At 39.5% G+C, this 53,374-nt stretch overlaps 3 protein-coding genes across 3 annotated transcripts; all 3 read right to left on the reverse strand.

The window, feature by feature from the left end:
• Positions 1 to 1,447: 1,447 nt before the first annotated feature.
• On the reverse strand, positions 1,448 to 10,501 carry LOC150052516 (membrane-spanning 4-domains subfamily A member 12-like). Its single transcript, XM_090347601.1, has 7 exons — positions 10,174 to 10,501; positions 8,676 to 8,770; positions 7,075 to 7,218; positions 4,248 to 4,304; positions 4,016 to 4,135; positions 2,239 to 2,353; positions 1,448 to 1,536 (listed from the first exon to the last, which is right to left on the reverse strand). Exons 2-6 carry the CDS (start codon positions 8,721 to 8,723, stop codon positions 2,246 to 2,248), a joined length of 477 nt encoding a protein of 158 aa, XP_090203727.1. The 5' UTR covers positions 8,724 to 8,770; positions 10,174 to 10,501; the 3' UTR covers positions 1,448 to 1,536; positions 2,239 to 2,245.
• A 639-nt stretch (positions 10,502 to 11,140) lies between these two features.
• Ms4a13 (membrane spanning 4-domains A13) lies at positions 11,141 to 31,042 on the reverse strand. The gene is made up of 7 exons (XM_090347604.1): positions 30,764 to 31,042; positions 28,544 to 28,659; positions 25,572 to 25,712; positions 24,079 to 24,135; positions 22,172 to 22,291; positions 19,308 to 19,403; positions 11,141 to 11,628 (listed from the first exon to the last, which is right to left on the reverse strand). Exons 2-7 carry the CDS (start codon positions 28,592 to 28,594, stop codon positions 11,569 to 11,571), a joined length of 525 nt encoding a protein of 174 aa, XP_090203730.1. The 5' UTR covers positions 28,595 to 28,659; positions 30,764 to 31,042; the 3' UTR covers positions 11,141 to 11,568.
• A 5,579-nt stretch (positions 31,043 to 36,621) lies between these two features.
• Positions 36,622 to 49,660, reverse strand: LOC150052518 (membrane-spanning 4-domains subfamily A member 12-like). The gene is made up of 6 exons (XM_090348693.1): positions 49,377 to 49,660; positions 44,019 to 44,156; positions 42,926 to 42,982; positions 40,634 to 40,753; positions 37,085 to 37,195; positions 36,622 to 36,900 (listed from the first exon to the last, which is right to left on the reverse strand). The coding sequence occupies exons 1-6, from the start codon at positions 49,656 to 49,658 to the stop codon at positions 36,799 to 36,801; spliced, it is 810 nt and encodes a 269-aa protein (XP_090204819.1). The 5' UTR covers positions 49,659 to 49,660; the 3' UTR covers positions 36,622 to 36,798.
• Positions 49,661 to 53,374: the final 3,714 nt, after the last annotated feature.

The following is a 53,374-nucleotide window of genomic DNA, read 5'->3' on the forward strand; positions in this document are numbered from 1 at the left end:
TGTAATATACTTACAAGATTAAATGATTGCCAGATTAAATAATTTTGTGTGTGTGTGGGAGGGTGTTTCTTTACTCCATGGCCAGAGCAGTCAGTTGAATAGCAATGTTCTTGAATGGGAAGAAGATGAGGAAATGACGTTGTAGGTGAGATAATTTTGGGATGATCTGGGTATCAGTTTCTAGAGAAGCATTGCAAATAGGAACCTAGTATATAGTAATAAAGTCCTAGGATGCAGATCCATTATTAGGATTGCTGTACATTTGTTAGTGGTTACCAAATTGCGTGCGTGCGCGCGTGCGTGCGTGTGTGCGTGCGTGCGTGCGTGCGTGTGTGTGTGTGTGTGTGTGTGTGTGTGTGTGTGTGTGTCTAGAGATCTCAAGTTTCTTAAACCTCCCTGGTTCAAACAACATTTTCCCATATTGACCTGAGGTCCTCCCCTCCCTCCTTTCCTCTCCCTTCTTTCTTGTTGCCTTCCTTCCTTCCATCTCTCCCTTTCCTTCCCTCTCCCTCTCTCTTCCTTTCCCTTTCCCTTTTCTCTCCTCTCCTCTCCCTTTTTATCTCCCTCCCTCCCTCCTTCTTTCCATCTCTCTCCTCCCTCCCTCCCTCCCTCTTCCTCTCCTTCCTTCCTTCCTTCCTTCCTCCCTCCCTCCCTCCCTCCCTCCCTCCCTCCCTCCCTCTTTCTCTGTCTTTCTTTCTGCCTGTCTCTCTCTCCTTCCTCCCTTCCTTTCATTTTTTCCTTTCTTTCCTTCTCTACCTCTGATGCTGATGCTGATGTAGTATTGGAATTTAAACGCAGGGCCTTGTGCTCTACCCCTGGAGCCATGCCCAGAACTTTGAGGTGATTTTTTATGATCTCATTGATCTCAGAGTCAAGGCTGAGAAATGGGTGCTGGGATGAGGTGCAAACATATCATTTACCTGATATCATTTCCTGATTCAGGGATGAGACCATCTATGGGAGATAAAGCTTGTCTTTCAACATGGAAGTTGTAGAGGAAGTAGGAAAATAGCTTTGTTGAGAAAGGGTTTTCCTTAACTGTCACTATTTAGTTACCTCCAAATCTTCACTTTTGAAGATACTTAAATTCTGACACTTTGACATTTCTGTTCTTCAAAATGTTGGGAATTGAATGTTTAAGCCTTTACTGTTGCCATGCCTTATGCTTGGTAAAATCTCTGCAAAACTTTTATTTCTAGGAAATGTTCTGTTAAAGTACACAGACCTGAGCCAGAAAAATCATATATTTTCAACCTTATTCATTCATGAGAATGAAGACATGAAGCTATCCTACAGTAGAAAGCACCTTATTTAGTGAAATCTATGACCTCCCATCGGAGAGGGACCCATGTAGTATACAATAATTACTGCAAAATGTTTCCAGCTACCTGCAATCACAATTTAGAGATAGAACTGCTTCCGTTTTCTTCACTCTTAGTCCTGGGGCTTGAACTCAGGGCCCAGGTGCTATCCCTGAGGTCTTTTTTTTCAAGGCTAGCACTCTACTACTTGCACTGCAGCTCCACTTCTGGTTTTCTAGTGGTTAGTTGAAGACAGCAAGAGTTTTATCTTTGTGATCATTGTTCTATGTACTATGTGCAATTATTTCTTTTCTCTTTTTTCCCCTTATGGTTAATCTCATATGGTTACTATATCTGCCTTTGTTACTTGGTATATTGGATATATATTTATTTGCTTATTTGAAATAGGGAAGGGAAGGAGCAACGCATGGTGATTGGGAGGGGGTGGGGGAAGAAAAAAGGGAACAAAAATATGAGAAGGGGTATCAAGGTTTGAGAAGTAATACATCCACTACCTGACAAATGTAACTGTAAACCCTCTAAACATTATCCAGACAATAAAATGCAATAAAAAAAATCTCATGGATTTTCCTGCCCATGCTGGCTTTGAACCATGATCCTCAGATCTCTCCTTCTGTAGCTAGGATTACAGGTGTGAGCCACTTGCACCCAGCTTTGTTTCTGCTTTTTTTCTATCAAAATATTAGCTCTTGGGGGGGGAGGGAAATGGGGACCAAGACATGTGAAAGGGTATCAATGTATGGGAATTAATGCACCTTCTATCTGGCAAATATCATGTAACCCTTCTATTAATTACAATAAAAATATATGAAAAAAATTAAAAAACAAAAAAAAACCCCAAAATATTAGCTCTTCAGACAGGTTCATTACAGAAATCTGTAGCTTCCACTTACCAAGGAAGACATGAGATACTCACTGTATCTTTATCTTCTTTTCTTTGCTTGGCATGCCCAGTGAGCTATGAGAATTGACACAATAAACTCCAACGAGGAAAATATGAACAAATATCCTGAAAGCATCTTACCACTTCTCTGCATACAAAAGATAATATACACACTTTACAGATCTTGGTATTTTAGTACTTTAAAAATAATAAAGGTATGGAATATAAGAAAAAAGAAAAAGGAAGTCTACTCACTATATTCAACTGAAAAATACATGTATTTTGATCATAATGATAGAATGATAAATTAATGATAAAGCATTTCTGCAAAAAAGGACATGAGGATAAAATTCAGATATAATCAGCAAATTTTCATTGTGGCCAAAGAGAAGATAGGATTGAAACACTTTTTTTTTTTTTTTTGCCAATACTGGCACTAGAATGCAGGAGCTGAGCACTGTTTCTGAGCCTTTTTTTTTTTTTCTTTTTGCTCAAGGCTAACACTGTACCATTTGAGCCACAGCTCTACTTCTACCTTTTTGGTGGAATAAAAGTCTCATGAACTTCTCTGTCCTGGCTGGCTTTGAACTGCAATCCTCAGATCTCAGCCTCCTGAGTAGCTAGAATTACAGGCGTGAACCACTGGTGTCCAGTGAGATAGTTTTGAGATAGAGTTTTTCAGTGGAGAGGTGCATTTTCTGTCACTTTTTTTTCTCTGTCACTTATTTACAAGCCCTACAGAGAAGCTTAGTGAGGGAAGAGTGTTTGCAAGCTGAGCTTGTCACAGAGGCTTGGTATTCTCACTAGAACGGGGGTTTATGTGTGTTCCTGAAATTAGGTCTCTGACTATAAGTTCTGGCAGATAGGTTGAGGGCAAGAGTACATAATTCTTTTTAAGATCCAAAGCACATTTATGAAAGGCCAGGATGGTCCATTGAGACCAATATTCAATAAGAACACCAATTAATCATATCTGGACCATGGCAGGGGACCATGGTGTGGATTTAGATTAGTGTAATGGCATGGGGGTTGACTATCTAGAGATTTGGAGTTAATGTGGAACTTTTGGCTTCGAGCGCTTTCACTGACTATGAATGTATTATAGATTAGACACATGTACAGAGTTCAGCTTTATTCTGAATTAGACTCTGATACTTACATTGAATATAAATCCCCAGCTATAACATATACACATAGATTCCATTGTGTTTGTTGGAGAGTAAGTCTTGTTACAACAAATTTGATCTTTTTGTGTGTGTTTGCCATTGGGGCTCTCTCCCTCAGGGCACAAGGCTAGAGCTCTACTATTCGAGCCAAAGCTATCCTTCTGGCTTTTTGGTAGTTAATTGGAGAGTTAAGAGTCTCAAGGACTTTCCTGCCCAAGCTGGCTTTGAGCCTTGATCTTCAGGTGTCAGTCTTTTGAATAGATAGGATTATAGGCATGAGTCATGGTGTCTGACTCAATTTGATCTTTTAAGATCTTGGAAGAATTGTCCTTAGAGATGCATGTATCTGAAATGAATGCCCATGGTAAATATATCCTGGTGACTGGGTGAGTCCAAGATTGAATAATATAATGCTTAATCACTCAAAATATTTCTATTGATATGTACACTACTTTCCATCTTATTACTTGAGGTTTGGGGTATGGCAGTGTTTAGGAATATAAACTATGGTATGAATGACATCTTTAGCAGCTAAGTATGCCAAAGAGTAAAGCCAAGATGACTATCACCTCCATACTTGTGTAATAGTTAAAATACATGCAAGTAATGTCATGACGACATTTCTCATCAAACCTGGTACTTACTAGTGGCCAAATAGAAACTTTTTCCTGTAAATGATATAAGGAAAGCTCAGTTAAGATTATAATCAAGCCAAGGACAGAGACACAGGCACTTAAGATGTTCAATGCTATTGTGTAGATAACCTGAAACAGAAAGAAGGTGTCAGACATTGCATGTTATTCTCCATTCATTCCTGGAAAGTATAGTCAATGTAGAAAAGATGAAACACTGCTAGAGTTTGCTCTAAGCACTTACCAAGCACTGGACTTTCATCTTCTGGGTTTGTACTGTGAAGGTTCCTGTGATGATATACTGTAAACAAAGACCACATTTGTTTAAAAAAAATCCCATCCATTCTGCCTTAAAGAGTAAGGGATTATCAGTTTAATTCTTTAGTGAGACCATTAAGAAAATCATTCAAGAAGTAATTCAGAGATAGAGCGGGGTGTGGTGGTTCATGCCTGTAATCCTAGCTACTCAGGAGGCTGAGATCTGAGGATCATGGTTCAAAGCCAGCCCACACTAGAGCCAGTGAGACTCTTATCTCCAATTAACCACCAGAAAACCAGAAGTGGTGCTGAGGCTCAAGTGGTAAAGTGCTATCCTTGAGCTGAAGAGCTCAAGCACAGTGCCCAGGCCCAGAGTTCAAGCACCATGATTGACCAAAAAAAAAAAAATAAGAATTTAGAGATAGGAGAAAGAAATGAAAGTCTCTTGCCCCCAAAAGAACATAGATTTTGCCAAATGGGATCCAGGGCACTTTGATGTGTATTTATCAGAGGAGTATCAAAGCTTACTTCATTTTTGGTCAGTCATAACTTACTAAGTCCCTAAGGTAAGTTACAAGAAAATACACCCAATTAACAAATCGACTATTAGATAGTACATCTCAGTCAAGTGACATGCAAATCCTTTTCAAAAGATATTTGATAGCATTGAGGATTGAACTCAGGGTCTTTGTACTTTCTGTATGACTATTTTACCATTTGAGCCATACCTCAGTGTTGTTGCTTCTAGTTTGATTTTCAGGTTCCCAGGCTGCACTTGTTCCCAGGCTGGCCTCAAATTTGCAATCCTCTTATTTCTGCCTCTTAAGCAGATAGAATTACGAACATGCTTCACCATGTGTAGTCCAACAAGTACTTTTCATTCATTGTACTTCTGTGACATAGCTCCGAGCAGTACACTCTCACTGAGGGTAGTTCCAAGGTTACATTTGTTCTAAAGCTATCATGCTATCATGATAAGGGAGAGATTTCAGGAGGCTGCCAGGGTGATTCCAGAAAGAAAATATATAATTTCTAAGTTTTTCACTATCACATTTAGAGCAGCAAAAAGAATACTGAATTTATGAATATGTTATATAACTTCACATATCCAAACTATCTCAATGAAGAATCCATATTAATTAAAAACTTATTTTTCATACCTGTCCTGGTGCTTGAACTCAGGGCCTGGGTACTATGCCTGATATTATTTTTTTTAACTCAAGGTTAGCTCTCTACCACTTGGGCCACAGCTCCATAACCTGCTTTTTGGTGGTTTGAGCCTAAGAATCTCATGAACTTTACTGTTCAGACTGGTTTTCAAGCTATGATCCTCAGATCTCAGCCTCTTGAGTAGCTAGGATCATACAGGCATGAGCCACTGGCACTGGCTATAATGATGTTATATATATATATTTTTTTTTTCCTTAATTCTAATCAGGAAACACCAGAACTCTTAATTTTGCTTATAGAAAATTCCTAAATCCTCTGCCATAATGAATCCATGCATTATTAGGTCCTTCCTAATTTTTCTGGCCTATTTTCTATTGGCCTATTTTCTATTATTTCTTTTGCTTCCTGCTCTGTCATACTGGCCATAGATTTCTATGGACATTTCAGGAACATCAGACATTGGAGATCATTTTGACTCTTCCCCTAGAATATTCTTTCCACTTATATCCATGCGCCCAGCCTCATGATTTTTTCATCTTTGTTCAAATGTCACTGTGAAAGTCTTAGCTAGTGGTTACAATTCCTTATTTTAAAATGATAGCAACCTATTTACATACTCTCACCATGGCCTCATTGTGGCTTGGTGATAATTCCCTGCTACTTACCTATTTTATTTGCTTTGGCTGGAATTTTGGTGGACATAGTCCAAGCTGAGACTTAAAATTGCCTTTATTAGCCCCTTGTCTAAGGAGTAGACCTGGATCCCTTTTGTAAACTGTCTGTGTGATTCCAGCCTTATTCTGCTGAGTCTCTGCTAATTCTACCTAAGTGTGAACTGTCATGTGGTTTAGTGGAGGTTTGTCATATAATAGAGGAGTAAGAGGCTAACAGGGTGTTGAGATCTGAGGATCAGGGTTTGAAGGTAGCCCAGGAAGAAAAGTCCATGAGACACTCATCTCCAATTAACCACTAAAAGGCCAGAAGTGGAGCTGAGGCTCAAGTGGTAAAGAACTAGTCTTGAGCACCAAAAGGTTCAAGGAAAGTACCCAGGCCCCGAGTTCAAGCTCTAGGACTGGCAAAAAAAAGAGAAGAGTTTCATGTGGGATTTTGTGAGGGCTGGCACATTACCTTCTTGTCTCCTGAACAAGGAGAATATGAAGAATGAATAACATTCTTTAACATTTATTCTGCTAGCCACAATAAAAGTTGTTCTTATAAATGCCAGTTCAATTCCCTTACATTTTCATGATCAAACAGAACATAAATATTTCATTTTTCTTATTCTCCTCCAGAGATGTCCCATTACTTCCTCAGCAGTGACATTTCATAGCTTACTTGCCCCATTGACAAAATAAATGTCATAGGGAGATTGAAGAGTCAACAATGACTTCTAAGATGCCCCTGGATCTAGTCTGTCATTGCTACTATACTGTAGAAAATACAGCCTTTAACAAAAATAGAACCTTTTATGAAAGCATTTTATAGGTTGGAAGTGAATGTGTTTTTCTATTGAGCTAGTCCCTTTCCACCAGGTATAAGAACAAATCCCCCTGAGAACAGTGTCATTATTTCTGATATACTGTTAGGGTCAGAAGTCCTCTTAAATGAATAGTTAACTCTCAGGAATTAGCTTGTTTACTCACAAGTGTTGATGACCAGAATGGATATCCTGATACAGCGATAAGAGGTATATATGCTTTTCCAAACACAATCATTTGTGAGTAGAACAAATATGTCCAGATCAATCCCAGGCTGTGATGAATCAGAGCATTCATTATGTGTATGGCCTAGAAGAGAGAAACCCCTTCCTTAATCACTTGAAAAGTCCAGGTCCAGATTTTTCCTTTTGGTTCTAAGGATTGAACTCAGGGCCTCATGTTTTCTAGGCAGCCGCTCTTCTATTTGAGCCATGCTCCCAGTCTCTTTTTGGATTGATTCCCTCCCTCCCTCCCTCCCTCCCTCCCTTCGTTCGTCCTTCCTTTCTTCTTACTTCTCTCCCATCCTCCCTTTTTGTTTTTCCTTTCTGCTTTTGCCGGTCCAGGGTCTGGAACTCAGGATCTGGGTTCCGTCCCTGAGCCTCTTTGAGCTCAAGGCTAGCATCTTATCACTTGAGCGACAGCACCACTTTTGGCATTTTTTGAGTTTATTGTAGATAAGAGTCTCATGGGGCATTTTTCTGCCTGGGCTGGCTGTTCAAACTGTAATCCTCACATCTCAGCCTGCTGAGAAACTAGGGTAACAGGAGTGAACCACTGGTGCCTGGCTGCACTGATTATTTTCAGGGCAGGGTCTAGGTATCTGCCTCCCAAAGAAGCTAGCATTTCATCTGGAGCCACTGAGCCCAGCCCAGGTCCAAATTTTATGAGGAACATACATCAAGAAAGTTCTTAGGTGAAGAAGAAAAGCGAGGACCTAACACTGATTCTATAATCCACGTTTATTGTACAATATCAGAGAAGGATGTTGGTCTTGACATAATGTTGGGTGGGGACTGGTGTGCCATTTTGTCTTTTAACCAAGATTCAGAACTATTCTATCATTACAAGATGCCCTTTCTACTGCAGCTTTCTTGTCATCCTTCTCCTCACCCCCAGCATCTTTAACTTCTCTTAGTCAGTAAACTGTTTTCCAAACTGTTAGTATCTGGATTTGATTTACAATCTATTCAATAATCCTGGTTTGACCTTTACACTCACTCATTATCCAACAATTCAAGTGTATAATGCAACAGTGTGGGTGGAAAAGGCACAGTCATCCAACGATAAGGATAGATGTATGCTGTAGTTGATGAGTTTGGCCTGGGAAAAGTGACACAGCTAAAGGGTGATGAAGACATCACTTAGATATCCTATCAGTAGACATTATGACCACTGTCCACAGAACTCTATTTTTTACAGTGTTTTCACCATATAGTCCCCACAGTTTGACCCGCTCATAAAGGTCCATGTCATAATACATGGATAGCAAAAGAGTTTCTTGCTACTTCCAGACTCAAGGTCATGTGTAGGTTGTGAGGACATTGGGTGATTTATATGTAGTGGACAGATTTATCTGTTCTACTGTATTTAATTTTAGTATACAGCTTATGTGTCAGATTTGCATGTGGAAAGCACAGATACTATACCACCACTGTAGGATGCATTTGAGATTTCATGATGGAGGTTGTTGCTGTCTCCTTGTATAGTGAGAGAATGTAACACTTGTAGGCACTTTTTTTTTCACTCCAAGAGAATTTAGTTCTTACCCCCAGCACTCTCATTTCCTCTCGTAGCCACATGTGGCCGTGTGGCATTTTCCACTAAGATATAACAGACGTGAGAGGATCAATGATTTTCTTTTCTGTAGATAAATATGGAGACAAAAATGACATTATTTTCTTGGGCAAGGTACTGAACTTGAGATGGAATCTATTCTTATAGCTACTCAGGTTTCTCCACTTTTCACTATTTCATAGACCTTGGAGCAATTTTTTTCTTTTACATCTAAACTTATAGCATTGTCAAAACCCAATACTTGCTTTTTGAAAAAGTTTTGTCCACTTACCAATTAATTTTGGGTATAATAAATTATGAAGTTGTGGCCTCAATTACATCTATAATTGTAGAAATTGATGTATCTAGAAATTTATATCCTAACAATGTTGTACCAGAAAAACTGGATTTTTGGTTGATGTGGTAATCTATTACTCATTGCTTTTAATTTCTTAAATGGTTCAGGAGTACCTGGATTTCATATTTTTTGCCATATACCTATACCAGCTGTAGGAATGGCTGGCAAATACAGCTCCAGGTGTTTTATCTTAGAAAAGTAGGCTTTACAAGTTAGGGATCAATGGCAACATAGAGAAGGTGTTCAAAAGAAAATGACACCCACAAGACAATTATCATTAAAATTGGAGCTGTCATTTGCTATTCTATACAAGTCATATTGAATAAATTATATATTTCATATTCATGAAAAATAATCCTTTCTGTATTTAATATCCATGAAAATGATCCCTTGATTCTAGCTGACATCTAACTAACTGAAGATGATAAAAAAAAAAAACAACAAACAAACCAAGGGGCAGAGGTATTAGTTTTCTCTCCCAATGTACAGAGTTGTAGAGAAAGCAAGCTTTGTGAGTGACAAGAACAGAGAAGACAGAGCAGAACTCCCCAGCTTTCTGATGACTTTCCCTTTTCTAGTCTCAATTTTGACAATGTTGTCTTACAACTAAAACATTTGTTGGTTTAAAATGGGTGCCTAACTTTCTTCTTGTGGTTTTGATAATGTAACCCCAATCTTCAACATCTGGTGGCTCTTTCCTTTTTTGTTTAATCACAATCTATTGATGCACTTAAAGTCTAAGATATTATTTTCAAATTCATTTTCATTTATCTTGGGCCTGCACACAAGGCCTGGGCACTGTTCCTGAGCTTTTGTGCTCAGTTAATGCTCTCTATCCCTTGAGCCACAGCTCCACTTTTGACTTTTTGGTAGTTAATTGGAGGTAAGAATCTCCCGGACTTTGCTGCCCTGGCTGGATTTGAATCGCACTTCTCAGGGCTCAGCCTTCTGAGTAACTACGAGGACAGATGTGAACCACCAGCCAAATTATTACAGACTTGCTCTTCTTGTATAAATGTATATGAATTCTTATAGCCATAGTTGGACTGGGGACATCTTATGAACGCTTGAAAATAAGGAATGACAGTTTAGATTCCCCCCAAAAATCAAACCAACTTGAGTTCAAATCTTACCAGATACTCTGTAATCTTGTCCAAATCATTTGCTCTTGAAAAGGCTCTTGTCTCAGCAGCACAAAACAAGAGACAACCAAAATCTCGGTAAGGGGTGTCCTGGGTTCAGGGAGAAGTGGCACGCGTGGAAAGTTGAGAAAGGAGTGTGGGTGTCGGTCTGCCCTCGGTGTGGTCCGCACTGGCCATGGATCTCTACAGCTGGCTGGGTCGAAGAGCCAGGAGGGCGGATGTGGTCGTATTGGTGTTGCCTTTCGTTACAGATCTTGGCTCCCTGCGCCCCTCTCCATCCCTCCTGCCATTCTGACGCTCCGGTGGGGGCCCAGGGTGAGGCAGCGGGGGCCCAGGGTGAGGCAGCGTGGATGCCGTGTGGGGTGACGTAGGAAGGAGGCCTGGGACCGCCCCTGGGCCTGCGGACCCCAAGATGGAGTCGGGGAGGGCGGCGTGGGCAGGAGCGCGTGGGCAGAATCCTGTTGGCCACCGCCTCCCTTCGCCTCTAGGGAGCCGAGATCTTCCCATCTCTAATCCCTGGCACCTGGTGCTACTCCCGCTCCTCGGATTGGTTTTCCGTACAATGGTAATGAATGCTCCGTATACCTCCTGGGTTCGGCCTAGGCACCTTGAAAACTGGAATCAGGCTATAAAGCTTAAAGCCTGACAGACTCTGGACAGGCATCGCCATGAGGTAGAACCCCTTTAAAAGTCCTTTTGTTAGATCTTGTGCTGTCTTGGGGCTTGAACTCGGGGCCTGGCAACTCAAGGCTGGTGGCTACCACCACAGCCGCAGCCTTACTTCTGACCTTGTGGTGGCGTCTCACGGACCTGGCGGCCCAGGCTGACTTTGAACTAGGATCCTGAGAGCCTTCTGGACAGTTAGTTTGCCTTCAAGGTCAATTGAACAGATGATCCGAATAATAATAAGCAGGAATAATGCGGGGAGGGGGGAGAATGACTATAGACATCAGAGATGTTGAGGGTAGAGGAGCTTTAATGAAGACAGGGTAAGTCAAGGAACAATGAAGAGACTTGAATTGATGGCTGTCTGGATTCATTCTTTGTTAAGGTAGAAGCTACTTTAGGTAGAAGAACTCAAGAATGTAAATGTTTTTTACTCATAGGGACATGTAGTGTTAATGTTTCCTGTTAACTAGATGACATCCATCTTTCCGGTTTGTATAGCCTGCACTGCACAGAATACAAATCACTTCGTGGGTTTTATACAAAAGGTCTTCGATGAAGAGTTAACAATTTCTTCCTCATGGAACTTAGAAAAATAAGTATGGAGAAATATCTGACTTGCTGTGTATTGTGTGTGTGTGAAATCTGTGGGCTTTGTAGCAGTTTTGTTAAACAAATATCATTAGCTCCCACATCAGGCATCACACAAGTAGCAAGTTTTTATGAAGTAGTCTCTAGTTCCTCTGACTCAGCCGATGGAGTAGCTGCACGTTTTTCATTCTGGGGAAAGAATTCAACACATACAAATCATGTTTCTTAACATCAACAGAAAAACACACATAGTATTGATGCTTAAAAAAATAGGAGCTTAAAGTTTCATTTGAGCTTAGTCTCATTTCCTATCTCAACTTACTTTCTTGATGATTTTGGGAGGGCAAGTGTGAAGAGGCTGGTACTAGAGTTTGAACTCAGGGCCTCGTGCTCTCACTTGCCATTTTTGCTCAAGGTTGGCATTTTACCACTTGAGTCATGCCTCCACTTTTGGCTTTTTGATGACTGATTGGAGATAAGAGTCTCACAGACTTTCCTGACTGGGTTGGTTTTGAATTTCAAACCTGTGATCTCCGACTCCTGAGGAGTTAGCGGTGCCAGCATCTTAACTCATTTGGGGAACATTTGTAACGTTTGGTATATGTCTTGATTTTTACGGCAAAATAGTCATGTTTGTGAACATAAATAATGACAGTAGGTCTAAATTCACCCTGTCTTCTCATCTTATTTTAGAATGATTACCCATCTTTTTCCTCCCAGGTAAGTGTCAGCTTGAATTTAAGGTAATTGATATTTTCTTTTCTTCCTAGTTTGCCAACTGACCTTGTATCCTGAACACTAGAGTATAATTTTTTTTGTGAGTATGTGGGTTGTGGGGCTTGAACTCAGCCTGGGCGCTGTCCCTGAGCTCTTCTGCTCAAAGCTACCATTCTACCCTTGAGCCAAGCCCCACTTCCCATTTTTTTTTCTAGAGGTTAATTGGGGATAAAAGTCTCAGGTCCTTTTGTGCCTGGGCTGGCTTTGAACCTTGAGCCTCAGATCTCAGCCTCCTGAGTAGCTAGGATTACAGGTATGAGCCACCGCACCCAGCTTAGAGTATAATTTTAACTTCATACAAATGGAATAAAAATGTACTCCTTTCTGTCAACCTTTTTATAATCAACATTTAAAAAGTTCTCCCACATCTGGCAAATATCATGTAACCCTTTTAATTACAATAAAAATATTAAAAAAGTTCTCCCACAATTTTTAATGCAGGCATACTTCACTTGAATTATTTTGTATACCTTTATTACAATGATTTTCTCAGTTTTACTCACCTCTCAAATATTTGTGTTTTCACCACAGAATTATCATAAATACTATTACACATTATTGGAAATGTATAAGGACTTAAATTACTTATCATGAAGTTATAGACATCTCAATTTTTAGTTGTATTTAAAAATTATTCTAGTTGCCAGGTGCTGGTGGCTCATGCCTGTAATCCTACTCATGGGGCTGAGACCTGAGGATTCCAGTTCAAATTCCAATTAACTATTCAAAAACTGGAAGTGGAGCTGTGGCTCCAAGTGGTAGAGTGCTAGCCTTGAGCAAAAAAAGAGCCCAGGGCCCTGTATTCAAGCTCCATAACCAACCAAAAAGGAGTAGTCAGGTTGTTGCAATAATTAATATTGCAACTGTGTGATAATTTGTAGGGTAAATCTGCACTTGGAATTATCGATACTTTTCTTTCTTTTTTTTTTTTTTTTTTTGCCAGTCCTGGGCTTGAGCTCAGGGCCTGAGCACTGTCCTTGGATTTTCTCTAGGCTAGAGCTCTACCACTTGAGCCTCAGCACCACTTCCGGCTTTTTGCTTTGTATGTGGTACCAAGGAATCGAACCCGGGTCTTCGTGCATGCCAGGCAAGCACTTTAACCACTAGGCCAAACTCCCGGCCCTCGATACTTTTCTTGAAAAAGAGCTATTTCACTCTTTTTTGGCTGACTATTGCTACATTGCCACAAAAATTCTTTAAGGTATCTTCTTCATCCATTCATCTGTAAGTGGGTATTCTAGGCAGACTCTAATGTGGGTATTGTGAAAAGTACTGTAATGATCAGAGTTGTGCAGGGATCCCATAATAAGCTGACTTTGACTTTGGTGATATATACAAGAACAGTACAGTATAGCAGGATCATATAGTTCTAACTTGCTTTTTTTTTTTTTGAGAAATCACATTGATTTCCATAGTGGGTGAACTAATTTACATTCCCTTTACACAAACACTGTACTTAGGTTTTAATTTCCTCACATCTTAATGTTGAGTAGCTGACTTTGGCAGGAGGCAAATTTTGTAGCTGTTGCTGTTGTCAGTCTTTGGGTTTGGGGCCTAGGCTCTGTCCCTGAGCTCTTTTGCTCAAGGCTACTGCTCTACCACTTGGGGCCACAGTATCAGTTCTGGTTTCCTGTTGGTTAACTGGCGATAAGAGTCCCATGAACTTTCTCACTGGGGCTGGCTTTGAACAGTGATCCTCAGATCTTAATCTCCTAAGTAGCTAGGGCGACAGGCATGAGACACTGGCGAACTGCTCTGTTCATTTCTCTTTTCCACTTCCTTTTGTAGACTACATTCTTTCATTTCATATTCTTATTTGTTAATTTTTGTCTTTTGTCAGTTCAAATCTCTAGTTTTTTTTTTTTGCCAGTCCTGTCCTTGGGCTTTCTCAAGGCTAGAGCTCTACCACTTGAGCCTCAGCACCACTTCCGACTTTTTGCTATGTATGTGGGGTACCGAGGAATTGAACCCGGGTCTTCGTGCATGCTAGGCAAGCACTCTACCACTAGGCCAAATTCCTGGCCCCCAAATCTCTAGTTTTAAATGCCAGGATTTCTACTTCATTTTAAAAATGATTCCCCCCCACATAGTCTTTTCAGATAAGTCATTATTATAATTCTTTCAACATGTTTCCTTTAGTGTTTAAGAAATCTTTTTTTTTTTTGTGAAGTCCAACATTTTCCCTTTTCTTCCACCAAGAGACCATATTTCAAGTGTTCTTAAAATTTTTTTTTTTGCTAGTCCTGGGGCTTGAATTCAGGGCCTGAGCACTGCCCTTGGGCTTTTCCAGGTTATCAGTATAGCTTGAGAAGTGTTTTTAGAGGTTAGGTCATTTGTATGTCTTGCTTATCCCTTACTTTGGTTTTTGTAAAGTTTCTTTTTTTTATTAAAGAATTAACGTTGATTTTTACATCATATTTTAAATGACAAGTTTAACAAACAAGTGTTCAAGAAGGGAATCTCTATTTACAATCACTGGGACTTAGTATTTAGAACTTAATCAAAATTAGGCTAAGGGTTTGTATGTCATAGAAACATATTAATTTATGAAATAAAACATTATGTCTATAGAGTCATAGGTTTTTATGTCTATATAGTTATGTTTATATTTCCATTACCATGTCCATAGCACTGGGTAAGCAGTTATTGAGTCCTCGCTCTTGTAGTCTTTGGATTTATTAGCCACATATTAAGGATACCATGCACCTTTTGTTCCTTGGGTATCGATTTGTTTCACTCAACATGATTTGCTCTAGATTCATCCACTTCCCTGTGAATGCCATTATTTTGTCTGTTGGCTATGTAGAATTCCATTGTGTATATATACCACATTTTCTGTATCCATTCATCTGCAGTAGGGCATCTGGATTGTTTCCATTGCCTGGCTATTGTGAATAGTGCAGAGATGAGCATAGCTGAGCAGGTGTCCTTATATCTTGGGTCATGATGTTCAGGATAGATGCCCAGAAGTGGTCTATTTTCAGTTCTTTAAGAAACCTCCACACTGCTTTCCAGAGTGGCTGAACTAGTTTACATTCCCACCAGCACTGTAGTAGGGGTCCTTTTTCTCCACAACCCCGCCAGCAACTGTCGTTTTCTGAGTTCAAAATCTTGGCCATTCTTGTTGGGGTAAGGTGGTATCTTAGGGTTGTTTTTATTTGCATTTCCTTTATGACCATAGATGATGAATTTTCTTATAGGCTTTTCTGCCATTTTAATCTCTTCTTCTGATAAGTCTCTCTTTAGTTTCCTTGCCCATTTAGTGAATGGTTTATTGGGTTTGGGGGGGGATTACTTTCTTGAGTTCCCTGTAGATACTGGATATTAAGCATTTGTCAGATGTATTATTGGTGAATATCTTTTCCCAGTTGGTTGGCTGTCTCTCTACTTTTGCGACTATGTTTTTATCTGTACAGAAACTTTATTTTTAGTTAGTCCCATTTATCGAGTTTCTCTCCAATCTGTTGTGACCCTGGGATTCTGTTCAGAAATCTTTTGCCTGTGCCTATGAGTTCCAGTGTCTCTCCTACTTTATCATGTAGCAGTTTCACGGTTTCCGGTCTGACATTGAGGTCTTTGATCCACTTTGAGTTAATGCTTGTGCATGGCGAAAGGCTAGCTCTCAGCCCAACCAGTGGCCTCACAGTGGGCCGTGGGATGGATCTGTGTGCTTCAGTCTAAGCGCGCAGGGCGGATGGTTGGTTTTTCTGCACTGTTTCCAGGAGCGGGCCCCCGGCCAAGGGTCTGGAGTTTGGGGGTTTCCAAGAGCTCTCAGCTGGACCAGCTGGTTTCTGCTCTGTTCCCAGGGGCGGGGCCCAGCCGAGGACGTGGACTCTGAGGGCGGAGCTGCGCCTTTCTGATTCTCAGAAGGTGAGTTCGGCTACAGGTCTGCCCTTCGGTTCCCTGCTGTGTTTCCACCGTTTTGTCAGAGAGTCTGTGACTGTGGGGGGCCCCTTGGTGCTGTCTTGCTGGGGATTCACAGCTGGAGGGTGCCTGGCTCCAGATTTGAGTGGGACAGATGCTGGCTCCTAGACTGCCGCACACCCCACTTGCTGTTGGAAGGTAGGGTCTCAGCACCCCCCACTCTCCAGATCCAGTGGCCTGGGAGAGGAACCTGTTGGGCGGGTGAGCTGGGACACCTCTGCCCCCTTTGGTGGGGTGCTGGGTCTTAGCGCCCGCCTGCCAGTTAGTCTCCAATTTATGGTCTGGGGGAGGGGGCTGTTGAGGGAAGGGACAGGATTCTAAATTCCTTGCCCCCCTGCACTTGCCAGTCTTTCTCGGGCGGGGTGGAGGGATCTGAGTTAAGTTCTATAGCTCGCCACCAGGTCTGCTTTCCTGATGGGTTTGGGGACCCGCTGCGCTACTCACTCCTCTGCGTTTGACTGTGAGCTCTGCGGTGTTGGAGAATCATTCACTCTCCTCGGATCTCAGCCGCCGCCTGTGCTCTGCGTCTGGGTTCTGCTGCTTGCTGTTCTGGTCTGCTGGTTCCTGCGTCTGGCTTCTGCTGCTTGCTGGCCCAGTCTATGCTGGTTTCTGCAGCGGTCCGGGCAGGGCCCGGTGCCCTCTGCCGTGGCTTTTCCCGGCTTGGAGCCAGCAGCGAGGGCTGAGGGAGGGGTCCTCGCATTTCGAATTCTTTGAGAAAGTTGGATGTAAGCTTTATCTGGATTTCTTTTCTGGTTTGAGTTCTTCTCCGTTGCTTCTTGAGTTTGTTGTTGTGGATTTCTTACGGTAGTTGGCTCGTGGGATTCCCTGGTTCTCTCTTTTTGTGGGAGAGAGCTAGGCAGCCTCCCTATTGTCTCGGCGCCATCTTCCTCCTCCTGAAGTTTCTTCTTTTTTAAATATTATTGTTAAGTTGCCATACAGAGGGGGTGTCACTTAAAAAAGCAGTTTATGATTATAATGCATCTTGATCAATGTCATTGCTTTCAACATGCTTACTCATCTTTCACAACTTACCCCTCCCCTCATTTTTCTTAATTTTTTAGGATATGCATTGGATGTAAGTAGCTCATCAGAACTCTGTGTAGTTTCATGAGTGCATATTTTTGTACACACATTCTTTTTAGACAGAGTTTTATCAAGGCCCAAGGCCAATCCTGATATTTTATCTCTAAGAAAAATCTATCTATGTACATATATGTACACATATTTGCATGTATACATGTATTTGTTCTCTGAATATCTCTGGTTGTTAGTCAGCTTTTTGTCCCCAACAGTGCTGTGTTCATCTCACTGATGAGACTGGGATAAGGTGATGCCAGCTAGTATTATTGGTTCAGTTGGTTTTACCTTATTTGTCTTACCTCCTGGTTTGCCCTGAGACCTCAATTTCTTAAAATACTTCTGGTGGTGAAACTTTCTGTATTCAGCTTCAAGTAAAATTAGCTCTCAAAGAGCCAGATTGCTGGTCTTGAGAGTCTAATCCTACAGTTATGTAAACCTCTGTGTAACTGAACTAAGAAGGTTGGAGGAAAGGGAGTCAGTTCCAAGGTAATTTGTCAGAAATATTCAAAGCTTTATTAAGATGTGGTAGGGTTTTCTTAAAGATTTCTCACTTTTGTTGTACAGTCAACTTCCAGAATGGTTCATTGACAATTTTGTTCAGCTTTAGCATTACTTTAGCCATTTTGGATGTGCTAGTCATTCTGTATGTTTCAGAAATCTTTTTTCCCCCCTGATGGGCATGGTGGTTCAAACCTGTAATCCTATTCAGGAGGATGAGATCTAAGGATCCCAGTTCAAAGCCAGCCTGGGCACTAGTCTGTGTGAGACTCTTATCTCCAATTAACAACCAGAAAACTGGAGGTAGCGCTGTGGCTTAAGGAGTAGGGTGGTAGCCTTGAGCTGAAGAGCTCAGGGATAGCAACCAGGCCGAGTTCAAGTCCCATGACTGACAAAAAAAACTAAAATAAAAATTAAAAAAAATTTTTTCCACAATCCCTAGTATTTTGTCTTTCTGAGTTACTTCCATCCTTCTCATTACTTCCGTATTGCTCAGAGGGGACTTCTTTGATCATACTATATAATCTTTTGCTTATTTCTTTACTATTTTTAATGTAAAAACATTTCTAGTCTTTACACTATTATATCTATATAAGCACACATATGCATTATGTATATAACATTTGTGGTGCTTATTGTTTTTACCCTCCTGTTGGAAATCAAACTCCCAGTTGGTTGAGGCACTGCCATCTTCCCCAGGGCTTCCTTAGTGTAATGACAATATACATGGGAAAGACTGAATGTTAGCTATTTAATTACTTTAAGCTTTTGAAAAAAATAATCATTCTCAAAACTATTGTGGAATATAAATTATGGCATTCTTAGATACGGTTAAGTCTGATCTTGCAAATAAACCTCTATCACAGAAAAAGTAGCCTCTTGTATGTAAAGATATGTTTTGAAATGTTCACTGAATTATTGTTTATAATCCAGAATAGACCAGAAACAAGCAGTTTATAATTTAGAATATGCTGTATAGCAAGTTTGATATTTTGTAGTCAGGGAACAATAATAAAACAATTTATGTTTTGTAATGGGAAGCTATGTTAGTTGTGAATGTATATGACAAAATAATATGATCACATGATTAAAAAATAGCAAACTTGTGCCTAAGGGTTTCATAGGTGTGGATATTTGAGTGCAATGAGCATTATATTTAAGGGTTCAATCACTGTTTTTTTTTTAAGTTTTTATATTATAGTAAATTTTATATTTGTAAATTTTGTTTTCCATTTATAAAATAAGGAGTAATGGGGAAAATATCACTTTATTTGTTTATTATTTTTGCCAATCCTGGGGTTTGTACTCAGGGCTGGGGCACTGTCCTTGGGCACTCTTTGCTCAATGCTAGCACTCTGTCACTTGAGTCACAGTGCTACTTCCTGCTTTTTCTGTGTATGTGGTTCCGGGGAATTGAACCCAAGGCTTCGTGCATGCTAGGTGAGCACGCTATCACTAGGCCAAACTCTTGACCACATGTTTTATTTTTATTAGTTCTAAACGCATTATACAGTGGATTTTCAGCTCTTGGAATTACAGCATGCTTGCCAGAAATTAAGATCTCTTGATTTGATGGACTAAACACTTACCAAATATGAACAGAGGCAGACTGAGTATATAAGTGCAATAGCAAATTCCAAGGGGTAGGAGATCAGTAAAAGCTGTGAAACTTCTCTCCCCAGTTTCTGTAACAAGAAATGGGGTGGAATCTTGTGTTATGATCTTTTACAATAGGAAATGAACTCATATATCACAAGTCTTGACAATGATGCCACTTGAGTTTAAAGTGATGATTATAAGCTAAAGAGTAAATATCAAGTATAGACATATTCATGGAAGGAGGTCCTACTACAAGACTCAAGAGAAATCACTTTCTCTAGGTATTTTTATTCCTTTGCTTTCTGCTTTAGTTCATGCTTTCATCCTCAAGTTTGCAGTCTGTGGCTCTTGCCCTGATCTTTACCATATAGCATCCTCCTCATGACATAGTCCCATCCCAGAGTCCCTGAAACATCTCACTTCTAAACTCTGTTGTTTAGAAGTAGATTCAACACTCTTAGCTCCTTATCTCTAATAATGAGATGACCATTAAGATTTTTTTTTCTGGTCAGTTGTGGGGCTTGGAGTTTGGGCCTGGGTACTGTCCCTGGGCTCTTCAGCTCAAGGCTATTGCCTTACTTCTTGAGCCACAGCACCACTTCTGGCTTTCTGGTGGTCAATTGGAGATAAGAGTTTCACGATCTTAGCTGGGCATGCCTATAATCCTAGCTACTCAGGCTAAGATCTGAGGATCAAGGTTCACAGCCAGCCCAGGCACAAAAGGACAGGAGATTCTTATCTCCAATTAACCTCTAGAAAACGGTAAGTGGGGCTTGGCCCAAGGGTAGGGCAGTAGCCTTGAGCTGAAGAGCTCAGGGACAGTGCCCAGGCCAAGTTCAAGCCCCATGACCCACACAAAAAAAAGTCTCACGATCTTTAGTGCCCAGTCTGGCTTTGAACTGCGATCCTCAGATCTCATCCTCCTGGGTAGCTAGGATTATCGGCATGAGCCACTGCACCTGGCTAAGAATATGTGTGTGTGTGTGTGTGTGTGTGTGTGTGTGTGTGTGTGTGTATCCTAAGGCTTTAACTCCAGGGCCTACATGCTGTCTTTGTTCTTTGCAAAAGGCTAGTGCTCTACCACTTGAGTCAAACCTCTACTTCTGGCTTTTTGATGATTAATTAGAAGAGTTTTACTGACTTTTCTAACCTGGCTGGCTTCAAGCCTCATTCTTCATATCTCAGCCTCCTGAGTATCTATGATTATATTAGCACCCCCAAAGAGGATTTTTTTTTCTGTTTTTCTTTTTTATATGTGTACCACTAATAGGGTTTGAACTCAGACCCAAGTTCTCGATAGGCTTGTTTTTGCTCAAGGCTGGTGCTATACCAATTGAGTCAGTAGTATCTTGAACTTTCAGTTTCCAAAACAAGATAAATAAATTATTTTCCTTTATAAACTCGTCTCAGTTACTTGTTTATAGCAATAGGAAATTAACTAATATTTCCTCCCTCCTTATTTTCTACTCTTTTTTTTTTTTTGCCAGTCCTGGGCTTGTGCTCAGGGCCTGAACACTGTCCTTGGACTTTCTCAAGGCTAGAGCTCTACCACTTGAGCCTCAGCACCATTTCCAGCTTTTTTCTATGTATGTGGTACCGAGGAATTGAACCTGGGTCTTTGTGCATGCTAGGCATGCACTCTACCACTAGGCCAAACTCCTGGCCCCCTATTTTCTACTCTTGAAGTTAGAATTCTATATTGAATCTGCAGGAAAATTTTGTTTTGATTTGTAGGGAAAATATAATCATGTTTCTTTAAATCATTCATTATAGATCATTGTTTTGGAGGCATCTCTGCACTTTTTGTCATTGTCTTCCTGTCCTAGGGCTTGAACTCAGAATCTGGGTGCTGCCCCTGAGCGTTCTAGCTACTACTCTACCACTTGGGCCACAGATCTGCTTCCAGCTTTTGCTGAGTAATTTATTGGAGATAAAGAGTCTCACAGACTTTTTTTGTCCAAACTGGATTCAAACCATGATCCTCAGATCTCAGCCTCCTGAGCAGCTAGGACTACATGTGTGAGCCACTCGCACCCAGGTCCTCCAGGCTTTTTCCCCTCTATTCTTGATTTCTTTCCACTGATAGTCTTCTAGACAATCTACTGCAAGAGTGTCTAGTGGAGGATCAGGAAGTTTGTCCCTTACCTTTAATAATGCCTCTGTTTTTTTTTTTTTGCCCTATCTGTTGTTTTGTCTTTATCTATTTTCTTCTGTTGTTCCCACCTGGTGGGGCTCTCCTTTAATCACTACTCACATTAATGGGAGTTTTTCCTTTATTTTGAGACAGGGTCTTACTGTAGCTCAGGCTGGACTAGAACTTGCAGTATAGCCCATGCTGACCTTCCCTTAATAATCTTCCTCAGCTTCCTGAGTGCTGAGTGCTAGGATTATAGGCATATACTACCATGCTTAGCTTAAATAAGAGATTAAAAAATAAGCTTTGGTAAGTCTTTTGCAGCATTAATATTTGGTAATTCTGAAATTAAGGACAACAAAACTGAAATAAATCTATTGTGTTCCCAGTAAAGATACTCTCCATTAATGGAAAAGGTTTCGATCTGAGTAACACTTTTAAGACAGTGACTGGATATTCAATTAAATGGAGGAAGACAGGTATGTGTAGATATTTATAATTTTTGCTTGCTTTGATGTATTTGGGCAGATCAAGAAGTCAGATTATTAATATTTAGTGAAATATTACATGCTAGACTTATTTTTGAACTATCATTTTCAATCCGAAGCTGACTACTAAATGAAAGAATTTTCACTATAAAAGCTTCTCTTTACCTTTCTGAAAACCACTGAAAATAAACAGTCTGGCAACTATGAGGTTTCCATAGCACTGGTCACTTACCGCTTGTCCAAAATTTCTGTATGACACAGAGTGAAAGCTTAACAACTCAATTATGGTCAGAATTGCTGCAATAACTGAAATAATTACACAGAGAATGTTTACAGACAAAGAACAAATTATCTGAAAAGGAGAAAAAGGATAAATTTTCAATTTAGAATAAACACTTGGTTAATTGCTTTTGCTAAAATAAATCATATAGTTAAAACTTAGGTTGAGTTTGTGAGACTTTTAGAAGTGTATGCAGGCTTACTATTCATGTAAAATATTTTTCTGATTTACTTGAACACCAATTATTTGGAAGGAATCACTAAAATATCGTCAGGCTCAGAAGATTCATCTTCGAATGTCACTGACTCAAAGAAAAAATCCTGTATTTTAAATCTGGTGAGACTTCAGTAAGAAAGCTGAAGGGGTTTCTATGAAAAGATTAAAAGAGAATGATGGAAAAGAAATGACTACTTGTAGAACTAAAATCAAATTTTAATATTGGCTTTTCATTATTTAGGAAAATATCTCAGTATCTTTAAGCAGACATCAGGTTTTTAAATCTTTAAAATGGTAAGATCAGACTAATTGCTAATTTATTTATTTTTTCTGGTTCTGGGGCTTGAACTCAGGACCTGGGCACTGTCTCTGAGCTTTTGTGCTCACAGTTAGTGTTCTACCACTTGAGTCATAGTGCTGCTTCTGGATTTTTGGTGGTTAACTAATCTCCTATTTCTGCACTGGGTTGGCTTCAAACTGTGAGTCTCAGATCTTAGCCTCCTGAGTACTATAATTACATGCATGTACCTCTGATTCAAGGATAGCTTTGTAAAATTCTGAAAAAAATTTTCTTTCTGGATCTTTCTACCTATGTTACAGCAATAGCTTTATTTCTGGGAAAGTTCCCTACTTTGCTAAAAGACGTGCCTGGTTTCCAAATTTGATAGTCCAAACAATAAGGCTTTCTTACACCATCACAATATTTGCACCTAGAGGCATTAACACTATTTTCTAATTATGAAATTCCTATAATGCTAAAATACAGAATATCAAAACAAAATAAAAAGCACATTTAGATTTATATGCTTTATCTGGGGACCAGAGGCTCATGCCTCTAATCCTAGCTAATTAGAAGGCAGAAATGAGAACTGTGGTTGGAGGTCAATCGGGCAAAAAATATTTGTGGGCTCTCATCTCAACAGTTATAGCTAGGTATGGTGGTATACACCTATCAGCGCAGAAGCTCAGGAGGCAAAGACTGGGAGGACTGCAGTTCCAGACTAGTTCAGGCAAAAAAGTTTGTGAGACTTCATCTTAACAGAAGAGGTTGGGCATGGTGGCATACATCTGCCATTCCAGCTACACAAGAAGTATAAATAGCAGGATTGTGGTCTAGGCAGGGCAAGGCAAATAGTGAGGACTTGTCTAAAAAATGACCAGAGCATAGCCAGGTGTGGTGGCTCATACCTGTAATCTTAGCTACTCACGAGGCTGAGATTTGAGGATCGAGGTTCAAACACCAGCCCGGGCACTAAAGTCTGTGAGAATCTTATCTCTAGTTAACAACTAGAAAACCAGAAGTGGTGCTGTGGCTCAAGGGGTGGTGGGTAGCCTTGAGCTGAAGAGCTCAGGGATAGCACCCAGGCCCAAATTTCAAGTCCCACGACCGACCAAAAAAAAAAATGACCAGAGCAAAAAGTGCTTAGAGGCATAGCGCAAGCTGTGGAGTACCTGCCAAGAAAGTGTGAAGTCGAGTTGAAATCCCATGTTTTAACTATGATGGCATATTTTTCTACCTTAATTTATGTGGTCTTATACTTTTGTTTCTTTCATTTATGTTACAGGGAGGGTAGATTCCTTTATTGTTTACAAATATCTTCTCATTAAAACCTATTTAGCTTTGTTCCAAACATTTAACTTACCCATGTGGTAGTTGGACGCTTCACTGATTTTATTACGAAGGCTCCTGCTATGATAAACTGGGTAGAAAGACATTTATAAAAACTCACTGATAATTCTTGCAAATGTAATGTATTTTTAAACAACTCTTCTAAATCAATTAGTGTTAGGAAACTAACAGTAACAAAATAAGAACATTTAGTAGAAGAAATCAGAACAAATTTCCATCATGAAATAGTTATGTGATTAAAAGGCAATGGTTAATGAAAACACAGTAGGATCATTCACAAAATGAATATATAAAGGACAGTGGAAGAACTGAGTGATATATGCTAAGTGTATACCTAAGTGCATACTTACAGAATAAAGCAAAGTTTCCTTACTTGTGGATATTTATTAACTCAATTATTCTGTCTAATGCAGTTGTTCCTAATGAGATGATGTCATAATTTATGAAGACCATGTACATATCCTGACTGACAATAGCCATTCCTAAGGTAATGGTTGCTAGTCACCACGTTTTCTCATCCCCAAGGAAAGAGGTTCTGTTATTTTAGGTCAGAAAGTCTATTTTCCAAGAAGCAAAAAAATTGTCTGCCACATTGTTTGAAACTGGACTGCACAATTCCTCTGAAATACTGTCATACAAGTTTGAAGTGTTCTTGACATGGGTGGACTTTTGGAAAAGCATCACACAAATTCTGTAAGGATAACTTCAACTCTACACGTTCTGAACTTGATTTTTTAATGAAAGCTGATGTCTCCAATCAGTAGACAGTGAAATGGGAACGAGTTTTATAAATTCTGAACTAGAGTACTAGGAAAATTATCAAGTCATCTGTTTTATAAAATGCCTTTCAAGTTTTATAACCAAAATATATTATAACTAAAATAAAATATATTATAATTGAAATATATTGTATTTAAAAATTTATATAATTTACTATAGGACTTATGTAAGCACACTATTTTTATAACATAATTAAACACTAAGGGATAAAAACATTTATCTAAGTTTTGCTTGAAAATTATTTTTCTTTTTCAAAGTTAAGACATTTATTATTGAGCTCATACATGTGTGTGTGCCAGTTCTGGAGCACACTCAGGGCCTGGGCACTGTCCTTGAAAAAAAATTTTTGTCCAATGTAGTGTTGTACACTTAAAACCATATAGGAGTGAGGGTAATGTCAAATTAAAAAAATTAATACTAATTGTGCAAATAGTCCAAAGTGATTTAACCTTGGTAATGTGTATTATGATAAAATTTCTTTGCTTTGGGATATCTAAGGATTGTTTCTCTTCTGATTGTCATTGTGTATTTACATTTCTTGTAATAACACTTATAAATGCTGCTTGATGTGTATTTCTTGAAAAAAGAATTAGACATTGAATAAACCACTATGGCACTTAGTTTACATGAATCTCTTGAAAAACTTGGCTTATAAATGGTCCCTTGCTTTCTTTTGTTGACATTTTTTAGTGAAAAACTTAATCAGTATGAATATATTATACTCACAAAGACTCCCCATAAAGCACATCCTGTTTTGTAAGTTAAAGGCTCGTATTTCCCAAAGAATCCTTTAAGTTGTCCCATATACAAAATCAGTAGGAAATACCACATAAAAACATGAAAGATGCCAATCATAATCTGGATAGCCTGGAAGAAGAGAGTTATTAGTCTTGAAGCAGTGTAATTTTAAACACAATTATAGTAGATGTTTCTGTAAAAGTCTTTACAGAAAGCAAAAGTAAAATAGTATTGCTCTTAATGCCATGTATTTCCTAGAAGCTCTCACCAGGAAGGAACTGAGGATTCTCCAGTAGGATTCAGCTGGTAGGATACTGGGAGGAACAGAATGTTTTAGTCTTAATAGCCTGACCACTCCCTCCATGAAATAGCTTGCAGTATGATTATACCACAGCTGTTCCTGTAACTAGCAAGCAAAAACAAGCGTGGAATCTACTCAGAATACCCGAGAGAAAATGTTTCTAGTCTACTTAGTTGCAGGAAGCAACATATTCAGCATTTTCTTGTACATTAGTAATTAAGGATGCATAATCATTTGAATCTTACAAAGGTATTTTTTTTCCTTCAAAGAGTACTTGGTATGGATTTTTTTTTTTACAAGCATGCTACAGTGAGGCACAATACAATAAAATGAATATTCAGGGTAGACTTACATGGATGAAAATAGATTAGAGTATGGGATAATCATTAATTTTAATCCGTAAGAACTGTTATCTCAGTAAATATATTTCACTAAAGTGAATTCTGAATTATTAGGTGAACTCATATTTTATATTCTGAATCACATTTTAATGACTCTTTAAAACAAAAATCTTTTTTGGGGGGGGGAACGGGGCTTGAACTCTGGGCTTGGACCTTGTCCCTGAGCTCTTCAGTTCAAGGCTACCACCCTACTCTTAAGCCACAGCCTCACTTCCTGTTTCCTAGTAATTAACTGGAGATTAGAGTCACACATTCTTTAGTGTCGGGGTTGGCTTTGAACTGAGATTCTCAGATCTCAGTCTCCTGAGTAGCTAGGATTACAGGCGGGAGCCACTGCGCCCGGCTAAAACAAAAGTCTTTATAGGCTATTTTCATATAAAATTTATTATTTTTTTGCCAGTTCCAGGGCTTAAACTCAGGGCTTGGGCACTATCCTGAGGTTTCTCAAGGCTAGAGCCCTACCACTGGAGCCACAGTACCACTTCTGGCTTTTTCTTTGTATGTGGTACCAAGAAATCGATCCCAGGGCCTTGTGCATGCTAGGCAAGCACTCTACCACAGTGGCCACATTCCCAGTACTCCCCTTTCATTTTTCTCCCCTTCAGTTTTTATATAATATACATTGACTATTATGATTGCATTTGCTTGCCCTCCTTCCCTCCATTTAGGTGTCTCCCTTTTAGGCTCCCCCCACAATGTTTCTGCTTCTTGGTATTCATTTTTTAAGTGGCTAGTTTTGTTCTTGTATTTTATTGTTGAGGTGATGTATAGAGGGGTTAGAGTTACCTTCGTCAGGTAGTGGGTACATTACTTCTTGAGCATTGATACCACTTCCCATGTTTTTATCCCACTTTCTCTCCCCCCCACCCCTCCCAATCATCTTGTTTTTCCATTCCCTATTTCAAATAAACAAATTAACGTATATACAATATACCAAGTATCAAAGTCAGATACAATAACAACATGAGATAAGCCATAAGGGGAAAAAAGAGAAAAGAAATAATTTCATATAGTACATGAAGAACAACAATCACAAAGATAAACTCATTTCTATGCCCTAGCATTCATTTCATTTAGTCTCATCCAGTATGACCTTATGTTCATAGCTTTTGAGCTATTGCATTACTCTGCTAGGAAAGTCCTAGATGTGTACTAATTATTACAAATGAGGGAAACCATGGAGCCTATATTCCTTTGGGTCTGGTTTATTTCACTTAATAGGATTTTTCCCCAAGTCTTTTCATTTCCTTACAAATGGGGCAATGTCATTCTTTCTGATGGCAGCATAGAATTCCATTGTGTATAAGTACCACATCTTCTTGATCCATTCATCTACTGAGGGGCATCTGGTTGGTTCTATATCTTAGCTATGATAAATAATGTGGCAATGACCACTGTTGTGCTAGGAGCTTTAATATGCCCTTGTTTTTGGACACATGGGTAAAGGCCCAGGAGTGGGATTACTGGGTAATAGGAGAGCTCTATGTCTTTTGAGGAACTGCCATACTGCTTTCCAGAGTAGTTGAACAAGTTTACATTCTACCAACAATGTAGTAACGTTCCCTTCTGGCCACATCCCTGTCAGCATCTGCTGTTATCAGATTTAACTGGCTAGTTTTAAAAGATATATTTTAGAAACATTTAAACATTTTCTTAAAGGAAGACTTTTTTTTAGGTAAAAGACATACAGTTTTGTATGTTTAGGATTTAATGGCTTCCCTCTGCATGAATCTGCTGGCATGATTCCATTTGGAGAGCTTTTTTGGATTTGATTCAGTGAAACATTCTTCACAGACTGAAAACATTTGAAAGTCTAAACTTTGCATTTCTCATTTGCCTATTACCAGCCTGTACTATGTTGCCCAGCATGGAGTAGACACTGGTGAATACCTCCAGCATAAGAACCCTGGCACTGTTGGGCACGGTGGTTCATGACTGTACTGAACTCTGGTCTGGGCTCTGCCCCTAAGCTCTTCAGCTCAAGGCTACTGCCCTATCTTGAGCCACAGACACACTCACTATTTTCTAGTGATTAATTGGAGATGAGTCTCTCGCTTTGGGCTTTGTATTGCCTGGGCTGGCTTTGAATCTCAATCCTCAGATTTTAGCCTCCTGAGTAGCCAGGATTACAGGTGTGAGCCACTGCACCTGGCAAAAACTGCTTTTTGATTTGACCACATCAGCCTCTTTTCAGACCTAAAAATATCTATTTTTAAATGCTCTTGAATTTAGTCAACCATAAGAGGAATCTTACTTACCCCTAAAACAAGACTATCTGCTGTGGAGATTTTTGAATTCTTACATCCCATATTACCGGCATTTCTTCTAGTTGATTTTTCTTCTAACCTCTGGTGATATCTTTATTAGCAAACTTCTACAAAACAATATCAACACATAATACATGATTTTCTCAGAAGAAAACTTAAATTTGATCCTTTTTTAAAAATCTGGCAACAACCTTCATGAAGCAATAGTTTTCTTCTTTTTACGCTTTTGTTCTTTTGATCAACTTACACTTATTTCTGAATATCAATCTCAATAACTGAAAAGAAAAAAAATCCATACATTACAGATACTACTTCTTGGTAGCTGGCAATGTCTCTAGACAATAAGGTACTGGAATACATCCACTCAATAACTGGTGGGGAATTATTTCTGAAAACATTTTTTCTTTTTTTATTTTGAAATAGGGTGTTGCTTTGTTGTCTAAGCTGGCCTCGAACCCTCCATCTTGTCTCAGTTGCCCCAGTGCTGGAATTATAGGTGTCTCACACTTGGATTAAAAATGTATTATGCATTTGACTACTCTGAAGCAAAATGAAGCATTTGTAACTATGAATAAATACATAATCAATTCTTTTATGCTGGTACTTGGGCTGGAACTCAGAGTATGAGTGCTATTCCTCAGCAATTTTGCTCAAAGTTGGCACTCTAGCACTTGAGCCACAGCTCCACTTCTAGCTTTTGGTGGATATGTGGAGATAGGAGTCTCACAGACTTTTCTTTTTTTTTTTTTTAATATTTTCTATTGTAATTAATAAAAGGGTTACATGATATTTGCCAGATAGAAGGTGCATTAATTCACATACATTGATACCCTTTCACATGTCTTGGTACCCATTACCCTCCCCCTACCCCCCTCTCACAGACTTTTCTTTCTTGTCTGTCTTTGAACTGTGATCTTCAAATCTCAGTCTTCTGAGTAGCTTAGATTACAAGCCTACCAATCATTTGTTTTTGTGGTCATCCTATCACTAAGTCTAGGTAGAACAAATTTCCTGGTCATATTTCTAACCCACTGTCATCTTCTCAACTTTACATACAAGTTCTGGAACAGTTACAGAGTTCATGGCTATCATTTGCCTTTAACTTCTCTCTAAGCAGAGAGATGATCAATGCCTGTCTCCAGATACAAGTAAAATAGAGAAATAATTTTAAAAATTAAAATTAGAGAGCTGGGAGTTTGGTCTAGTGGTAGAGTGCTTGCCTAGTATGCGCTAAGACCCCTGTTGGATTCCTCGGCACCACACACGTAAAAAAGCCGGAAGTAGTGCTTGGAGCTCAAGTGCTAGAACGCTAGCTTTGAGGAAAGCCCAAGCACAGTTTCTCAGGCCAGCTGTGTAGCTATCTACTTAAGTAGCAAAATGCTAGTTCTCCACAGAAGTGGAGGTGTGGTTCTAGTGGCAGAGAGTTGGCCTTGGGCAAAAATGCCAAGTGAGAGTGCAAATCCCCGAGTTACCAGTATTATACACTGGGGAATCCACACGTAGCAGAGCTGTTCTCCTGGCCCACTTTGTCCACCTCAAACCCTGGCCACTGCCATGTTTCACCCTAACAGCTCCAGTAACCTTCTTTGGCAGCCCTGCCTGTTGAAACTCTGCTTGTTTTCTTTACACTGGGCCTGCAATTCCTAAGTGATTTTTCAAGACAGGCTCCTAAATTAACATTGAGCTCCCAGAGGAATCCAGTTCCTTGTATTTCAGGGACCACACTTACACACGAGCCCCTCCTTTCCATTTTTATCTGATTAGTGTTTTCATGACTTCTTCATTTTGGGGTCACTTTGATGGAATCTGATAGGAGAGTCTAAAGATGACAGATACTTTACTTCCTGTCACCTTATAGGGAATCAAGGTGAAAAGAACACAACTTCCAAACTGCCCCCGTATAGTACAGATACTCCATGCTTGACAGAATCAAGAGAGAGGGATTGAGTCACGTGCAAGTGACCAGATCTACAGAACCAGCTATTTGAGCCTGGAGTTCGAGGCCAGTCGGGTAACACAGTGGGAACCTGCAGACCAAGAAAGAACCACATGACCGTTGTGGATGGGTGAGGCCCACTCTGTGGGAAGAGGGAGGAGGGGGGGAGGGGACGGGATGCGGCTGTGTGTGTACGTGTGTGTGACCCACAGGATCCCGTCTCTACACTCCTCTCTAGCTCCTGACACTTCCCGGAAGCACAGCGCCGCCATTACCTTGCATTTCACTGGTTCAAAGTCCCACAGACTGACTTTGCTCTCTCTGGTCTGGTTCCCGTTGTGAGGCCTACTGGGTCCGGGATGCTCTTCCAGCATCCAGTCCAGGTCCTCACACCAGAGCCTGGCTGAAGAGGCAAATACCTGCCGATGACAACCTTAATGCCGGTTCCTCAGACCCCGCTGCGTGGCCATCACAGGGGGAGCCCGGAGTCCAGCGTCCAGCCGGTCCTCAGGCTCCTCAAGCAGCGAGGGTCCCCAACGGCAGCAGGGTAGTCCTCTTACTGCGCCTGCGTGCGCATGCGCACACACGCGCCACGCCACCGTGCGCATGCGCACACACGCGCACACACACGCGCCGTGCCCCAGCCGTTCCCCGTTCGAGCAGGCTGGAGGGAATGCGCATGCCCAGGAAGGTTCACGTGACTCTGCAGGTCACGTGCTTCGGGCAACCTGGTCAAGTACTGGTTTGGAGCCTGAAGAAATGGCTTTGTCAAATCTGGGTTCTAACACTGACCTCTTTCTGGTATCTATATCTACATGGCTGCTGCCAGGAGACCAGGGCTTTACGTTTCCTGTGCTCGACGGCAGTTCTGAACACAATCCACCTGAGAAGATGGAAGAGACGGAAAAGGCAAGTATCTGCGTTAATGGCGGACTCTCCGGGCCTCCCTCTGAAGGAATGAAAAGTAATGTTCAGTCAGTGACTAGAATGACTGCTCGACACATCGCTTGAGGGTTTTCCTCTTTCAGATTCCCCTTCATGTAGACAGGGGGTTAGTGTTTATGAACAGAAGTAGAAGTAGCATCTAGAAGACAAAGGAGGCCCAGCAAGATGAAGGAGACGGTGGGGGGTCGGAAGCAAAGCAAACTGTAGAACTTCTCCAGTTAGGAAAGGACAGTGACATAGCGGTTCAAGTATCGGGGCAGCAGACCTTCCTTCAGCTGAAGTTGGATTTATTCCTGGAAATTTCCAGTTGGCGTGTGTAGCAAGTTAAAATTCTGATTTTTTTCATATATATTTTTTTAATTGTGATTAATAGAAGGGTTACATTACATTCGCCAGATGGAAGGTGCATTACTTCACAGACATTGATACCCTTTCTCATGTCTTGGTCCCCATTTCCCTCCCCCCCCCAAAAAATTCTGATTTTGGCAATGTGAATATTTAATGAAAGCTAGTGAGGAAAACATTGAGAAAGAACTGTGTGTGTTTTTCATAAAAAAATCACATTTGCAAAGACAGAAAGTAAAAGAGCCACACAGAAACAAAGAGATAAGCAAAAAGAAATAAATGATAGAATGATTTCTATTTCTACTAAAATATCATTTGGAAAAATCAATATGGGAGATGCCTTATGATAAAATAAGAACAAATTTTGGAAGAAAGTGATTTGGAAGACCAAACCAAATGTTGCTTCAGCAAAACGCTGAAGAAAATGACTAAAGTCTTTCCTTAAAAAAATAAAATTATTCCATGTATCCTTAAATATCTGGAGAGAAACCTTAAATGTCTGATTATCTTTGTTTTGTTTGTCTGCTGTTTTGTCTTTATATCCAGGCTTCTTTTAGGTCATATTATCTTGCCAAAACTGATATGTTAATATCAAACTATTAACATGGAATGTTAAATATTAAAATAGCATGAAAAGAGGGGAATAAATAAATATAAGAAAAGACACAGCCATTGACCAACAGATTTTGTTTTCCTTTTTGCCATCAGTCAAATCAGAAGGAAACTTACATCAGCTCAGCTATCATTGAAAGATGTTAGTGGTTTTTTGTTTCTTTTCTCTTACTTTTGGGCATCACAAGGTATTTCCCATGGGATTTTTTTTTATAAGTGAGACATTGTAACACTTAATATAATTTTATGGCAAATATGGAAAAAATGACATTTGCAACTGCTGGGGTCTGGTTGTTGGCTTATATCTGTAATCTTAACTACTTCAGGACATTGAGACCTAGAGGAGTGGTATTGAAAGTTAGCCTGGGCAGAAAAGTCTATGAAACTTGAGGTCCAGTTAACCAGCCAGAAAGCTGGCTGAAAGCATGGCTCCAGTAGTAAAGCATGGACCATGAACAGACAAACCAAGTGAGGAGCAGTAGGTTCTGAGTTCAAACCCTGTGACAGATCGAGGGAGGGAGGAAGGGAGGGAGAGAGAGAGACTATATATATGTCCTTGGCAAGAGAAGTACTTCCCACACTTATTTGCCAGACTGTCTATTTAAATCCTTGCTTCACCTTTTACTAGCTACATGTTTTGGGGAAAGCCTTTTTCCTTCTGTGTCAAAGATTTCTCATCTGAAAATTATTCTAATAACATTGGCTACATATTGGTAGTACCTATGGGTGCGTTGTATTAAATATGCTAATGTAGGTAAAATTTTTAGAATGTAGAACGCAAGAGTGAGGTAACTATTTGCTACTGTCACTACTATTATAAAACCAAATATTTGCTTTTGCTTTTTCCCCCCTTTGTGGGGGTTTGGTAACGTGATCAGGGATAAGGAGGGGAAGGGGAAACTGGGGGAAAGTAAAGGAAGGGGTGACATTGTCCAAAAAAAGAAATGTACTCATTATCTGACTTATGAAATGGTAGCCCCTCTGTACAATACATCAGTAGTAACAAATTATATAAACAACAAATTGAAAAAATAGAGTAAACTTGTTAGACATTTATTTTACGAATCAATTTAGAATTGTTGGATATATGTTCTCTAAAAGATGTATAACTTTTATAACTGGTTATTATTTTTTGCTGGCTCTGGAGCTTAAACTCAGGGTCTGGATGCTGTCCCTGAGCCTTTTTGTGCTCAAGGCTGGCACTCTACTATTTAGGCCACAGTGCTGCTTCCAGCTTTTTCTTAGTTAATTGGAGATAAGAATCTCATAGACTTTCCTGCCTGGGCTGGCTTTGAACCATGTTCCTCAGATCTCAGCCTCCTGAGTAGCTAGGATTACAGACGTGAGCCACTTGGACTATGTCTTGTTATACTCTGTCTGTCTGTCTGTCTGTCTGTCTGTCTGTCTGTCTGTCTGTCTATAAGATAGGGATAAAAAGTCATCCTAGGAAGAAAAGTCTATGAGACGTGTGTGTGTGTGTGTGTGTGTGTGTGTGTGTGTGTGTGTGTGTGTCTATATATCTCCTGTATATAAAGACAGAAATCATCTACTTTTCAAAATGCAAAATATCTCTTCTCATATTTTCTCATTTTTCTTCTGTGACTGTGATTTCTCTGCCACTCTTGCCTTAAATATTTGCAGTCATCTGATTTCCTCCTTCTTTTCCTTTCCCCCTTCTCCTACTTCCTCCTCTCCCTCTTCTTCCTTCTCTTTCCTTCTTTTCGAAGCAGGGTCTAACTATGCAGCCCAGGGCGATCTCAAATTTGCAGTGCAGCCCTGATGATCTTGCACTGTGGCCTTCCTACCTCAGCTTTCCAAGTGCTCTGATTACAGGCATGTACCATCATATTCAACACTGATTCTTTAGATTTAAAACTTCAAAAAGTTTTAATGGGCAGTACTGTCTGTTTCCAAGCCATTTTCATTTAACATCTCATTTGCTCTCTCACAACTACCCTTCTGTATTTTATCACCCTTTTTAGAAAATCCTAATGATAGGTGAAATCAATCTCTGGATTCATATTGGAGTAGCAAAACCCTGCTGCAGTATTTTTTTTTCAACTAGTAGTGTGATTTGACCGAAGGGCCTGGGTGCTGTCCTTCAGCTTTTTTGCTCTAAGCTGGTGCTTTACTGCTTAAGTCACAGCTCTACTTCAGGCTTTTTACTGATTGATTGGAGATAAGAGTTTTATGGGCATTTTTACCTAGGCTTGCTTTGAACCAAGAGCCTCAAGTCTCAGTCTCCTGAGTAACTAGGACATACAGATGTGAGCTACCTACGCCTGGCTGGACTAATTTGTTTTAACTGTAAGTTTGTAACCCTCTCCTCAACATGTCCTCAATAACATGACAACCTTCCTATTTTTCTCTATCAATTTGTCCTTCACTTCCATGACTCCTTTTTTTTTTTAGTATTTCATATTCAGCTTAATATTCTAATTCAATCTATGCCCTCCATCTTTGGCCTGACTTTACTTCTATTTTGATAAAGGTGATATGAATATTTATATTGGAGCCTTCTTATTGCAAACCTGTGGATATATGCAACAATTGCATATATATAATTGTACTTGTTTGAGATTTGTGTTGTACAAACATTAATTCTTATCTAGATTGTTTCTATTACATGCCATAGATTCACCCATGTCAGAAATAAGCCAAAGGAAAAATAAAACACCTTCAGTGACATTTCTGTCCTGTACTTGTTCTGCTGCAAATAATGTTAATGTACATGAAAACATTCTGTAAATAGCAAAGTTGTGTAGATATCCAAGAGGCAGGATATTTGATTCTATTGAAACAGGGTAACCCAATGCTTTCTAAGGCTGTTGGACTAAGAGATGAGCACTGTTCATGCTAACACTAGGTCTTTGTTAAAATTATCTTCGAAGCTATACTTTTTCTTTAAATTATATCATTGGAAAGCTGGTTGGTTTGACTCTTGACAGTTATCAGACCTTCTCCTTATGCCCAAGATGGTCTTGAGTGTGAAGCTGCCAACTGTAGCAACCCCTGTTTGGGCAACTAATGGTCTGTGTTATGGCAGTCTCATTTTGAACACAGCATGAATATGTTGAGGAGGAAATTATACATATAAGGAACACAACAGCTGAAGCCACAACTTCTTCAGGAGGCCTTGCTCCAGTCACAACTACTGTAGTGGTTTGTGATTGGTTCTTATTTACAGCCTGTAATTGGTGGAACTGGAAACTGTACCGTGATTGGTGAAAATTACAATGTTATGTTTGTATGCACAACATACTCAATGATGTGTAGAGCAGGGCTGTACTGACAGCAAGAAGAGAAAGTGGACGCAACAGTGACAGTAGCAGTGAAAAAGGATAAGAGTTTCAGTGAGTGACCAGGAGCAAAATCTTCAGGGAGCAGAGACAACTGAGACAACTAAGGATAGTGAAAGAAAGTAAGAGGAAGTAAACTCCAGAAGACAGAGGCTGTGAGGCTGTAAAGACCTGTAATACTAATATCTGGAGGACTGGCAACAATTAATGTCCAGAATAATACGGCTTCTGCGAAGAACCATAAACATTTGATTTCTGAGCAGAAAGTAGAGGAGGGGATATGTAAAGGAACTCCAGTGATTGGGCATCATGCAGATCATCATCAAAGAAGTCTTATTAGTAGATATAGTCGCATGTATTGTAGCTACTGAGAAGCCTAACATAAGTGGATTATTCTGTGCAGGAAATGAAACCCTATATAATGAACAAAAGTCATGGCTTGGAGTCATGGCTTAGTGAAAGAAGCAGCTTAGCAAGCACAAGGCCCTTAGTTCTAAACCCAGATTGAGGAAGGAAGGAAGAAAGGAAGGAAGGAAAGAAGGAAGGAAGGAAGGGAGGGAGGGAGAAAGAGAAGGAGGGAAAGGATGCAAGGGAGGACCACTTTATGAGTTTGTACTGTTGTGTTTATCAGATCTATTTTTGTTCAGCAAGTACCAAGCCAAAGTGGATTTTTGTTGAGTGGAATAAACAAAGACATTTGTGGGAGTTAGGAGAAAAACTAAGGTTACAAAAATAGAGGGCATTTCTATTAGGAAAATGGAAGGAAAGGGAAACGAGAGAGGGAAGGGAAGGGAACATGGATTAAAAGGAACAGTAAAGACATGAAGATGACTAACATTGTATGTATGTATAGAAATATCATCATGAAGTCCCTTACCATGTTAATATATACAAAAATACCAGAGAGTCTTATATTCCAAATGACTGTTTTATTGAGGAAAAGATAGTGTGTACAGAAAAGTTTCTAACTTTAAGAGAGTCACGGTTTTCACTCCTTCACTGATGAGAAGTGTGTTAGGGTAGTATTCCTGTTGACAGCTAACTAGTTTTAAGTAGAGAAGTTATGGGCCCATGTGCCCTTCTTTCTTCTTTCCTGTTTTCTATTTTTCTTACTTAGGAGCACCAGTTGGGTGGTCATCAAATTGGGGAGCAGGTGGTAAGGACTGTGTCATGGGGTTGGCTGCATACATATTTGGAATAGCCAGGGCAGGCTAGATGGAAGGAACAAAAATAAGCAACATTGTTAGTACAATACATTTAGGGTCTTGTGTCCCAGCAAAGTCAAGGACAAACAGTGCTCTTGGAAGCCCCACAGCAAGATTTAGTAGACATGCATGTCTGCATTTCTCCAGTACATATTCAGATTATTTTTTACAGAAAAGGGGCCCAACTCACCCTGTTAGTTTTTGCAACGGCTCGACAGCCAAAGTGAGCTGTGGCAGACGCTATGCCGATCTCCAAGATGGAGAAAATCAGCAGCAGAGATGTTATTCCTCTCCCAGAAATCTGAAATCAGAAATTTGTCTTGAAAAATACTATCCATGCTTATTTCAGGGGATGCACATCGATTTTGAGGTTCTTTTAAAGTATCAGGAGGCTTTCTTTTTGCCAGAGGCTCACAGACTTTAGTGCCCAGGCTGGCTTTGGACCTTGATCCTCAGATCTCAGCCTCCTGAGCAGCTAGGATTACAGGCGTGAGCCACCGTTCCCAGCTTATTCCGTTATTTTCTAAAGGAGAAAAAGGTTATGTTTCTTAAAAAAAAACAAAATTATGAAGTTCATGAAGAAGTCAAAATCATTTTAAACCTAAAGATTTTTTTTTTTGCCAGTCCTGGGGCTTGAATTTAGGGCCTGAGTACTGTTCTTGGGTTTAGTCAAGGCTAGCACTCTGTCACTTGAGCCATACATCTTCTGGCCTTTTCTGTGTATTTGGTACCACGGAATTGAACCCAGGGCTTCGTGTATGCTAGGCCACGCTCCAGCAAGATTTAATTTTATACACTATTATGTGATGGTTTTCTATGAGAAAGGGTAAAGGGATTTATACTGTTATTTTATATCACCTTTGTTTTTCTCTCCTTTCAACTGAGTTTTTGATGATTTCAAAATTTTTGTACTTTTAAGAATGAAACATTAAAATAATTACATTCAATTTTGTAACTGTCATTTTTCTAGCTGCTAAGACTTAGTTGGCTACTTTAGTGCTTCCTGTTAATAATTTATACAGTTTCTCTGGTGCTTTTCTGGTTCTCTCTATGCAGTTAGCACATACTTGCTGTACAAGTCTATTTCATTGTGATATTTCCATATTTGACACATGATGTACTCCAATTACACTTATTCCCTTCCTACCCTGTCCTCCCCTTCTTGTAACAGTTCAACAGGTTTCTTTTGCTGCTTTCATACATGTATATAAAGTACTTTGAATATACCCAATCCTTTTACCATTCTGTATCCTCCTACTAGTGTCTACTCCATAAAAAAGAATGGTTTACATTCATTTTGAAGAACTAGATTCCACATATGAGAGAATATTCTATGTTTGGCTTTCTCAGTCTGGCTTATTTTACTCTTCATCACAGTTTTTAATTCCATTAATTTTCCTACATATGACAGAATTTTCTTTATGGCTGAATACTACTACATTATGGCTGAGTAACACTCCCCTCTCTGTCTCTCTGTCTCTCTGCCTCTCTTTCCCTCTCTCCAGATTTTCCTTTCTCTGTTAATCATTTTGAGTTTACGTAGGCTGATTTCATACTTTAGCCATTGCGAATAGAGCTGCTATAGACACATTTAGATCAATATCTTGACTGTATGTTGCTTGGGTATTTTTCCAGGAGTCTTACTCTCATAGCTGTATTACAAAGTAGTTCTATCTTCAGTTTTTATTTCTTTTTTTCTTTTTAAGCATCAGTTCTAGAGCTTGAACTCAGGGCTTACGTGTTCTCCTAGAGCTTTTGTGCTCAAATTACAGGATTACACCTGTAATTTGCCTTTTGTAAACCTGACTATCTTTATTTTTTTTAAATGTCCTGGATTCTTTTTTTTTTTTTGCTAGTCCTGGGGCCTGAACTCAGGGCTTGAGCATTGTCCTTGGGCTTTCTCAAGGCTAGCACTCTTCCCCTTGAGCCACATCACCACTTCTGGCATTTTCTGTGTATATGGTACAGAGGAATTGAACCCAGGGCTTCATGCATGCTAGGCCAGCACTCTACCACTAGGCCACACTCCCAGCCCCAAATGTCCTGGATTCTTGATTTAACTCATGTATAGGTTTTTTTTTTTTTTTTTTTTTTTTTGGTCATGGCGTTTGAACTCTGGGCCTACACACTGTCCCTGAACTCTTCAGCTCAAGGCTAGCACTCTACCACTTAACTCACAGTGCTGCTTCTGGTTTTCTAGCTGAATTTTTTTTGCCAGTTTTGGGATTTGAACTCGGGGCCTGGGCACTGTCCATGGACACTCTTTGTTCAAGGCTAGCACTCTGCCACTTGATCCACAGTGCCACTTCTGGCTTTTTCTGTGTATATGATTCCAGGGAATCGAACCCAGGGCTTCATGCATGCTAGGCGAGCATGCTACCACTAGGCCATACTCCTGGCCCTTTTTTTGATACCTGTCTCCACATGTTATTTTACTGAGAATATATTATTGTTATCTTTGTATTTATACAAATATTACATGTGATAATCTTGGTCATAACTTTCTTTTCATCAAAATTTTATAAACATTATTCTACCGTTTCCTCATTGAATATTGTGATGGGGAATAAATCAAGGTAATTTTTTCTAGTTTAGAGATAACAGATTATCTTTTTTCTGGTTAAAATATAAATATTTATGTATTATATCATAACAGTGGATTATCTGTCTAAGGGACTCTATATACTCTGTATATACATCTGTATTATCTTATACATCTCTATTTTCCTTAATCAACAGGCTTGATTGAGTTTCCTATGTCATTTCATACATAGTTGCAATGTATAGTTCAATATTAATCACTCTCCATTTAATTTCTTTGTTAAACTTTTCAGTATCACAAAGTCTTTCAATAGTTGGATAATGTTTTCTTCCACTTTTTAAATTTTTTTTTAAAAAATTTAAATGTCTACATCATTGCATGTTATGGTAGGTCATACTATAGCCTGCTAATTGGGAATCTCTTTAAAATTTATTTTTTTATTATTTATTTATTTATCTACTTAGTTATTTTTGCCAGTCCTTGGGCTTGAACTCAGGGCCTGAGCACTGTCCTTGGGCTTTCTCAAGGCTAGAGCTCTATCATTTGACCTAAAATACCACTCTTGCCTTTTTCTATACATGTGGTACCAAAAAATTGAACCCAGGTCTTTGTGCATGCTAGACAAGCAGCACTCTACCACTAGGCCAAACTCCCCTGCCCCCTTTTAAACTGTCTTTATGTTTATTTGAAAAATTGAATGCCAATTTGCCTTTTGTGAAGTGATAGAACCAACGTAACATAAAACAAGCCTCTTCTGTGTCTTCGCTTTGCTTGAAGATGGCGGTCCTAACATGGTCATTGATGTCTTCGAGACCAGGCTCACCTTCCATACTTTACAGATAGTAAACATCTCAGCCCTTGGAGCACTCATGTCCTCTGGGACCAGAGTCCCTGCGAGCCTATTTGATGTTAATGGATGGTTGATTCTGTTTTGAGCACACTCAGAGACTCATTTTGCAATTGCTTCTTATTCTCAGCTTCTCTAGTGAAATTTGGATGCCTTCTTCACTTCCATTTTCCTCTCTATTCTTACTCTAAAAATCACTTTATTATTACTCAGAAACTTGACAATCATAGCAATCACATTTCTAGTGGTAGGGCTGGAATAGAAATAGGGATTTTCCCACTGGAGTTGTTTATACAGTACTAGGACATAAACAACAGACTACTCTACATGGTGGATTATAGATTACTTACCAATGCCCAGAAATCTTGGATATGATAGTATTTATTGATGACCAGATCCACCAAAAAAAGAATTATGCCAATGATGGCAAGGATAGAACTGACAATGTTCATTCCTATGCTGCCCTTTACCTGATGGAGACAATAAGGACAGTAAGTTACATAGATGAATGAAATGAAGTGAAATTAAAAGCAATCACAGTTAATGGGTTTTAATCTTTAATATTTCAAAAGATTTTTTTGAAGCTGAAATAATGTTTTTTCTTTCTGTGTAGTTATCACAAAAATTATGGTTTCTAGCCTAGATGCTACGTCTTTCTAAACAATTGTAGAAAACATAACTAATATAAAACAGGCTAATCTAATATGTTAAAAAGGCTATGTATAACAATTCTAATCCCTTTTCAAAATAAGAACAGGAGTAAATAAGCTTTCAATGTGTGTTATTCTTCAACAAATCAGTTATACTTTTAAGAGTACCCTTTTACATTTAAACTCTTATGAGCGAGGGGCCGGGAATTTGGCCTAGTGGTTAAAGTGCTTGCCTAGCATGCATGAAGACCCGGGTTCGATTCCTCGGTACCACATACATAGAAAAAAGCCGGAAGTGGTGCTGAGGCTCAAGTGGTAGAGCTCTAGCCTTGAGAAAGTCCAAGGACAGTGCTCAGGCCCTGAGCTCAAACCCAGGACTGGCAAAAACAAAACAAAACAAAAAAAAACTCTTATGAGCGTTGTATGAGGTGAATTGTAGCAACCAGCTTTACAGATGGGAAAGAATTTCACACATACACATTTTTTGCTGGTAGATTTAAAGATTACTAAAAGCCTTGAGGTTTCTCTAGGAACTAGTGAGGAGCTCCAAGTATAAAAGAAGCTGTTTCATTTTTTGTGGGTAGAGAGATATATGGGAAGAGTACAAAACTTTCTCCAGTATTTACAATAAGATTCAGAGATATGGCAGAAGAATTGTGAAACTAAGTCCCCAGCTGATTTGCTTAGGGTTAACATTGTTAGAATCCTTGGAATGTGTGTCTGCTTTGGAGTGCTGTAGTGTTTCCAGAAGATCTTTAAAAGGCTCATAGAAAAATTGCTTTTAGGGGAGGGAGTCTACTGTATATATACACACACATAAGGGTTATGGTTACATAAATCATGTAACGAGTACATTTCTTTTTGAGCAGTGTCACCCCTTTCCTTGTCTTCTCCCAGGTTTTCCCTCCCATTGTACAGTTCTTTTTTCCCAGTGCTGGGACTTGAACTCAGGTCCTGAACACTGTCCTTGGATTTTTCTCAAGGCCAGAGCTCTACCACTTGAGCCACAGCACCACATCTGGCTTTTTCTATGTATGTGTTACCAAGGAATTGAACCCGGGTCTTGGTGCATACTAGGTAAGCACTCTACCACTAGGTCAAACTCCCAGCCCTGTACAGTTCATTTTCAACAGAGTGTCTAGTGAGGATCACTGCTGCATTTGTTCACCCTTTGTCCCTTCATTTTTGTGCCCCCACTCTGCCTTATCCTCTCTAAAACAGGTAAACTCCCAAACAAGACCAAAGGTGTAGAAAACAAAAATAACAGCAAAGGAAAAAAAATAAAATCTCTTGTTTCCATTTCTTAGAGTTACCTAGACATTCACCCAGTGAGGCCAAAGGAGGCTGTTCTTAGGAGAGGATCACAGCGGCTTAATAGCTATGTGCATAAGATCATATAAACTATTTATCCAAATTTTGTACTCTTCAAACCATTTCTGCTGTAATTTGTGGCAAATTATGTTACTTCTTTTGGTGTTAATTTAAACCAGCATGTAGAGTGCCCTCTCCACTGATTTTATAAGCTCTTCTCATGTTCTGAGCTATATGCTTTTAATGGTTCTTTAAATTTTTACTCAAACTGATGAAGAATAGCAGATACTAATAAAAATTCGACATGCAAGACTTAGCTAAGGAATAGCAAAAGAAAACCAAAGACAGAGTCACTCTAGGTGAGTAGGTGTTTCCTGATTCCTAGATTCTTCTTTAGACTTCCCTGAATGTAGTGTGACCCCATTGAACCAGGAAGCTATTGTGTTAAAGCTTTAACAACCCTTATCTTCTAGACTCTCTACCCTGGGGGAGTCTGCCTGTGAGCACGGGGAGCTCTGCCCTTTCTGTATGGCACTCCACCTAAGAACCATGCTGTCAACTGGCCATTCTTTGAGCAGAGTGCTCTCAGCCACACCTTCTGAATCTACCTCTCAGCTTATCTCCCCAGTAAACCCAATCCATCTTTTAAAGAATTTAAAAAGTAGAAATATTCCTACTTACCAGGCAAGGGGAAAATTCCTTGGATGCTGATACAGAGAGAGCGCCAGAAATAATGAACTGTAGAAATAGACAAAATTTCTTGGTGAAATGGTGTGTTTGCTGATGGGGTTTAGAAATTAATCTTTTTTTTTTTTTTTGCCAGTCCTGGGCTTGAGCTCAGGGCCTGAGCACTGTCCTTGGACTTTCTCAAGGCTAGAGCTCTACCACTTGAGCCTCAGCACCACTTCTGGCTTTTTCTATATATGTGGTACCGAGGAATTGAACCCAGGTCTTCGTGTATGCTAGGCAAGCACTTTAACCACTAGGCCAAATTCCCGGCCCTAGAAATTAATCTTTTTATGGAACATCAGTTTGTTTAAATTTATCTTTAAATGGAACTTCATTATGTCTATTCTTTAGTTTCTCAAAATTTCCTCATGTATCTCTGTTTTCCTAGAGTAACTCTCAGGGATATTTGAGTTCCTGTTTTTTTATTTTCTTCTTAGTTTTGTGTACATAAGGAACTCTTTCTCCTCTTAAGATCTCTGTTCTATGATTTATGCTGTCTTCTCTTCCTGCAATTGCCTATTTTTTTAAATTTAATTATTTAATTAATTAATTCTTTTTGTGGTGGGGAGAGTTGGTTGTGGGCTTACTTAAGCTTGAGTCCTGGATGCTGGGTCTTGGAGAAAAGAGTTTTACGGGCTTTCCTGCTCAGGTTAGCTTTGAACTGTGATCCTTACACCTCAGCATTCTGAGTAGCTAGAGTTACAGGCGTGAGACACTACTGCCAGCCTGCCTATTTTGCCTATCTTAAATGGTATTTTCATTCACCTCCCTTTGTGACTCCACTGGCCACGTTAATTTCTTTCCTCCATGTCAGATGGAACTAAAACTTTGACGTGATTCTTTGATCTGAATAAACATGAGGGGATGGTTTTAAGCTACAAATTGAAAATGGGAAGCAAAATTCTTCCTTTCTTATGTTTGGTCTCAGTTGTTATTTCTCTATGGATTCTCCAGCCCTTAATCGTAGGGCATATCATGACCTGAACTGTGAGTAGGCAGGAAATACAGATACTTATAGGGAGAATTGTTTCAGCAGACTACTTACACTTAGTCCACCCCAGAATGGGTATCCACCAATAGAAGCAATAGAAACAAAGCCCCATATGTCTGTAGTGCTGAAGAGCAGCAAAAATAGAACACTCCCAAAACCAATGTGCATCAGTCCCATTATAATCTGGATTGCCTGAAACAAAGAAAACAAACACTTCATTTTCAGCCGTGGGACCAATTCTACTCAGTGATGTCCTCTGTCTTTCTTTTCTATTTGGCAAGAATCCACAGGCCTCATTTAGACAATCACTCGAGAAAAAGATAGGCTGTGAATGTTTTGATGTATATACTAGAATATGTGGAGAGCAAAGGCCTCTGCCAAAGCCTTTTTTTGAGATAAAAGGGTGGCTTACAGGGTAGCCCAAGGAGAATTGTCTAGAAAGCACCCATTGGTATCTTTCAAGAGTGTCTAAAAGACTCCAGGGATAATATCTGTTGTAAGTAAAGGGATTAGAGCAAAGTCATATATTGGGCAATATTCATGTGTTATGTGATGATGTATATACTTTATATTTCTTGTATCTCACAGGCCTCTCATTGACTGGATAGAGACTCAGACATAAAGAAACCAGTTATTAAAGGTTCCTGAGGGGTGAGTGTGGGGACTTATTGTAACAGATTGTTTCCAGAGCCCACATTTGAACTCTGGGGAGTAGATGCCCCCAAGCTAAGCTTGGCTCTTGCTCTGTAATGTCTGCTGGATTATACTATTCACACTTACACATCTCTTTCTTTGCTTCTTTCTAAATTTCTGTTGTAGCTTATGGCGTATAGCACACCTTATTACTTGGTTTTGTACTCATTTTGAAAACATTGCTGGTATGCAATCATTTTCCTACTCAATATAAAATATAATTCTGAAGATGAGGGATAGATCTTTTACTTGGGGCTTGGACTCTGAGCTCTTCAACCCAAGGCTACCGCCCTACTCCTTGAGCCACAGCACCACTTCTGGTTTTCTGGTCGTTAATTGGAGATAAGAGTCTCATGGTCTTTAGTGCCCATGCTGGTTTTGTATCATAATCCTCAGATCTCAGCCTTTTGAGTAGCTAGAATAACAGGCATGAGCCACTGAGCCCAGCTTAAATCTTTTACTACTTTAAAATTCTTATGTATTCCACTTTGCTTTGTCTTTTTAAATTTTTTTCTTTGTGTTTTTAATTTATTTTATTGTCAGGGTAATGTATAGAGGGGTTACAGCTACATTGGCCCGGTAGTAGGTGAATTACTTCTCACACATTGATACCCCTTCTCATGTTTTTTTCCCTCATTTCCCTTCCCTCACTCCCTCCCACTCATCTTATTTTCCCTCTTTTCTTTCCTATTTCAAATAAACAAATAAACATATATACAATATACCAGATAACAAAGTCAGATACAGTAACAATATGAGATTAACCAAAGGGCAGAAAAAGAGAAGAAAAATAACATAGTACATTAAGAACAATCACACAAGGTAAAGCATAAGGTCATATAGGATGAGACAAAATGAAAGGATCTCTAGGATATGGAAACAAGAGTAAACATATTTGTGAGGAAACAAATTTGCTAGATTGGTTTAGAAAGATGACTGCAGACTGAGCATTCATGTCTCATCAAGTTTATGGTTATGTCATCTTTACCCAGAGAAGACTATATTTAATTTTTTTCAACAAATAACTACTGAATAAAATATGCTAAAAGCTTAATGTAATTTTTGAATAATGAAGTTGAAACTCATAAACCTTTTCTCTGAAAAATGTTTTCAAATTCACTAGTTCTAGCCCATGTTTGCATGGGGCCAAGAAAGATGACAGGCCTTTCCTCGGCTGGGAGACTTCTCAGTAAAAGAACTCTTGCAGTTTCGTATTTAGTTTTCACAAGCTCTTCTCCAAGAGCATCAGCTCAATTACTTGGCCATGAACTTTTCATCCTCATCCTGGTTGTCATTTTGATGAGGAACAGTTAGATCTTTGATTCCTAATGGCCTTTGTTTCTCTGCAAATAGCCCTAGCTACCTTTTACCAGTCAACACTGCTTACACTTAATCATCTGGATATTTAGTTTGTTCTGCACTTTTGGCCCTTGTTCTTGAACTTTGGAATAGAGTGATATAGATGCTTCACTTCCGTCACCTGTGGCCGCCTGCGCTGTTGTGGTGGCTGGGGGTTGCTAACAACATAGCTATATAATCTTCATGGAGAAAAGTAGCTTCTGCCAAATGCAGCTTTTAAAAAACCCCAAAATTCTTCATACAATTACTTAGAGATAAAAAAAGAACAAAAAGCAAATGCCATTTTATCTTTTGAAGTACTTTTAGTGCATTACTCTAGAATCAAGCAGAATGTTCCAGTGGTTCTTTTTATTTTTATTTTTGATTTTTAACTTTTATTTTGCCACTCCTGGGGCTTGAACTCAGGGCCTGGGAACTGTTCTGGGATGTCTCAAGGCTAGTGCTCTACCACTTGAGTTCCAGTACCACTTCTGGCTTTTTTTGTGTATGGGGTACCAAGGAATTGAACCAGGGGCTTCTTGCATGCTAGGCAAGCAGTCTACCACTAGGCCATGCTCCTGGCATGATTTTTAACATTTTTTGTTTTTTTTTCTCTTATTATTTATTTATTTTTATTAAAGAATTCAGTTAACATTGATTTCTACACCATACTTGAAATGATGTGTTCAACAAACAAGTGTTCAAGAAGGGAATCTACACACAATCACTGGCACTCAGATTCTAGAACATAATTAAAATTAGGCTGAGGGTCTGCATGTCATAGACACATACCAATCTATGCAATAAAACACTATGTATAACCACAAATTTCCATGTCTATGTACTTGTGTCCATATTTCCAATATCATGTCCATAGCACTGGGCACGCGAACATTGAGTCATCGTACCTGCACTGCTCAGATCCAACAGCCACACATTAAGGATACCATGTGCCTTCTGCTTCCTGGGTCTTGACTTATCTCACTCAACATGACTCGCTCTAGACTTATCTATCTCCTTGTGAATGCCACCACTCTATCCTGTCTGCTGGCCATGTAGAACTCTACTGCATACACATACCACATCTTTTGTATCCATTCATCTGCAGTAGGGCATCTGGATTGTTTCCATCAGTTGGCTATTGTGAATAGTGCAGAGATGAACATAGCTGAGCAGGTGTCCTTATCATATCCTGGGTTATGATGTTCAGGATTGATACCCAGGAGTGGTATGGTGGGATCATAGGGACGGTCTATTTTCAGTTCTTTAAGAAACCTCCACACTGCTTTCCAGAGTGGCGGAACTTGCTTACAATCCCACCAGCAGTGTAGTAGGGTTCCTTTTTCTCCACAGCCCCACCAGAATCTGTCATTGTCTGAGTTCAAAATCTTGGCCATTCTAATTGGGGTAAGGTGGTATCTTAGGGTTGTTTTTATTTGCATTTCCTTTATGACCATGGATGATGAGCATTTTGTCATATATGATTTTTAACTTTAAAAATTATCTTTAAGTGGTTGTACAAAGGAGTTTCAATTTAACATGTCTGGTCATGAGTATAATTCATCTTGATCAATGCTACCCCTTCCATCGTTCTCTCTCATCCTCTCAACCCTACTCATACCCTCAGTTTTTTCTAGTTCCATTTTCATATTCTTTATTTTCCCCCTCAGTAAAAGCTAAAACTTTTTGATCTTCGTGTCACACATGGTCTAGCCCCTTTTGCCTTTCTGTTTTCTTCCTGCTCATGTTCATTCTGGCTTCTTCTGCATTTGTCAAATGTATTATAGATACTTGCATCTAAAGGCCTTTACTCTGATGAATTTTTCTTGTCCTGGTGTCAGTGTAATTCACTCTTAACCTCATGTTTTTGCTCAAACATCATGTTCATCATGTTCATGAGGAGGTGTCCCCTCCTCATTGCTACCCTTTCACTTCCTGTAACTTAAAAAATACCATGCTTATACTTTCTTCCCTGTATATAACTTGTCAGTCCCCATTACAGTCTGTATTATACTTCCTTATTATAGGCATAGAGATTTCATACACTGGGTTGTAAATTCCACCAGGACAGAGATTATGCCTTCTTTGTGCTCTGTGGTATCACCAATGCCTTTGTGGGATCAGGGTGTGTGTGAGATATTATCTTTGTCCTGTCTGTCTAAATTTCCTCCCTTTAGCATGAAAGGATTTGGAGTCACTTTGCTGTTATGTTTGGCAGCTGGAGGGGAATGGAAACAGATGGATCATGTTTACTTTCCTAAAACACTAATACTTGAAGTAGGTAGTATTATGATTAGAAGAGATTTTTTTACCTAATGGATACCCAATGTAATTTGGAGCTATGTACAGGAAAAGACTTCTGTTTCGTGAAAGAGGGTGCCCAGAAAGCTTAGTAAAGGCACTAACAATTCTGCTTTAGAGGGTGAAATCCTCACCAACCAGTGGGATTTATTTTACAAGGCTACAGAAACAAGATTGAAGGTGTCTACTCCAAAATACTCTTTGTAAAGCTAGAATGGCAGGTAAGTCACAGCATTTCTAAGGCTTCAAGGTGAGGGAGCCACAGTAGATGGTAGTGCCCTATCTTCTTTTACACTCAGCTTGTTCCAGCTTGCTCAGTGGTAGCTACATCCCTTTAAAGGTGGCCAGCAGTATTCGTTTTTAGTGTGGATTCATCAGTAGGCCAATTCTTAACTAGATTAACTAGTAGTTCTTAACTACTGGGTTCTTAACCAGATCAGAGACGATTGAGCTTGTCTGAAAACCTCTTTGTAGACATGAGATCAAGCAAGTTAGTGTGGCTCTTCTCATCAAAACTGCTGCCAATCAATGTATGTGAATTAATGCACCTTCTATCTGGCAAATATAATGTAACCCTTCTATTAATTACAATAAAAATATATGAAAAAAACTGCTGCCATCCTGTAGAGAGGGTCTTCTGTCTTTTCTTAATTAGAATCTTGCTGGAATTGAAATGATATGAACTCAGAGCAGACTTATTATTTCTACCCAAAAGGGACACATAGCTTCTAGACAAGCATTCAAAACATGTTTTTTTGTTTTTGTTTTTTTAAAATCAGTGGTGGGGCTTGAACTCTGTGCCTGGGCGCTGTCCCTGAGCTTGTCAGCTCAATGATAGTGCTCTATCCCCGAGCCACAGTGCCACTTCCATTTGGAGAGAAGAATCTCACTGTCTTTTGTACCAGGGCTGGTTTTGAACCGTGATTCTCAGATCTGAGTAGCTAGGGTTGTAGACGTGAACCACTGGTGCCCGGCAAGCATTCAAAACTTTTCAACAATGAATATTTCCCACCTATAATTGGTAGCTCAAGAAAACTCTTGCAAATATAAACTTAAAGTTCTAGCAGGAAACAGACTTACCCCCAGTGCCTTTCCTTCTTCTTTCAACTTTACTGCTGCTGGTCCTTCTGGTAGACTTACTATTACATTTCCTTGACCCATCTGACTGCCAAGTAAGAGTCCTGGAGATGCCACAAGGGGGAATTGCCCACCTTGGGCTTGGTTCCTAAAAACTGGAGATTGTTGATATCCAGGAGCCATGGGTTGTTGAGACTCAGGAGTCTTGATTGGGTTGCTTGATGGATAAGGATTGAGCATGGTCTCTTGCATTCCAGGGTAGAGTGTTGGGTTAGATGGCCTCATTCTGTCCTAAGTGTTAACAAAACATACAAAAGCAACATATTTACCAACAATGGAAATCAAAGAACTTATCAAGTGTCACTTTCTCTTGTAAAGGGAAGAGAACAAGTGAGCAAATGAGCGTGGTATCCAGTACAAATGTGCTTCTCATTGGCCTTGGGATCTCATTTAACTTGTGGTTTGAAGGAACTGAAGGAGGAAAATAGGAATGTATTTAATTTTTAGTTCTCTCTACCTGTGATAGTATTACTATTATTATTTGTGGGAAAATACTCATGTTTGACTGCAGGTTGTGATAATTGTTAGGCAGCTGCTCTACCACTCGAGGCACACCTCCAGTTTCTTTTGCTTCAGTTTATTTCTCAGAGTTTTGTGCTTTCATTTGATCTGATCTTGAATTATGATTATCCTATCTCTGCCTCCTAAGCAGAGGGGTAACAGGTAAGTACTATCCCATTCAGTTTGTTTATTGAGATGGTCTCTCTTTAACCTTAGCCCCGAGTGGCCTTAAAACCATGATTCTTCAGTCTCTGTCTCCTGAGTTGCTGCGAATACAGACATGCTTCACCACACCAGGCTCCTATTTAGTGGAATTAACCTTGAAATTGAGAAACTGTCTTGAATTGTTGTGTAGGCCCAGGGTACTCATCAGGACCCTAAGAAGTGGAAGAGGAAGAGAACTAGAGGAAGATAAGTGGTGATAAAAGCAGAGTGACAATGCTGCTATGTGGCTGAGTCTTAAAATGGAGAAAGAGGTTATGAGCCAAGGGGTGTGGGTAATCTGTAAAAGCTGAATAAACAAGGAAACAATCATTCTCCAAAGCTTCCAGAAAGAAGTGCTGCTCTATGACCCCAACCTTAGGCCAGTGACCTATAGAACTGGCATATAAAACAGATTTTTTTATTTTTTCATATTTTTATTGTAATTAATAGAAGGGTTACATTATATTCACCAGATAGACGGTGCATTACTTCACAAACATTGATACCCTTTCTTACGTCTTGGTCTCCATTTTCCTTCCCCCACCCCCACCCCTCATCTTGTTTTCCCCCCTTCCCTATCCAATTTCAAATAAACAAATAAGCATATATATAATATATCAGATAACAAGGTGAAATACTGTAATAATATGAGATAACCACAGGACAGCAAAAGAGGTGAGAGATAACATAGTAGATGAAGGACAGCAATCACCATTATATGGCTTTTGTTTCTATATCCTGGAGGTCCTTTCATTTAGTGTCATCCTATATGGCCTTATGTATCTAGGTTTTGCTCTATTATAAATCTCTGCTAGGAGAGCCCAAGTTTTCTACTGATAAGGACAAACGAAAAATAGGTTCTTTTAATAGAGCACATTTATGTTCATTTGTTACAGCAACAAATAGAAAATTTTATAAGAGCCAACAATACAGCTAAGTTGCAACCTAGAAAAGTAGATAATTTACATATGGGCATATATGTTTATCCCTCCCTTCCTCTCTCCCCTATCTCCCTTCCCTTCCTTCATTCTTTTCCTTCTTCCTTTCTCTCTTTCCATCTTTTTTTTTTGTGTGTGTGATCTTAGTTCTTGAACACATGTCCTTACTCTTGCTCAGTTTGCTTACTTGATTGGAGCTTTACCATTTGAGACGTGGCTCCAGCCTGATTTTTCTTGGTAATTTAAGAGATAAAATCTCCCAGATTTTTCTACTCTAGATGGCTTTGAGCCATGATTTTTTAGATCTCAGACTCCTGAATACCTGGGAGTATACACACCAGTGCCTGGTGGTTGGCAATTCTTTTAAGAAAACTGCTTCTGAGATTAGAGTTCCATTGTAATTCAGACATTTATTCTGACCATGGACTTATAGAAACCTGACATTGCAGGATAGGAAAGAGTGTTTTCAACCATCCCATCTCCTTTCCTTTGGTTTACGGAGGAGATGACTGAAGAGGCAGGTCAAATAATTGATATAAGTTACATAGGAACGGGGACCAGCTTTCTTGACGATTGGCTCAGAGTCCCCTACTCAAACCCTGCAGCTTCATTCTGGCTGGTCCCTTACAAAGCTGACCTTCCAGGCCTGCCTTCCTGACAGGATTGGCCCTCCTCCTACCAATAGTCACTAACACAGTCTGTTGTTTTCTGATGCTGTGGAGAAGGCAGAGAATCCATGTAGGTCACTTAATGATCCAGCACTTAGGTCAGCAAGGGCCCTTCCTCAGGAAGCCTCAAAAGAGCTAATAACTTTTAAATACCTGCTAAATGCAATCTTGGTGATGTATAATATGTTTAGCTAGGCACATCAATCTGGGGTTTGAATCTTGCACCAGTTATGTGATTCTAGCAAGTGTGTTTAACCTTTCTTTGCCTTTTTCTTAACTTGTAAAATGGGGCCTTAAATAAAAATATCTTCCTTATAAGGTTACTTTGAGTATTAAGGCTCTTTTCTAAATAAGATTCTTAGAATGATGTTTGTTAAAACTGCCTGGGTTAACTATTAGCATTGTAATGTGATACATATATGTTTTCCCTTTCACTGTTTGTGAACACCTGTACATTAGAGATTAAAATTATTCTCCTCTCACAGTGAAAGAACTGAATCCCAAGCCGAGGCTCACAATCGTTGCTGTAAGCTGCTTATAGATGCTAAGGTATAATTGAAAAGAATGTTGAAAACTTAATGGAAAGGAAGAAAACACATTTCTTAAATTTGTAGTTACAAAGGAATTACTTTTTCAAAAAAATATATTTACTGGGGCTTGAACCGAGGGGCCTTTTACTTACATAGCTTACTCGTTCATGGTTTGTGCTCTACCACTGGAGCCATATACCTAGTCTAGCTTTTTGCTGGATAATTGGACATGGAGTCTTGTTGGACTTTTCTGCTTGGTCTGGCTTTAAACTTAGAGGCAGGGGCTGAAAGATTTACCTCTCTCCCCTTTGAACCCAATCTTTTTTTATTTTTTACATTTGAAACATTCATTTTTATTTTTTATTTTATTGTTGGGGTGATATGAAAGATGGAATATGAGAGTCACTCTGGCCATATTTCCTCAGGTCAAGCAAAGCACCAGGTGCCTGACCACAGTCAGGTCATTCCAACCTAGGCCTGGCCAAAAGTCCTCACCACCACAGATGGGACATTCTGTTCTGGACCTAAGTAACTACAGCCTGAGTTTTACTCCTGTGTTTCCTTGTTAAGACCCCAAATCTATCACCTCCCATAATCTCTGATCCCATGGGAAGGTTGCTGCCTCTCACTGTTCTTCAGCAAACAGTCCTTGCCTATAGATTGAGTCTGGCCTGTTGCTTTCCTTTTTTCTCCATTTTCCTAGCATAGGCCACAGTACTCAGAGATAGGGAAACAAATTTTAATGCACAAGAGGTTGTGTTAAGGAACAAAAATTCAGTTCCAAAGTTGTGATTCTTGGAGTGGTTATTTAAAATTGTCATATAACTTTAAATTGTCATATAAGACTTAAAATCATGAAGTATAGGATCAGGATTGGCTTTTGATGCCAGTATTATCTTCAGTCTCCTTTTGAATTCCCAATCTACTTTGAGGCCTTGAAAAATCTCTTACCTGCAAATTGATACATTGTGCTATTGTAAAAGGCTGGGGTAAAGGTCAAATGATCACAATTTATATAAAGCAGTTGGAACAGTGCCCAGCTCAGAGCAAAAGCTTGATAAAAGACAGCTATTATATTATTAAAATGTTTCAAATAGAGG

Source organism: Megascapheus bottae, chromosome 16, assembly GCF_031878675.1.
Source record: "Megascapheus bottae isolate mThoBot1 chromosome 16, mThoBot2.hap1, whole genome shotgun sequence".
Taxonomy (NCBI): Eukaryota; Metazoa; Chordata; class Mammalia; order Rodentia; family Geomyidae; genus Megascapheus; species Megascapheus bottae.

Coding starts and splice junctions, on each gene's coding strand:
- LOC150052516 (XM_090347601.1), bottom strand. CDS start 8,723: ATGCCACACGGCCACATGTGGCTACGAGAGGAAATGAGAGTGCTGGGG. Junction 7,219..8,675: donor AGGAAATGAGAGTGCTGGGG/GTAAGAACTAAA, acceptor TCTCTCTTCTAG/GCCATACACATAATGAATGC. Junction 4,136..4,247: donor AGATGAAAGTCCAGTGCTTG/GTAAGTGCTTAG, acceptor TTTCTGTTTCAG/GTTATCTACACAATAGCATT.
- Ms4a13 (XM_090347604.1), bottom strand. CDS start 28,594: ATGGGATGTAAGAATTCAAAAATCTCCACAGCAGATAGTCTTGTTTTA. Junction 24,136..25,571: donor GTGCTTTATGGGGAGTCTTT/GTGAGTATAATA, acceptor CTTTCTACCCAG/TTTATCATAGCAGGAGCCTT. Junction 22,292..24,078: donor AGCGTCCAACTACCACATGG/GTAAGTTAAATG, acceptor TCTCCTTTTCAG/ATAATTTGTTCTTTGTCTGT.
- LOC150052518 (XM_090348693.1), bottom strand. CDS start 49,658: ATGAGGCCATCTAACCCAACACTCTACCCTGGAATGCAAGAGACCATG. Junction 42,983..44,018: donor CATTCTGGGGTGGACTAAGT/GTAAGTAGTCTG, acceptor CTATTTCTACAG/TTCATTATTTCTGGCGCTCT. Junction 40,754..42,925: donor AGGAATTTTCCCCTTGCCTG/GTAAGTAGGAAT, acceptor TGTCTCCATCAG/GTAAAGGGCAGCATAGGAAT.